The sequence below is a fragment of the Cnephaeus nilssonii genome (assembly GCF_951640355.1).
Source record: "Cnephaeus nilssonii genome assembly, chromosome: 9".
In the NCBI taxonomy this organism is placed as follows: Eukaryota; Metazoa; Chordata; class Mammalia; order Chiroptera; family Vespertilionidae; genus Cnephaeus; species Cnephaeus nilssonii.
The window spans coordinates 76662422-76715584 of record NC_137080.1 but is presented as its reverse complement, the minus strand read 5'-3'; the positions used below and the strand labels follow the sequence as shown (position 1 = coordinate 76715584).

The following is a 53163-nucleotide window of genomic DNA, read 5'->3' as shown; positions in this document are numbered from 1 at the left end:
GTGTGGTGGGGTTGAAGGCGTGAGAGAGATTGCAAGAACGTCCCAGCAGCTGCCAAGAATTCTTATTAATCTTGGGGGCTCTTCTTGCTCTCCCTCTCAGGGTTCAGCCTCCAGAAACAGCTAGTGAGATTTCTGTCTGTCTGTCTGAAAATATAATTGTGGCTGTCTATCTTTTAGGGATTTGGTTTGCTCTTTCCTTATTTGTTGTGAGAATAAACAAATCATCTTCTCTGTCAAAGAATAGTTTAGACAGCCTCCATTTTGGACTGTGACTTGGCAGCCGCCATGTTGGCCGCATGGTTTGCTTCTTCCCTTGAAAGAGCAAGGGCCAACCCCTCCCTTTGAATTAGCCAATCGGGAAAGACCGTGTGCCTGAGCTCCAATCAAGAGCAAGGACAGGTCACGTGCGTTGTTAAGGCACTCTGCTTCAGAAAGAAACTTGCAAAAATTCTCAGAGCTAAGTTCAAACAGGAAACTTTAGGAGGGTAGCATGTGTCCAGTCAGGGACACTGGCAAGCCAAGAGTCATGATTCCCTGTGGGGGCGTCTGCCAGTGATACTCTGGGTATTTGCGTTTCACATATTGGGAGTTTATGTATTATTTTCAATGCTCAATACACTGCTTGCAATAAGCCATGTGCCTCATTTTAAACTCTTACATATTATTCTTTATATGTTGAAATTATAATTGAATCTAAAGGTATACAAATTTTATATTATTCTCTATGTCATTTTACAGGGATTATTACTTACCAAGAAGTTGTTGTCTTGGAATGTTATATTTTATAGAAAAGCAAAGTTTTTATCAAATCTATAACCATGCCACTTTTAAATTTTTGTCATTTGTGGACAGCTTTATTCTGATGCATTTGTAGGTATATATGTCTAGAAAAATCCATGAAAAGGACTCAGATTTACTCTAACTTGCAGGCTTCTAAGCAGGTCATATTTTGAACTGGATGAAGATTTATAGAACTTCAAGGAATAAATAAACAAAAACAACTATGGGACTAAATGAATTGAAGATAATTATTCTTATGATTCTATTTAAAATATTGTTGACTCTTAAATCTCTTGTTTCCTGAATATAGGGAAAAGTAAAGAGCAGACATTCTGCATTATAGGAACTAACAAATTGGTAACAGATTCATTTCACAGTGCGCTCCCGGGAGACGAAGCGTTCAAAGATCATGGCTTACAACCAGGAGATTTGCTGTCTTGGAAAAGACACCAAATAAAAAAACTCTCCAACCTCATTGGAGGGGACCTTACCAGGTATTACTAACTAACCCATGTGCAGCTAAGCTTAAAGGAGTTAGCTCATGGATTCACATTTCTCATTTAAAAAAAGGCATCTGACTGTGAATGGACATCTACTCCCATCTCTGACACCATCTCCGTCTGCAGCAGAGATCACAGACTTTTCAAGGACGAGAAGTCGCTGACCACGGAGGCAGACAGCTATCCCAAGATGACGTCAACAAGGCCTGTATACTCACAAACTGATAGCTTGTTTTTATATCATCTGATTGATACTGATTGAATGTACATAAAATGATTTTCATATTATTATTATCCTTATGGTTCCCTAGTGGAAACAATGTCTACCCCCCAGACCTCTTTCTTTATTAGATATGAAAAATTTAACTTAGATACCTGCTAACCTTTCCTACCTACTACACAATGATGTTCTGGTTATCAGGTATGATAGTGAAATTAATGCCTTGTTAGCCACACATTGGTCTTCTCCTATCAATATAAGCTTTGGTTGTTGTTGTTGTTGTTGTTTTCTGGCTCTATCTATTATAAAGGACCCACCTTAGGCAAATACCTCCAAGAATATTTCCCTGATAATTCCACTGGTAGAATTGTATATGGATGTAATCTGGATGAATATTGTATGGCTATAGAGATGGGTGATGAATAGCTAAGAAAAACACCTGGATATGATGGCCAAAGGCTTGCAGCAGCCTGTCCTATCTGTCATAGCATACCATGTCCTCGAACTCACCAGCCATGCTCTTGTGGCTGGATGTCTGTAAAACAAGAAAGAAATCAATGGATCCCATTTCAGAAATTATTGACATCATTTGGTGGGTAGAGATGTTTATAATTACCCCTCCATCCTTGCATCCTGGATGCTTGTGGGAAGCCCTATGGAATACTCAAACTCTAGCTCATTTGGGGGTCACCTTCCCCATTTAACTATGGCATGGGAAACTCAACATTTTGGGCTCCACTCAGTATACCCTAACTGCTCCCAAGCCATAGCTACCCAATGGCAACAACATTCCTGGTGGATCCAACAACATTGGTCCCCCTAAAAGAAGCAAAAGGGAAATACTTGGAGCAGTAGGGGCTGGCCTTGGTATCCGGGACAAGCTGAAGTTGTATGTAGCTAATGAAGAATGTCATTCATTAGAAAAAGATTTTTATCTCAAATAGGTCACATAGAAGGAATGCTGTTTCTGGAAGAAGGAAAAACAGTGGGAAGCAGCATGGAAAGATAATAAAGCCTTAGTTTAATGGATAGAACAGGCTCGACAGACTAAAAACTCATGCCCAAACCCAACAATGGGAACATGCTTGTGCCCTAATTCAACTGGGCCTGTTGTCTATGCTAATGCAAGGAATCTGAAGTGGCTATGAAACAATGGCCAACTATAATGGCTGCAGAAGCCCAGGCCAGACACTTATGGGACTCATATGGTTCCCCAGGCATTTGGAAAATTTTAAATGGGAAATATGATCTACAATATTGTGTTTTTAAAAGCCCAGGTGCGAGTTAAATCCTAGGCTTAAATTCCCAGTAGTTCAACTGGCCGGCATAGGGACCATCCTCAATAATACTAGAATACTTCCAATGGGAAGTAGATGGGCCATATTTAAAAATAATAAACAATGTGAACCCATCTCACTGTCTAAAAATTGGAAAAGTGAATGGTTATGCCCTCAATCCATATGGAATACTGAATTCACCCAGTCCTGGCTTATTGTATCTACCCCAACAAATAATATAGTATATAGGAAAGGGGCGTTTTTGCTGGGAAGGGTTAAAAGCAATCTTTACTGTAATATCACCAAGTTTACATTAAATAATACTAGAATATGGTGTAATACTGAAATTATAGTCAGAATGACTTTGCCTGGTGTTCATAAAATCTGTGATAATATTGATACTAAAAAACCAATGTATTGGGAAATTGAACTCCTCCCCATGAAGCCATTTTTATGGGAACTAATTGGCCAGAAGAAAATTAGAGCTCCTAGATAATGAAATAGTAGAGTCTTAATTCATTTGGCCAAACATATCATAAGATACAAATGACAGTGGATAAAGGAAGAAAGCATAATTAGCTTAATAAAAGATTATGATAATACATGTAAAAGGTTTTTTGGTTAGCTGTGATGCTTGTTCCCCTTAGAATTTTCCTTGTCTAGTATTAGACATTTTCTGTTCCTAATCAGTGTTATTGGTTTACTATTGTTACTTTTGTTCTTGATATGTAAATGTTATATTAGATGCAGAAAAGCAAAACGTAAGACAAACAGCAAAAAGACTCGGATCATGGTGGCTCAAAATTAGAAATGATCCAGAATACTTTTTAACAAGGACATATAGGATTTGACTGCCTCCCATTTACCTGCCTTTTTAAAATATATAATTCGACCTTAAATGCCATCTAAGGTTATGGTCTTGCCCCATCCCCAGTGGTCCACCTGTTCAGCAAGACATGCTGACACTGAGACATCCTAGGAATGAGCCTTCCTAGCACCGTGGGACTCCATTATCCAACCAAAAGGTTGGTCATCAATGCATCCTTTGGATTGATTTATGACCAAAAGGGGAATGTGTGGACGAAAGGAGCCACATGCTAACCTGACAAGCTCAGGGAAGGCCTGCGTGGCAGTCTTGCAAACTCAGAGACCTGGAATAACCACAAAGGATGGTTTGAAAATTAAATATTTAACTACAAACAGGTTATAGTGGGCAGTCATTCCTAAGCTGATACCTTCCCTGACAAAGATCAACTTAGATCTTCTTTCCTGAGCCCATTTGCCTTTTCGCCTCTAAGATAACATATCTGTGAGATGTCTGGGTAACTTGTAACTTCCTTCTTTTGCTGGAGCCCCTGGGGCACAACCAAATGTGGTAGGCGCCAGGACAGATGCCTCAAATTCCTTCATTATCCTGTTAATTGTTCCTGTACCCACCTAAGTATGTGTCCATCATTTTACTTTTTGTCCAATCCCAGGGGTTTCCCACCGTTTGACTTTATCCAATGAATTTCATGTAGCCCACCTATGTCCCTCCTTTGATGGCAATGCATAAATACAGATGTAACCCACCATTCTTCGGAGCATAATCTCAATTCGTTGAGGTTCTGCTTCCCGGCATATGTCGACAGTTTGGCTCAAATAAACTCACTAAAATTCTTTACAGGTTTCAATGGTTTTTTCGTTAACAGGACTAACTCTGAAGCCCTTTGAAAAAAGAAATTACTTCAAGGTCCTCCATTTAAATTTACATAATCGCCCCAAGCCAATGGTTCTCAAACTTTAGTTGGAGGCATCAGACTCACCTGGAGGGTTTGTTAAAACCAGTTTGCTGGGCCCTATGCCCGGAATTCTGGTGCTGGTCAAGGGAACCACATTGCCCCAAGCAACACTACTGTAATTCATAAAGCACAGGATCTGAGTTTAAATCCCCCAGCTCATCACTATAACAGTTTTCTCTCACTATTTTATTTTTGAATTCGAAGAACTGAAGACAGATTGTTTGTTTTTTTTTTCCTAAAGAAGCTGTACAGAAGGACTGACTCTCTCTCTCCTCTTGCTCCTGTTGGAGAAACCCTACAAGACAGTCAAGCTTTCTTAGACTTCCTGTCCTAGTGGGAAAGGGTCATCAGGCTATCTGGCAAATGTATGACATTTATCTACCTTTGCGTTTACCTAGGCAACACACAAACCACATGGCAAATGAAAACGGAAAATCATTATCAATGACATGACAAGGAAATAAGAGGGAGCCTAGCAAATTTTATGCTACTCTCATGAAAAAAATGATTTTTAAAGTATCTAAAATGATCAATTTTAGTCAAATTCAGTTGTCCAAGAAAGTCTACCTAGCAAATAGAGGGATTATCTTGGTTTACCTTAACAAGGGTCCACTGGGCTAGTAAATGGCTTAGTCCGGGAAAATTACAACCCTGTAGATATAATATGAGGCAGGACAGTAAGAAGCTAGAAAAAATTCCTGGGCAAATGGAATGGGGAAACTGAGACAAGAACAAGGCCAAACAATTTGAACAAATTACAGCTAGTGAATTACAAGACTTTATCTTAAAAATGCACCTGGAAAGCGGATGCATATTCTACTGAAACCCTCCCCTAAGTTTCTCAACCGCAGAATAAAGGTAAAAACCCTCAAGACAAAGACCCAATGCAGGATCGCTCTAGAGCACGGTATGAACTTTTTACTTTCTTTCTCCTAAACTCTAAGGGTCTCCATGAGACTTATAACCAGAGAGCAGTGGGCAGTGGCAGCTTGTCCAGGCTCACCCCCAGAACCTGCCTCCAAGGCCGCCTTTTTCTCTGACTTCCCAGTGAGCTAAAAGCAGCCCGCCTTGGCTCATTTCTTTCCTATGACGTTTCTAAGGGAGTGGAAGCAGCCCCACTTAGGCTCGCTCCTGTTGCTTCCTTTACCCTCAGTCCTTCCTTTGGTTTACTGTCCCCAGCTTTAATAAATGTTCTCTCAAAATCACTGGACTTGCATTGTGAAATCTTTCCTGTACAAAGTCGAGAATCCACACACTACAGATTGGACTGAAGTAGATCTACTCTGCCCAGTCTGGTGACAATAGAACCCTGTAAAGAGGTCTAATGGATACTGATCTACTATAGAAAGTTAGTAGCCATGAAACCTAAAAGCATTTTAATAAAACATGTGCTCAATTTATCATTACAAATACTAATTATTGCTTTATTAATCTTCATTGTTTATTTGCTAGAAAAATAGAAATCATCTGTGCTAATTGACCAAGATATCTCAAATTAGCATTCAACAGTTTAATGAAATAGAGTTCTGAAAATATTTCTATACCTTATTCTTCATTTACAAAACTGATCTTTTGTATTCATGAGTCACATATAATTTTATTCTATTATTAATTCTTACATCTAATCTTTCCCCCATATTTAAATTTCAAAATCCTTTTAAAGAGATCATTGGGAGGAAAATCATCCTTATTAATCCTCACCCAAGGATATTTTCCCATTGATATTTTGAGAGAAGGGAAGGGAGGGGGAGAGACACAGAGAGAAAAAAACATCTGTGAGAGAGACACATCAATTGTCCTGGACCCGAATCGGACCTGTGACCCTTCAGTCCGCAGGCTGTTGCTCTATCCACTGAGCCAAACCAGCTAGGGCAGGAAAATCATCCTTAAAAGACCTAAGCCTAGAGTCTCTTTTAAAAACTAAAACCATTAAACTTTAGTTCTCCATGAAACATGAAGGCACTTTTTATTGGTAGCTGATTTAGGGTGCAACTAAAAACACCCCTCCGAAGGGAGGTTCCCATATTAAGAGAGCAGTTGGGCTTCCCTATTGTAGCTCACCATTCTCTCCTCCTCCTCCCCCCTTTTTTTGCCTCTATGTTTCTGCCCCAGATTCTAAGATCTCCAGAATAAGATAATGGATAAGAGATTTAAACTCTGTGAACTTGTTGAAAGTAGGGTCTTAGTACCTGTTACCGAAGAGAAGCTAGAAACTTCTTAAATTTTTGCTGAGTGAAGAAGGTAAGAGGCTCTACGACTGTAGGTTTTCATTGAGCATGCAAAATTCCGTATTTAAAACAATGTCCAGTGTGTGAAAATAATATATCGCCTGATAAGCAAGAGTGCCTGTGGGAGTGAAATGGAGTGTTCGGCCTTTAAGAGGTGGGGCGAAGTATCCTGTGCAAGTTCCAGAGCTCAGCGCGGAACTGCGACTACAAATCCCAGAGAGTCTCCGGGCGCCGACTGGGCAGGACTTGGGTTTCAAGGCCTTGGAGCGTGCTAGTCCTTCCCCCGTTGCATGATGGGATCTGTAGTGAGACCTTCCTTGGTTGTGGCTGAGTGTACACCCTCCTGCCGCTCTCCTAAACGCATCTTTTCCTCAACCTCCAGACCCGGGCTTTTGAAAAGTTAGGTCGTTACATTAGCCTGTGATGTTAGCGGGGTTTCACGGTTTCCCTGCATTCCTGGAGTGACACTCCAGCCAGAGTCGCCGCGGGACAGCCCCGAGCGCTAGTTAGATGCTCATTAAGGCTACTTGCCATAGGGTCTCAACCCTTAACGAGTTACATTTTATTTTTAAGATTTAAATTCTTATTGTTTAAAGTATTACATATATTCCCTCCCCCCCCCCCCCCATTGACCCCTTCTAGCCCGCCCCCCTCACCCCCCGCCCCAGGCCCTCACCACCCTATTGTCAGTATCCATGGGTTATATGCATACAAGTTCTTCGGTTGATCTCTACCCACCCACCCACCGACCCCTTGAGTTACATTGTTGAGATATTGGTTTTACAAGTTTGCATAAATGTTCCCTGAGCCGAATAAGTGGGTTGAGTTGGGGGGGGTCCGCAAATGGGTGCCCTCTCGCCTAGTTTTGGCCTCGTGCACACAGTAGGCCCACGCCCCCTGGTCCTCCGCTAGGCGGCACGCGCCGGCGGTCCGCCCGAGCCTCCCACGCAGGCGGCGGCGGGGCACTGCGCATGCTCGGCGCGGCGGCGCAGCTCTCTGCAGCGGAGGGGTTGGCTCTGCGGCGGCGTGTGGGGTCTTCAGGAGGGCGGACGCTCTGGTTCCCGCACCGGCTCCGGCCTCCGCTAGCGACGGGCATCTCTCCGCTCCTCGCGTCCCCGGCCGCCGCTCCAGCGCGCCCCGATCTGGCCCCCGACCCCGCGAAGATGGCTGCCGTACGCCGGGCCCGCAGTTACCGCCGCTGCCTGGTGCGCTACTCCGACCGAGAACTCTGCTAAGCCCCCTGCAGTAGACAGGCAGGAGTAGACACCCGGACACCCAGCACACCTCCTCGGGGGACGGTGCAGAGGGGGCGCGGAGAGCCCCTCGACCGCGGCCGGCCGGCCCGCCAGCATGGTAACCTGAGGAGGGGGTCGGGGGGTCCTGCGAGGCGGGGGTGCGGTGTGGCCGAGGGGGTGCGGTGTGCCGAGGGGCCAGGCCTGCGGGGAGGAGCCCTGAGGGAGCAGGCAGGGGCTGGGAGGAGTGGGAGCTGCACGGCCGCTACCCTTTATCGGACCTCTGGCCTGGGGAGTGGAGGGGTGCCAGCCCCGAGCACGCCCCGGGGCTTTCTTCCCGCTGCACCCTCAGCCGGGGTCGAGGTGAGGAGAGTGGGTTTGCAGGACGGCCGAGAAAAATGCCTCTTCTCGGCTCGCTGAGGACCCTGAACCAATCTCGCTCCTCTCGAGGGATTTTTATCAAAAGCATTGAGCCTAGATTGAGGTGAGCCGGCGCCGCATCTGGGATCCGGAGGGAGCCCTGGCAAACGGAGGCACTTGTTGATAGCTGCCCCTCTGCAAAGCCGTGCCCACGGGGAGGCCTGGGTTTCGGGCGCCTCTGCCCCGTGACGCGGCAGTGCCCTGGGTAGGATGCTGGCAGGCGGGCCAGGCGGCGTGGGGTTGGGAGGATTTTTTTTGTCTCACCTCTCAGCAGCGAGGGCCTGAGAAGCGGCAGTGCGGTGCAAGTGGAGAGACTGAGCTAAGCTCCAGAAATTGACAACGCAAATTCCGTAGGACTATTTCAGGCGGGACTAGGTCGTCTCTGCCCTGCGTTGCCTTGCTTTGGCTTGAAATCATGGTCCGTCCGAGCAACTGATCTCTAGGGTTGCATGACTCAAGAGTGAAATGATACCAAACTAATTAGCTTACAGTAGACACTCAAATATTTATTGAACACATGAGTGGCTGAATTATTTGATTTTATTAATCTGGATAGGAAAAGCAGTAATTGACCATGCTCCTAAACTTTCAGAATTGGTTCTCTGGCCAGGATTAAGCATTTAACTTTTTTTATTTCATTAATTCCACGTGTGAAACAGGAGTTAAATGATGAAGACACGGGCTACCCAAGTGAAAGGTGAGGTTTAGGTCACACTCAATTAGGAAAAACTAAGTGAAAATCTCGGATGACAGGTGAGGACCTGCTTATTTCAAGTGGTATTTGAATTGAAAAATGTAGTAAAACCCAAATTGATAGTTTCTCGTTTTTGCCATACTGTCGCAATCAAAGTAATGATGGATTAAAACTCTGTGATAGCACAGGAGCTCAGGGAAGAAGAAAGATGCCATCTGTATTATAGGTTTCCTGTTTCCTCATTCTTGAGAAATGCATTATATAGCCACATGGCATTTTATTTGTTAATTCAACCGATTTTTTTTGAGCACCTGTTATCAGCCTGGCATAGTGCTAGACCCAGGTACAATACCAGAGCTTCAATATAACCAAAACTGTAAGGTGATTTGCGGTAAACTTTTAATCATAGAATGTCAAAACAAGGGACAAACAAATCGTAAGTGTCATGATACAAGCAGAAGTGTAATGAAAAGAGGCAATTAAAAGGATCAGCAAATGCCCTCGACTGGGATGATTCCTGAGCTGAATCTTGAAGGATGAGTAGCCAAGAGAGGAAGGAGCAGCAGTCATTCCAGCCGACATTCAAGCAGCCTACGCAGGAGCAGGGATCTGGAGAGAGCAGGGGGGAAGTGTTGAAGTCAGTTTAGTATGACCACGAGGCCCTAGGTAGAGAAAGCTGTTCCCTGGGTACCCTAAGGGACCCGGATTCCCTTGTAATTAGCTGTACTTAGAGTTTACAATAATAAAGCAGGCTCTTACTTGAGAAGAAATACCTTTCTCAATGGGATCTATAAATTCACAGTTCTTTCTTGTGTATTTTCCTATTAGTGATGTTCTTAGTACGGAAAGCTCCCAGCTTAGGACTCAGAAGAAGAAATGTATTGTGTAAATTTTCCAGTTTCTGGAAATGTGTCCGAGTTTTGGCCTCTTTTATTTATTTCTTTGCTGATTTAGCTTTTACAGTGTGCCAAGCACTTTATCATATACGAACTGGTTCAAGTCTTAAAGGCACCCCTGCTTGAAGTCTGGTTCGCAGAGATAAGATAGGAAGCTAGGCTTATTTATGTTGCACTACAGAGTAGTTCTAGTACATAACTAGTTACAGTACTCCAAGATATGTGCTAATACAAACATTTTTCCCCCCTGGAAACAAATTACAACTAAAATGGGCAATTGTGAAACTTAACATCTTTGGAATGAGTAAAATTAAATAGGTTTTATTATTTTTTTCTAACCTTCAAGGTCATTTCCCTGATTGCCACATTTCTCTGTAGGACTGTCCACAATAAGTATTAAGCAAGTCCCATTTGCTAATAAGTCTATTACTTAACAGACTGAACCTAGGCAACATTTCATCTTCACTGGAAGGTAGGGTTCATTTTAATTTAGCAAACATTTATTGAGAAAAGAAGAATAAAATGAAATTGATCTGAGACTTCTGTTAAGCTCCAAACCATGCACAGTCAGCCAGTCCTGCTTTATTCCATTTTAAATTAATCCAATATATAAAAATCTGGATTTATAAACTAGAAGAGGCTTCTTAAAAAGAACATTTCACTGTTACATGTCCTTGATTTATGAGCTTTCCTAGTGCATTTAAAACATTAAGAAGAAAAAGTCATACTCACACATTAATAAGATGCCAGTATGTGTAAAAGAAGGAACATCTATATATGGATTAAGTACATCATCTTTTAAGTGATCTGTGAAACAAAAACTATTTGCTGAACTCTATACCACAACTGAATGTTATTTTCCAAAGCATAGTTATTCTTTTTAACCACCTACCAAGACATTTAAAACTAGAGCCTGTGAGGAAAGTATCTAGAGACTAGCAACTTTATATTTCATTGGGCGAGTAGCTAAATAAATAGGTATAGATTTCAAAGAGAAACTGATGTTGATTATTTGTTTCCCTCCTTCCCCCCTTCAGGCAGAAGCTGAGGAAGATTGTCATTCTGATCTGATCAGACAAGATGATGATGAAAACGAAAGCCCTGCGGAAACAGATCTGCAGGCATGTTTCTTCATTATATATTTAATTCTTATTCCATTGCTTTCCAAACATAAACGGCAGTTGGTCATAATTGTGAATATCTATAGGTTTCATTGCATTGGATTTAACTGTATTTTTATACTGGCTTATAGAATACTTAAATTATAACTATGTTATAGATTTCTTTTTTTCTGTAAAAAGATGTATCAGTAATTGCTGCGGTGTAGTTCAGTATATGGGTTTAAAGTATACAAACCTAGGCTTAAGTCATGACTTAAAACCCATCACCTCAAAGAAAAACATTGACAGATTTGACCACCTAACATTTTTAAACCTATATATATAGCAAAAGACATCGTAAATCTGTCCAAAGAGAAATAATCAACTGTAAAAACTACCACATATGGGCAGAGGTTTGATAGCCTCAGTATATAGGATATCTTATAAATCAGCAAGAGGAACACAAGGTAGAAATATATGAATGGACAACTAATGGAAAAAATAATATAAATGGCTATTAAAACTTTGAAAAGATAACTAGCCTCATTAATAATTTAAAAAATACAAATTAAATTTACACTTAATTTTTTTTAAATGATCAGATTGGTGGTGAATAATGCCCATTGCCATCCAGGCTATGAGAACACTGATGCAGTATACATGAAAGTGTAATTGCTACAACTTTTTTGAAAGGCAGAGTAACAATATGGGTCAAAATGAGAAACATACATTCCCTTTGAACTAGTAATTCTGCTTCCAGGAAATTAATCCTAAAGAATCATGGAGAAAGTGAGTAAATATACATGTACAGAAATGTTTATATGGAAAAATGGAATACAACCTAAGTATCTATCACTTGTGTTAAGTAACGATGCATCCATACAGTGAAATACACAGCAGCCATTTAAAAGAATGGGGTAAATCTTTGTGCATTGAAATAGAAAAATATTCATTGTAATTTGTTAAGTGCATCTTATTGAATTCTTAAGCTTTATAATATTCATTTGGAATGCATCATCTAGTAAATATTAAGAGTTCTGCTAAAGATTCTTGAGGTTGGAGGTATACATGTTAAATGTAGGAAGGTGGGATCCCAAACAAAAGCAGTGTACAGAATAGAGAGAAAAAATATTTTAGAAACATTATTTATATATATAACTAGAGGTCCAGTGCACGATTGAAATAGTGCGAGGAGGCACCCCGTGGGGGGCCGGGACCCGCGCCTGACTTGCAGCCTCCCCCGGCCCCCTGCCTGTGTCCACTCTGGGGCCACCCGAGCCACCGCACCAGCTCGGGCAAACCCCCTGTCTCTGGCCCCGTCTTCGCTCTGGGCCTCACCTGCGCGCACAACCTCCTCCAGTCTGGTTGTGACCTGTTACAGAGTCCTGGCCTAATTTGCATATCACCTCTTTATAATATAGAATTTTTAAAAGCCAGGACTAATACACAATCCTATTGGCAATGGCCTTCATCTTGGTTGGGTTCCCTAGAAAGCAAACTTGGAGATGGAGAGTACCATGTAGGAGGTATTTAAAGCAGTACTCTTGGAATCAACACTGTTTTGTCACCTCAAAGGGAGGGAGGGAAGCCAGAGTTGGGGGGAGTTGAGCTGCTGTGCAGTCTTTTTTTTTTTTTTTTAAATATATTTTATTGATTTTTCACAGAGAGGAAGGGAGAGGGATAGAGAACTAGAAACATCGATGAGAGAGAGACATCGACCAGCTGCCTCCTGCACACCCCCCACCGGGGGATGTGCCCGCAACCAATGTACATGCCCTTGACCGGAATCGAACCTGGGACCCTCCAGTCCGCAGACCAACGCTCTATCCACTGAGCCAAACCGGTTTCGGCTGCTGTGCAGTCTTAATGGACCACCTTCATTATTCCTGTGGAAGTTCTGAGGATGGAAGAACCTTTGAGAGTTTAGCTTTTTCAGTCACTGATTACTTTCATCGATGTATCATTGGGTAGGAATCACCTGGGAAGGGAGTATGACCTTGCTGAAGCAATACCCCAAAAAGGGCTAACAGCTGAGGGAATCCCAGCATTTGGGGGATGTGGCAGCACAGCACAGTCCACCACACAGGGGACTTCACTTATCCTGTATTTTAAAAAGATATGTATTTGAAAATATCTTTTAATGATATGTATTTGAAAATATATTTTCTTATTAAAAAAGAGAAGGGTTGTTCCGGGTGAGGCTGGATCCCGGGTTCGGGTGAGGCCGTGCGCCCCTGGATCCGGGTGAGGCCACGCGACCCTGGGTCCGGGAGAAGCTAGATCCCGGGTCCGGGTGAGGCCATGCGCCCCTGGGTCCGGGTGAAGCTGAATCCTGGGTCTGGGCGAGGCCGTGTGCCCCTGGATCCGGGTGAGGCTGGGTCCCGGGTCCGGGTGAGGCCGTGGGCCCCTGGATCCGGGTGAGGCCACGTGCCCCTGGGTCCGGGGGAAGCTAGATCCCGGGTCTGGGTGAGGCCGTGTGCCCCTGGATCCGGGTGAGGCTGGGTCCCGGGCCCGGGTGAGGCCACGTGCCCCTGGGTCCGGGTGAGGCCACGTGCCCCTGGGTCCGGGTGAGGCTGGGTCCCGGGTCCGGGTGAGGCCGTGGGCCCCTGGATCCGGGTGAGGCTGGGTCCCGGGTCCGGGTGAGGCCGTGCGCCCCTGGATCCGGGTGAGGCCACGTGCCCCTGGGTCCGGGGGAAGCTAGATCCCGGGTCCGGGCGAGGCCGTGTGCCCCTGGATCCGGGTGAGGCTGGGTCCCGGGCCCGGGAGAGGCCACGCGCCCCTGGGTCCGGGTGAAGCTGAATCCTGGGTCTGGGCGAGGCCGTGTGCCCCTGGATCCGGGTGAGGCTGGGTCCCAGGTCCGGGTGAGGCCGTGGGCCCCTGGATCCGGGTGAGGCCACGCGCCCCTGGGTCCGGGAGAAGCTGGATCCTGGGTCCGGGTGAGGCCGTGTGCCCCTTGATCCAGGTGAGGCTGGGTCCCGGGCCCGGGTGAGGCCACGCGCCCCTGGGTCCGGGTGAAGCTGGATCCCGGGTCCGGGTGAGGCCGTATGCCCCTGGATCCGGGTGAGGCTGGGTCCCAGGTCCGGGTGAGGCCGCACACACCTAGGTCCGGGTGAGGCCACGCGCCCCTGGGTCTGGGTGAGGCCATGTGCCCCTGGATCCGGGTGAGACCACGCGCCCCTGGGTCTGGGAGAGGCCACATGCCCCTGGGTCCGGGAGAGGCCACACGCCCCTGGGTCCGGGTGAGGCCATGTGCCCCTGGGTCCGGAAGAAGCCGTGCCCCTGGGTCCAGCCGAGACCCAACCAGAGGGAATCGAACCTGCATTACCACCATTTGTCCACCATCCAGAGCTGAGGGGTCAGTGCCGACATGTACACATAAGGAACTGGTGGACATTGATATTGGGTCTCAAAAGAACTGTTGGTCCAGAAAGAAACTCACTACAGACTGATTCATTTGCCTGTCAGCATAACTATTATTGCTCATCTCACATTCAGTTCATATAAGTATATCTCTAGTGACACATGATCTCGCTCATCTAGGGGAAATGATGAACAACATAGACTGATGAACAAGAACAGAACCAGAAACAAGGAGGCATCGATCGGACTATCGGGCCTCAGAGGGAGGATAGGGGAGGGAGGGGGGAGAGATCAACCAAAGGACTTGTGTGCATGCTTATGAGCCTAACCAATGGTTAAGTTCAACAGGGGGTTGGGGCATCCAAGGGGAGGGGTGTGGGATGGGAATGGGGGGATGAGGACAAATATGTGACACCTTAATCAATAAAGAAATTTAAAAAAAAAAAAGAGAGAAGGGTTGTTAACAGATAACGTTTGCATACAGAAATTTTAGCAGCACTCAACATCTGCTAGATGGTGTATTCCAAGGAAACAAATGTTTGAAAGAATCTAAGTTGAGTGCCTAAGTGATGGTGTATATTTAACTTGTTTTTCCCATACCATTAGATTTTTTTCTGTGTAAACAATCTTATTTTAGGCAAATTTTCATTATTTCTTTCAAGTCTTAAGCAGAAAATTATTTTAGAATAGGCATTTATTAACTTAGTAATTTAAAAGAGTGTTTTCTGGTTTTGGGGGGGAAAATACACACACACACACACACACACACACACACACACACATTAGGGGGCCAGTGCACAAATTTGTGCACCTTGAAAGGAACTGTGAGCCTCGAGGCTGCAGTGGGCACAGAGGCAGGTCTCAGCCCATCCTCTGCACCCCCACCTGGCCCCTCCTATGTGGCCCCCACTCCCGCTGCTGCTGCTCCCACGCACTGAAGGTGCCAGCCCCGCTTGCACCCCCTGACAGCACGGAGCAATTGGGGCTGGCACTGTCAGTGGGTGCGAGCGGCAGCTGCTGCCCTGATTGCCCCTCAGGAGCAGGGGGAGGTGGAGAAGCCCTCAAGGAGATTGGGGCTGGCAGCTGCCACTCGCACCCACTGACAGCTTTGAGCACTAGCAGCGGGTGCGAGCGGCGGCTCCAGCACTGGCTGCAGGTGCGAGCGGGGCTGGAGCCGTCAGTGGGTGCGAGCAGTGGCTCTGGCGCCAGCTGCAGATGCGAGCACCAGGCAGGACCATGGTGCGCAGGAGCAGAGAATTTTCAGTAACCACCAGAGGCTCGCCCTGATGACAGCGACCGGCACCCCACTTTGGTCTGGAGCCCCTGCTCACCTGCTGCTGCAGCTGATGCCTGCCATGTTCCGTGCATGCTCCCTGGTGGTCAGTGCATGTCATAGCAACCCTTCAGTCTATTTGCATATTGGTTTTTTATATAGAGAGGTATGTAAGACCTATTGACAAATTGTTCCCAAGTTGAGCTACTCTTTCTAGAGGAGTCCTAAAATATTTTTCTCCTCTAGGCACAACTCCAGATGTTCAGAGCTCAGTGGATGTTTGAACTTGCCCCAGGCGTAGGCTCTGGCAATTTAGAAACTCGATCTGGCAGAGCAGCAAGAAGCTCTTTTCTGAAAGCAGCAGACACCAAAGGAAAGCAAGAACTGGCAAAAGAAGAAAAGTTAAGTATTATGGACATCATACTTGGAAAAAACTTTGACAAGTATACCAGTTTATCCATCCCTCACTTCTAGGTTCTTTGGGTCATATCACCACTCCTTATGGGCTTCTTTCCTGCAGGTACACTATATTCATGGACCTGTCTTTGATAATTTATAGATCCCTGAGATTCACTTGGTCTCTTAGAGGTTGATGCCTCTGAATTTATTACAGAAGGGCAAAAAATTATTCACATGTTAACATCTTTTCAAAGGTCTTAATGCAGTATTTTGTTATATTTTGAATTGAACAAATTTATAATGATGCATTAATCACATCCTTATTTTGGAAAATTTTCAAAGTGCTCCCACTGGAAAAATTTTTAATGCTGATTGTTTACTTCTTTTCTATTACGTATTCACATGAAGTGGGCACAGCACCCCATCTTACTTTTCTTTTCTTTTTTTTTATTAAATTATTTCCTCTAATTAATCCACTTTTATTTTTTTAATATATTTTATTGATTTTTTACAGAGAGGAAGAGAGAGGGATAGAGAGTCAGAAACATCGATGAGAGAGAAACATCGATCAGCTGCCTCTTGCACACCCCCTTCTGGGGATGTGCCCGCAACCAAGGTACATGCCCTTGACCGGAATCGAACCTGGGACCCTTGAGTCCGCAGGCCGACGCTCTATCCACTGAGCCAAACCGGTTTCGGCCCATCTTACTTTTCATTATTCTCCTATACCACAGAAGCTGTCATCTTTATACCATCAGATCCAAGTTTTTATTTACAAGTAATTTGCTATTAAATAATTGACATTACCATGATAACTAAAAACTTCCATGTTCATTTTGTTTTAATTTTTATGTTTTTATTAAATTGACTGGGGTGATATTACTCAACATGATCATATAGGTTTCAGGAGTGGGTTTCTATGTTCCAAGATCTGTGTATTGCACCATGTGCCCACCACCCAAAGTCAAATATTTTCCTGTCACCATATAATAGGACCCTTGTTTTAATTTTAAAATAATTACAGATTCACAGGTACAGGGAAGTCTTCTGGACTCTTTTCCCATTCTTCCTCAATGGTGACATCTTACATAGTTATAATACTAGGAAATATACATTGGTACAATGCATAGGGCTTATTCAGATTTCCTAGATTTAGAAGCACTTTTGTGTGTGTATGCAAATAAATAGTTCTGTGGAATTTTATTAATGTGAAGCTTTATGTAACCACTACCACAATCAAGATACAGAATCATCTTGTCACCACAAGGCAACCTCTTGCTATACTTTTACAGTTACACTCTCTCATCTCTCCCTTTTCCTCAGCCATTCCTAACTACTGACAACAACTGATCTATTCTCCATTTCTATAACTTTAATATTTTTTTAAATCTTATTGTTGAGAGTATTACAGATGTCCCCCATTTTCCCCCTTTGCCCCCCTCCATCCATCTCCCACCCCATCCTGGGCCTTCACCTGTCTATTGTCTGTGTCCATGGACTATGACTAATTTGTACTTGTAAATCCCTTATCCTTTTTCATCCATCCCTCTTACTTTCCTCCCATCTGGTAACTGTCACAATGTTGTCTGTATCTATGAGTCTGTTTCTGTTCTGCTTGTTCATTTATTTTGATTTTTCAGATTCAATTGTTGATAGATATGTATTTATCGCCATTTCATTGTTCATATTTTTTATCTTGTTTTTCTTCTTAAAAAAGACCCTTTAACATTTCATGTAATACTGGTTTGGTGGTGATGTAATACTGGTTTCCTATATCTTTTTATTGTCTGTGAAGCTCTTTATCTGACCTTCAATTCTAAATGATAGCTTTGCTGGGTAGCGTAATCTTGGTTATAGGTCCTTGCTTTCATCACTTAGAATATTTCTTGCTACTCCCTTCTAGCCTGCAAAGTTTCTGTTGAGAAATCAGCTGACAGTCATATGGGTGCTTCCTTATAGGTAACTAACTGCTTTTCTCTTGCTGCTTTTAAGATTCTCTCTTTGTCTTTAATCTTTGGCATTTTAATTATGATATGCCTTGGTGTGGGCCTCTTTGGGTTCATCTTGTTTGGGTCTCTCTGTGCTTCCTGGATTGTATGTCTATTTCTTTCACTAGGTAAGGGAAGTTTTTTGTCATCATTTTTTCAAGTAGGTTTTCAATTTCTTGCTCCCTTTCTTATCCTTCCAGCACCTCCATGATACAAATGTTGGTACACTTGAAGTTGTCCAAGGGGCTCCTTACACTATCTTCATATTTTGGATTCTTTTTTCTTTCTGGTCTTCTGGGTGTTTTTTGCTTTCTTATATTCCAGATTCTTGATTTGATTCTCAGCATCCTCTACTCTACTATTGAATCCCTGTAAATTATTCTTTATTTCAGTAGTGTATCCTTCATTTCTGACTGGTCATTTTTTTATGTTGTTGATGTTCTCACTAAGGTCCTTGAAGTTCTCACTAAAGTTTCTTGAGCATCTCTATAACCATTGTTTTGAACTCTGTATCTGGTAGTTTCCTTGTTTCTATTTTATTCAGTTATTTTTCTGGAGATTTCCTCTGTTCTTTCATTTGTGGCATGTTTCTTTGTCTCCACATTTTGGCTGCTTTCCTGTGTCTATTTTTATATATATTAGGTAGATTTACTATGTAGCCAGGACTTGGTAGAGTGACCTTGTGTATGTAGTAGATGTCCTGTAGGGCCCAGTGGCTCAGCCTCCCCAGTCACCTGAGCTGGGTGCTCCAGGTATGCCTTTGTGTGAGGTGTGCACTGTCATATTGTAGTTGAACATTGATTGATGTAGGTGTCACTGGGAGGGATTGATCCCCAAGCCAGACAGTTGTGAGGATTGGCTGAAACTACAGCAGAAGAGTTGCTATGCAGGAGCCAACCTATGGAGCTCTGGACTTGCTTCAGTGGGGCTTTGGTGCTCACCGAGTCTGCCCCTTGAGTGTGTCACTTGTGGAGGTAGTAGAGTTGTAATCCAGAGTGGTCAAAACTGACCACCAGGTGCACTGGTTCTGGAGCCTCCTGGGAGGTGCAAAGTCAGTCATTCCCTGTGCCCTGCCTGGGGCTACCCAGCATGAACTACAAAGCAATCTACAGATGGTTTCTACTTGTATTGGGCTTGGAGGTGTCCCATAGAGGCTGAGCTGTGAATCAAGGTGGACTGCCATTAGTGCCACGCCTGGGGCCACTTACTGAGAGGTACGAGGCATGCTGAGGCCTGCTGCTGCTTGTTTGAGAGATTTTAGGAAAGTCTGAAGCATGAAGCCAGTTATATGGAAAAGGCACTGCAAATGGCTTGGTTGAGCCTGCAAGTAGGGAGGGGTGGGGTTTCAAGGAATCACCAGAGCAGGGCAAAAAGTGTGAGCCAGGTTGATGGAGATTCAGATATGGCACTGGCCTGTCGCTCTGTGGTGGAGAGATCTCAGCAAAGAAGCGATGGCCTCTGCCAGCACTTCTGTCTGGGAGAAAGTTGCCTCTTCAGCTCTTGCCCTGATTCCACACAAGTTAGTTCCTTCCTGAATGTCCCAGGTTCCTTTCAAGCTGCTGCTCTAGTGCTGGAGCTCAGAGGGAGTGAGTCCATGCGTGGGTTCTTTAAGAGGAGCTGCCTGAGGCCAGCAGCCTCCATGTCACTCAGCCACAATCCCTTCTGGTTTTTACAGTCCAGAATTACAGGGGCTTCTTTTCCTAGCACTGGAACCCTGGGCTGGGGGGCCTGGTGTGGGACCGGGACCCCTCGCTCCTCAGGGAAATCTCCACAGCCAAGATATCCCTCCGGATTTTAAACCACCATATGTGGCATATGTGGGAGTGGGACCAACCGGTTCACAATTCACCCCACATCTCCACCCCTCCTACCAGTCTTGATATACTGCTTCTTCAATTCCCTAGTTGTAGGACTTCCTTTCAGCTAGATTTCAGGTGGTTCTGAATGATGATTGTTTTAGTTGTAATTTTGATGTGGTTGTGGAAGATGGCAAATACCATGTTTACCTACACCATCATCTTGACTTGCAGCATATAATTTTAATATTTAAAAATACTATATAAATGGAACCATACACTTCTGAGCTTGGCATCATTCCTTTAAGATCCATTAAAGTTGTGTGTATAAAAAGTTTGTTCCTTTTTATTGCTCAGTAGTATTACATGTTATGGATACCCAATTTCTTTAACTATCCACCAGTTGAAGGACATTTGGGTTGTTTCCAGTGTTTGGCTGTTATGTATAGAGCTGCTGTGACTATTCATGTGCAGGTTTTGTATGAATATAAGTTTTCATTTATTTGGCCTAAGAGTATAATTTCTAGATAAGTGCATATTTGATTAAAAGAACCTGCCATAGTCCCACAGGTGTGGCTTTGGCTGAGCATCATCCTGTGAACCTAGAGGTCACTGGTTCGATTCCCAGTCAGGACTTGATCCCCAGTAGGGGGCATGCAGAAGGCAGCTGATTGATGTTTCTCTCCCATGGATGTTTCTCTCTCTCTCCCTCTCTCTCTCTCTCTCTCTCTCTCTCTCTCTCTCTCTCTCTCTCCCTTTCCCTTCCTCTCTCTCTAAAATCAATTATATATATAGTGCACCTTTAAAACTGAATGTTTTAACTTATATATATGTATGTATGAAACTGCCCAACTGTTTTACAGAGTGTTTGTACCATTTTATGTTCCCTAAGCCATGTACGAGTGATCCAGTGTCTCTGCATCCTTGTCAGCGTTTGGTGTGTCGTTACTTTTTAATTTTAGCCATTCTGATAGGTGTATAGTAATACTTCATTGTACTTTTTTAAAATACATTTTTATTTCAGAGAGGAAGGGAGAGGGAGAGACAGAAACATTAATGATGAAAGAGAATCATTGATTGGCTGCCTCTTGCACGCCCTCTACAGGGGATCGAGCCCACAACCCAGACATCTGCCCAGACCAGAATCAAACTATGACCTCCTAGTTCATGAGTCCATGCTCAACCACTGAGCTACACTGGCTGGGTCACATCATTTTAATTTTAATTTGTATTTTCCTAATGTCTAATGGTGCTGTTTTCATGTGCTATTTCCAGCTTTTATATCCTCTCTGTGAAATGTTGGTTTATCTTTTCTAATTAGATTGCTTATGTTTTCAGTGTTGAGTTTTGAGAGTTCATTTTGTTTTCTGAATGCTTTCTCTCAGGTTATAGTTTGTCTTTCCATCTTCTTTAACAGAATATTTTGCATAACATGTTTTTAACTTTGATGAGGTCCAATTTATCAACTTTTATGGCTTGTGTTTTTGGTGTGAAGTATAAGAATTTTGCTTACTGCTAGGTCTCCAAGATTTTCTTTATCATTTTTTTTTCTGAAAGTTTAAAAAATTTGAATGTAAGTCCATGATCATGTTCAAGTTAATTTTTATGTAAGATGTGAGGTTTAGGTCGAGGTTTGTTATTTTGCCTATGGATGTCCAGTTGTTCTAGCACCATTTGTTGAGAGGACTATTCTCTGCTATTCATACTCATTTTTAATACTGATTTTCAAAATATTTTTCCACCGTTTATTTTTATAGGCTCGAGAACTCTTCCTAAAAGCAGTAGAAGAAGAACAAAATGGAGCTCTCTATGAAGGTAAAAATTCAGGGTCATACTATCATGACATTTCTGAATAATGACTCTGTTACTGAGAAATTTTTTTACTAGAATATATTTGGTATAGAACATCAGTCTCCCTGTATTTGAAATTGGTTCTTAAACTATCAAAAATAAAAATTTTACTTCTATATAACCTTACTCTTTTCAAAAAAAATATTGCTGGGAGATATAATATTGATAGGATGAGTAAAATGACTTTTTTTAATATTTAGGTTTTAATATTCTTCATTATTTAAAAAAAATATATTCTTCATTATTAAAGTCTTTAAAATATTACTAGTTATTTAAAAATAGATTATGCTTCTTCTATAAGTGAAATTACTTCAGTGGGGAAATATTAAGGATCCATTGAGGAACATATTTTCTAAGTTCTAATTTATGTTATCTGTCAAGTAATAACCTTTAACTTTGTTTCTATTAGTAGGCTAATAGAAATACATAAGTAAACACAGTGATGAGGCTACTTACCATATTATGTTTGTATTTGGGCTTTTATTTTGTCATAGTAAAGCTAATAATTGGGGCATAGGAAATATTCTTTTGCTCGGAGCCCTTGAATATGCCCCTAAAATGACATTTTCAGAATTATTGCATTATTGGCAAATTTCTTCTAGTGATATTTGTCACCTTGAGATATTAAAAGGGTCCAATTAATATCTCTCTATAGTCTTAATTAGTTTGAAAAATTCCCACCTCCACTTAGTGTATAGTGATTCACACAGAGTAAAAAAAACATGGCAGAGTGTACTGAATTAAATAGACTTCATCTAGTTGGCCTCTATAGCCCCACGTTCTATTGGTATATCACTGTGTAAGATATTATCAAATATTATAACTAAACCCCAGGCCAGGAGATTTATTTAAAACGAAACAAAAAGAGGTTTTAAAGGTTATTTAGCTAAATAAGAGGCAGCTGGACTAAAGTTGGATTTGAAGAATAAATTTGAAAAAACTCTTCTCTTTATTCCACCCACTAGGGAGCATTTGATTTTCCTTAATTCTTTGTTTTAGAAAGAAAAATTTACTTAAAAGTTTTTTTGTTGGGGCTATAGCAATTGCATTTTCAAAGTTTGAAGAAAGACATCTACATAAGATCACTTCTGACAGTACATAAGAGGCTGAGGAAAATGATGGGAAGGGCTAAAAGACCAGTAAAATGCAACACCTTAAGTTTCTGTAACATGTTAGCTTTAGGGAAAAGAAAGATTATTTCTGAGTAGTAAGGTTTAGAAATAAGTTTGTTCACTGAACTACTGCGGCATGTAGATAAAGGGAATTTGGCTGTTTGTAAAGAAAGTTACCAAACTAAACCACAGTTAAGGGTAATCAAAGGAAATGACAAAAATGTGTGGTCATAGCTAATTTAGCTTTATTTCTTCTTTTAGCCATCAAGTTTTATCGTAGGGCTATGCAACTTGTACCTGATATAGAGTTCAAGATTACTTATACCCGGTCTCCAGATGGTGATGGCGTTGGAAACAGCTAGTGCGTATATAATTTGATAGACAGTAATACATAGAGTTTGTTAAAGTTAAGCATCTTTGGCCTGTTGACTCTTAACATGATAAGAAGATGGTACTTTTCTCTTAAGTCATATAGTGTTTAGTATAAAGACTTGTTGATAAAGTTATAGAAATTTTTAATTAGGGAAATTTAATATTAAAATATAGAAATGCACATTTTAAATAGACACAACAGAAATAAGGTGATGAAAGAATTGTTTTATAAAAGCAGTGATTATTGAAAGGAGTAAATTACAGGGCATATTTCAACTTTTTGAAACCTATTTAAAGTCAAGACTATTAAAATGTAATTAAGCCAGAATTGCAAAGTGTTAATAACTGCTGAAATAGGGTTTCATTACACTAGTCTTTCTCCTTTTGTATATGTTTGAAACTATAAATTTTTACTTACAAGGGGGCTTTTCATTTTATTAGGAAAATGCTGAATTATAACAAGACTTAGTTTATTATTCCTTAAGGTATGTAGGTGGAATATTATTAATTGTAACGTTGGTTTAAAAGCACAGGTGCAGGATATAAGCAATCACCAAATAAACCATATTTCATTGGATAGACCTAGCTCTTGAGTCAGCCGTGATGGTTTTATATGATAAAGATCAAGAGAATATATTTTGAAGTCAGTACTTTTGAAGCTATCTGCAAAACAATTATAAAATTATTTTGGCTCAACCCCTTTATCCCCAGAAGCCCAATTTGCTGATAATAGAAGGGAAGGGAGTCTGAACCCATGAGACAATGTCAGGTTTAAAATGAACAACGCCATCTGGCTGATGTGAATCAGCGGTTGAGCATCGACCTTTGAACCAGGAGGTTGCGGCTCGTGCCCAAGTTGTGGGCTCGATCGCCAGTAGGGGGCGTGCAGGAGGCAGCCAATCAATGATTCATCATTGATGTTTCTATCCCTCCCTTCCTGTCTGAAATCAATAAAAATATATATTTTTTAAAAAGATGAACATCTAGAAAAATAGAGTTTGGGTAATAAGACATTATATTATCTATTATATTACTTCTTCCATGAAATAATTAAGAAATTTCCTTTATCAATAACTTATATTTATTACCAATGCTTGTTAACTGCTTACAGTATTAGCACTTAAGCTTTGGATAAGCCACATTAAAAACATCCCAATGAAGTCATTATTAATTGCCTATTTGAACTTTTCGGCCAATAATATTGTTCAGCAGATTAGACTTAATAGTGTAAGGTAGTTCATACTTAAAAGGTATCATTTGGGCTTTTGCTAAGCCTCTTTAAAATTTGGGTAGAATCATTTGGACCCAGTTCTTAGAAATAGACTCCAAGTGTTGTTAAAGAAGTTTGTATTAAAACATTAAAGAAGCATTTTTTTCTGTGAAATTCTTTTATACAAACTTAAATGCTATGAAAGTTCTTTAAAGATACATTTGTGTGTTTTTTATCATCATATATAAGCCCTAAAAGTCTCTGCTTTTTTTTTTCTTTGCCTTTTGCAAAACGTTGATAAAGTAGCTCTTGAATTCATTTATACTCAACCATACTCGCCCTTTGTTGTATTATAGTAAGCTTTTCCTGATTTCCTAACTTCATCCTCATCTAAGCCATTTGGTACATCTGATCATTTTTAAGGTTACTCTCAACAAAAATGGAACTTTACACGTTTGTTTATATTGGTAGATGATTTGTGGACCCTATTAAAATTGTTTAAGTTACACATTTTCCTCTAAATGTAGGGTGATAAGTCACATCTGTTAGAAAACTCTTGGTAAGTACCTCAAATGACATCTGTACAATATATTTATCCAATTAGATGGATTACAGTCACTTTTAAAAGAATATGTTTACATAAGATTTTAAAAATCATGTGAAATTATCTTTTTCATTAACACATGAAATCTCTACAATGAAACTAATAAATCTCAACATTTGTATTCCAAAATTCTAATTCTAATTCTAATTCTAATTCTGGGTGGGAATTAAATTTGCTGAAGCTTTGTTATGGTACTCTTCTGCAAGGCAGGGCATACTTTTATCACATCAAAGAAAAAAGCAGTAGTTTGCTTTTAGATGACTTTATAAAGAAGATTTGAAAACACTATGAAAAATCAGTTACTAAGCTTTGTGTTTGTAGACTGAGGCCCTTAGTGTATTCACCTCCCTCCTTTTGCAGCATTGAAGATAACGATGATGATAGCAAGATGGCAGATCTGTTGTCCTACTTCCAGCAGCAGCTCACGTTTCAGGAGTCTGTGCTCAAACTGTGTCAGCCCGAACTTGAGAGCAGTCAGACTCACATATCAGGTGAGAATTTACGCTTGTTATCAGTCCATGAGAAATACTTTAACCTTAGATTTTAGACTTCCAAACTTCTGAGGTCAGATAAGATTGGAGATCTAGTTATAATTATGGTTTGTGTATACTAATAAGCATTTCAAAGTCCAAAGTGGATCAGAGTTTGTAGTGCCGTTGTTCAAGGATGCCATACTTTCTTCACTGAAGAGCTAAGAGCGTGAGTGTCTTGAGTTGTTGGGGGCTGTCCTAAGAAGATTGAAGGAGTATCATCAGATGTTTCAGCCAAGTTGGACAGTAGTCCTGAGATAAGCTGAATGTTTAAAAATGAATGCTTTTCTTTTCTTTTCATATGTTAAATGTTTCATTTGTTATGGGGGACAATTAGAAATTTTCAAGAAGATGAAAACAACTTTTACTGTTAAATGCAATCACACACACACACATATATAGTAGATTATTTTTCTAGCACACTTATTTTATTTATTTATTAAATATATTTCTTTATTGATTTCAGGGAGGAAGAGAGAAGGAGAGAGAGAGAGAAACATCAATGATGAGAATCATTGATTGGCTGCCTCCTGCACACCCCCTACTGGGGATCGAGCCCTCAACCCAGGCATGTGCCCTGGGCTGGAATCGAACCTGGGACCCTTCAGTCCACAGGCTGACACTGTATCCACTGAGCTAAGCTGGTGAGGGCTAGCACACTTATTGTAATATATCTTGGTGACAAAAGATCTTCCAAGGGATAGGGGTGCTTTATAAAAGTAGCTTCAGATCTATTCTATACTGGGAAAAAAAAACTAAACACAAAGATATTTGTGTCTTCATGTTAGTAACTATTATTACTTTGGGGTAGTTAAATACACTCATGCTTTATGTCTGAGCAATACTGAAGGTGTGATTCATAAATTTGTAGGAATACATAAAGGTACCTGCCCTGAGAACGTGACAGCAGGCTGTCAGGAGAGGCACTGAAAGGGTGATTTTCTTTTGCAGTGCTGCCAATGGAGGTCCTGATGTACATCTTCCGATGGGTGGTGTCTAGTGATTTGGATCTCAGATCCTTAGAGCAGTTGTCACAGGTGTGCAGAGGATTCTATATCTGTGCCAGGTACTTACTTTTTTTAAACAGCTCAGGCAGTGATAAAAGAAGGGATTATGGTCGTTTGCCAGTTTTAATAAAAGAACTTGATTGATGTTCTGTATAAAAGCTATTTTAGAACATTTTGCTGAGCTGTACATATGTGATTTTCTCAAACTACTTAGCATTTAAAGGCTGGAATGCACTGGGTTTCCATGGTATAGAATAATATGTGGAGCAGATACCGTCACACACTTCCATAGAGTAGTTTGCATGCTAGCTTACCTGATTTAGCAAAGAAATCATGCCAAAAAAATAAAAATAAAAAATACTCAAGCCATTTTCACAGTAACTCTAAACCCATTAAGTGATAATGATTTAAATTTTGATTGCACTAGAATTTTCTTTTAGCCCATTAAAAATTACCCTATACTTTTGAAATCATGCTGTGTGAAGAATAATCATAGTATAACATCATTTGGGACTGGTAGTCTTTCATGGGCATCTTATGTAAAAACTAGAGGCCCGATGCATAAAGATTCGTGCAAGCACAGGCCTTCCTTCCCCTGGCTGCCTGCACAGCCTTCGCTCTGGCTGGAGTCGCCTTTCCACCTTCCCATGCTGCCCAGAGGCCCGGAGCGACTGGGGCGGTGTGGAACGCCTGTGTTGTACCATGGCAACGACGCATGCATCCCGCCCCGCCCCCGGCCACTTGGCGCCTGTGTATGCAAATTAACCTGTCTTCTTTGTTGGGTTAATTTGCATACTCCTGATTGGCTTGTGGGTGTCACAAATGTATGGTCAATTTGCATCTTACTCTTTTATTAGTGTAGATATATACTTAGTCCTTAGCATTTAGAACTTTTTTTGTAATTTTAATTCTTAAATTTTAGATGCACTATTTTTAAATAACCAAATTTCATTTGGAGTCTTGTATTTTGGGTAAAATATTTGAATTGCTTGAAGTCTTTGGTTTTTGGTGATTTTTTTGGTACTATTTAAAAAGAACCTATTTAATATCTAGTGGATTACCACCAACCTTTTGAAATTTGGGTCTCTAGCACTGTTCCCCCATTAACTTTTCTTTTGATTATACTTGAGAAAACATAAAGAGGAAGTTTATTAAGAAAACAAATTTTCAGGGATTAAACCTCATATGTTATAAAAGAAAAGTAATTTTTTAAAAATATGCATTGCAACATAAATTTGGAGGGGGTCTCTTTTTTTAGTCTGGTTCCAATATAAGTAGTTTTACACCTTTAAAACTGAATATTTTAAGTTATAAACGAAATTAAATACTTTTTGAGTTGTGTAAGAATCATATGACTATTCAATACATCTTTTAACATCACTTTTTGTACTAATCCCATAACAAAAACTCATTGGCACTACTTGTAAAATATATCTCCAGTCTGACCATTTTACGATTTCTCCAAAGTACATTCTAGTTCAGCCACCATTACTTTTTTCTTTTGACTTTCATAGTAGCTTTTTAAATGTTAGATTGGCTATATTTATTAAATATTTGGCTTTACCTGGTAGATTCTTTTTCTCATACTCTTTTATTTCTGTTTATGGCCTTTTCTGCTTAAAGAAGACCCTTCAATATTTATTGTAAAACTGGTTTAATGATGATGAACTCCTTTAGTTTTTGCTTGTCTGGGAAACTCTCTACCTCTCCTTTAAATCTGAATGATAGCTTTGCTGGGTAACTTGATCTAGACTATCAGTTCCTTTCTTGCAGCATTTTAAAGATGACCTTCCATTCCCTTCCAACCTGTAAAGTTGCTGCTGAGAAATCAGCTGATAGCCATATGGGGTTTCCTTTGTTTGTAACTCATTTTTCTCCTGCTTCCTTTAAGATTGTCTCATTGTCTTTAACTTTTACCATTTAATAACAATATGACTTGATGTGGGTCTATTTGGGTCATCTTGCTTGGAACCCTATGTGCTTCCTTGACCTGGAGGTCTGTTTTTTTTCCCAGGTTAGGAGAATTTTCAGCCATTTCTGTAAATAAGGTTTCTGTTCCTTCCCTCTTTTTCTCCTTCTAGGATCCTTATAATGGGAGTGTTTGAGCACTGGAAATTATCCCAGAGGTCCCTTACACTATCCTTGTGTTTTATAATTTTTTATTTTTGCTGTTCTGATTTATAGATTTCCACTATTCTGTCTTCCAGGTCATTGATCTTTTCTTCTGTATCATGTAATCTGCTGTTGGTTCCTTCATGGTTTTTTTATGCCAGTTGTATTCTTCAGGTCTGCCTGTTTATTATACCTTCTCTTTGTAAAAGTTCCCCTGAGTTCCTTTATTCCACACTCAAGTTTGGTGAGCATCCTTATGACCATTTTTAAAAAATTCTTTATAAGGCAAATTACTTGTCTTCATTTCCTTAGAGCTTTTTTTCCTGGGGAATTTTCTTTTTCCTTTATTTGAGAGAGATTCTGTTTGTCATTTTTGACTTTCCATGTTTGTTTATATGAATTAGACACAATAGCTATTTCTTCCAGTCTTGAAAAAGTGGCTTTATGTAGAAATGGCCTCTGTATAGGATCTGTGTGTGTCCTGGGTGGTTTTGGCAGGCGAGTAGGGTGCTGAGTAGGTGCTAAGGTTTCCAGGGCACTGGTCTACCAAGTTGGAGATGCTCTGGGTGGGGAGGTCAAAGGCAGGTAGTAATGCCCTGTTGATCCTGCTTGTTCCCTCATTCAGGGGCAAAATGGGCTTGGGTGATGTGTCTGGGAATGTGCTGCAGTGACCTTGCAGATATGCCAAAGCGCCTGGATAGAGCCCCCGCCCACCCTATGGAAGGGGGACATAAACAATGTCGCTTACTGGCACCTCCGACCCAGAGGGTTCCTGTGGCTCCCCAGCCTTCTTCGTACAGTCTCTCATGTAGTTTGGTGTAGAATGATACCGGTGTAGGCTTTATTGCCAGGTAGTTTTAAGAAGCTGGTTGGAGTGGGTCAGGTGCATGCAGCACTGGGAGTATTGGCTTGAGAGGTTGGAGGGCTCCCTGCAAAGAAGCCAGAAGGTGCATGTGATGCTGATATCCCTGTTAGCTTCCTTTATTTGGAGGCAGACGGCCCTGGGTAATGTAGCTGGGAACTCACTGTGGTGATCTTGCAGGTAAGCCCACGCACCCAAGTAAAGCCCCTGCTCAACCTGTTGAAGTGGCGGGGGACGTAAACAATGGCGCTCACCAGCTCCTCCAGCTCAGACAGTTCCCTCAGCTCCCAGAGGGCTCCTGTGGTTTCCCCGTCTTCTCTATTCATCTTTCTTTGCTCATTGTTCAGAAGCTGTTCATTCAGTCCTCAGTTGTCATGCAGGAGTAATTATGTGTTTATTTGAGTTTGCTCATGGGAAGGGGTGGGTTCAGCATCCTCTAATGCCACCACCATTTTGGACCTCTCCCAGACTCATCTTTTAAAAGCATAAGTCATGTTCAAAACCCTGCAATGACCTCTATCTTTTTTTTTTCTTTACTGATTAATTGATTACATATGTGTCCTTATCCTCCCATTGGCTCCCCCCCCCCCACTCTTGCCCTCACCCCACTGGTGTCTGTGTACATTGGTTAGGCTTATATGCATGCATACATGTCCTTTGGTTGATTTCTTCCCCTTACCCCCACCCTCCCCTACCTTCCCTCTGAGGTTTGACGGTCTGATTGATGCTTCTCTGTCTCTGGATCTGTTTTTGTTCATCAGTTTATGTTGTTCATTATATTCCACAAATGAGTGAGATCATGTGATATTTATCTTTCTCTGACTGGCTTATTTCACTTAGCATAATGCTCTCCAGTTCCATCCATGCTATTGCAAATGGTAAGAATTCTTTTTTTACTGCAGCGTAGTATTCCATTGTGTAGATGTACCACAGTTTTTTAATCTACTCATCTGCTAATGGGCACTTAGGCTGTTTCCAAATCTTAGCTATTGTAAATTGTGCTGCTATGAACATAGGGGTGCATATATCCTTTCTGATTGGTGTTTATGGTTTCTTGGGATATATTCCTAGAAGTGGGATCACTGGGTCAAATAAGAGTTCCATTTTTAGTTTTTTGAGGAAACTCCATACTGTTCTCCACAGTGGCTGCACCAGTCTGCATTCCCACCAGCAGTGCACAAGGATTCCTTTTTCTTCGCATCCTCGCCAGCACTTGTCATTTGTTAATTTGTTGATAATAGCCATTCTGGCAGGTGTGAGATGATACTGCATTGTCGTTTTGATTTGCATCTCTCGGATAATTAGTGACTTCGAGCATGTTTTCATGTGTCTCTTGGCCTTCCTTGTGTCCTCTTTTTGAAAAGTATCTATTTAGATTCATTGCCCATTTTTTGATTGGGTTGTTTATCTTCCTTTTGTTAAGTTGTGGCATTCCCTGTAAATGTTGGAGATTAAACCCTTATCGGTGATAACATTGGCAAATATGTTCTCCCATGCAGTGGGCTTTCTTGTTGTTTTGTTGATGGTTTCTTTTGCTGACAGAAGGTTTTTATTTTGATATAGTCCCATTTGTTTATTTTCTCTTTGGTTTCCATTGCCCTAGGAGCTGTATCAGTGAAGATATGCTTCGGTATATGTCTGAGATTTTGCTGCTTGTGGATTCCTCTAAGATTTTTATGGTTTCCCATCTTATGTTTAAGTCCTTTATCCATTTTGAGTTTATTTTTGTGTATGGTGTAAATTGGTGGTCTAGTTTAATTTTTTTTGCATGTATCTGTCCAATTTTCCCAACACCATTTATTGAAGAGACTGTCTTGACTCCATTGTATGTTCTTGCCTCCTTTGTCAAATATTAATTGAGCATAGTGGTTTGGGTCGATTTCTGGGTTCTCTATTCTATTCCATTGGTCTATATGTCTGTTCTTGTGCCAGTACCAGGCAGTTTTGAAAAAAGTGGCTTTGTAATACAGCTTGATATCTGGTATTGAGATCCCTCCTACTTTGTTCTTCTTTCTCAGGATTGCTGTGGCTATTCGGGGTCTTTTTTATTCCAGATGAATTTTTGGAGAGTTCGTTCTAGGTCTGTGAAATATGCCATTGGTATTTTAATGGGGAGTGCATTGAATCTATAGATTGCTTTGGGTAGTATGGAAATTTTAACGATGTATATTCCACCAATCCATGAACATGGTATGTTCTTCCATCTGTTTATGTCTTCCTCTATCTCTTTTTTCAGTGTCCTGTAGTTTTCTGAGTACAGGTCTTTTACCTCCTTAGTTAAGTTTATTCCTAGGTATCTTAATTTTTTTGGTGCGATGGTAAATGGGATTGTTTTTTTTAATCTCTCTTTCTGTAAGTTCACTATTGGTGTATAAAAATGCCATATATTTCTTGGCATTAATTTTGTATCCTGCTACATTGCCAAATTCATTTATTTTTATTTATTTATTTATTTATTTATTTTTGCCAAATTCATTTATTAAGTCTAATAATTTTTTGATGGAGTCTTGAGGGTTTTCTATGTACAGTATCATGTCATCTGCGAATAATGACAGTTTTACGTTTTCTTTTCCAATTTGGATACCTTTTATTTCTTCTTCTTGTCTAATTGCTATGGCTAGCACTTTTAGAACTATGTCGAACAGGAGTAGTGAAAGTGGGCAGATGACCTCTATCTTACTTAATAGCCACTCCTACCTGTAACTAGGATCTCACCTGCCCCTGACTACCCCTGAAATTATGTAGTCTATACTTCACCTTGCTCACTTTGCTGCAACCATGTAGCCTTTTTTTGCTCCTTGTTAGAGCATACCAGCCACACACTCACCTGAGGGTCTTACACTTGCTACAGTTTCTGCCCAGGGTATTCTTCTTCATCACCTCCCAGAGAGGCCTCTCTCGGCCACTGTATCTAAAATAGTCTTTATTTTCCCACCACTACTTCTTTGTCTATTTACCCTGCTTTTGTTTGTTTTTGCACTGAGCACATTACCTGAAACTTTCTCTTTTCTTGCTTTCCCAACAGTAAAAGAGCAGGGCCTTTGTCCACCAATCTATCTCCAGACCCAGGACTATGCCTAGCAGGCACTCAACAAATACTTGCTGAATAGAAGCTGGCTGGTAGCAGGACCGTTTCTGCACATAGGGACTTAGCCTTTTACATATATTGATGTTGTACTTTTATTACTTAGAGACCCTGAAATATGGCGTTTGGCCTGCTTGAAAGTTTGGGGCAGAAGCTGTATTAAACTTGTTCCATACACATCCTGGAGAGAGATGTTTCTAGAAAGGCCCCGTGTTCGGTTTGATGGTAAGTTGAACCCTTTAGAACTCAAGAGAAATAGAGATTTATCATGTTGATTTTGATAAATACCCAGTCTTAGCTTTCTCTAACAGACCTAAGTATTATGAGCATATTTAAAGGAAACTACAATAAAAATGAAGCTAGACATGTTCTATATGATTTTAATTTTAAAATGTTTAAATTTATTATGTTCTTATTTCTTTAAAAAAATGTTTCTTTTTTATAGGAGTGTATATCAGTAAAACCACATATATTCGTCAAGGGGAACAGTCTCTTGATGGTTTCTATAGAGCCTGGCACCAAGTGGAATATTACAGGTACAACTGTAGTAAACTGAGTGAGTGAAAAATTCTCTCTCTCCCAAGTATTCATTAATTAGTTATTGGACATCTCTTCTCTGTAGCTTTTGCATTTATCCACAAATGGCCCTCAGTATTTTTATCCACCATTATAATAAGAATTGTACTCAACAGAACCAATGGGTTACTACAAATTTAACTCCTCCTAGCCTCTAACTCTAAGAATATTTTGCATTTTAGAGTTCTTCCTTGTCTTTTGCCCTTGGTGTACTCATTTGCCTTTTCCAATAGCTTGTGCTCTTATTCAGCCTTTTTCTTCATCAGCTAATACTGTCAGTGAGAAATAACTAGATATGTGAACTACTGTGTATTGTGAGATTCCATTTTTGTTTGACATTAGTGTTTTAGGAAAAAACATACAGAACTTTAATAGAGTATTATTTAATCTAACTTGTTTATTCAGTGAGTGAAACTAAAAGTTCAACAGTTCCCTATAAGGCAGATAATAAAATGCCTTTCGTTCTTTGTTGCTGGCCTCACAGGTTGTCAGTCATGTTTTAATGATGTTTGCCAGTCCTTTGGCCCATGGTATTTCCGTCTCGGTTTCACAGCTGTGGCTAGGTTGAGGTACAGTAGAGAAGGACGAGTTTTATACTTTGTGTGGTGTTTTTTGGTGTTCTGTTTCTGCTTACACAGGTACATAAGATTCTTTCCTGATGGCCACGTGATGATGTTGACAACCCCCGAGGAGCCTCAGTCCATCGTTCCTCGTCTAAGAACTCGCAATACCAGGTAGTGTTTTCCTATCGTTTTCTATCCAAGTCACATTTTATATGAATGTGTAGGTTAATGTAATCCTGTGTTTCCTTAACTTACTACTGGATGATTTAACAAACAGTCACTGGGTGGGCATTTGTGAAAAAGATCAATTCTGCACCTTTCCCCTGGAGAGTGTACTTCAGTGGGTCTCTGGGGCCTTGGAAACTAGGTTCACTCACATCCTAGCTGATTTCTTCTTGAGCAAGTTGCTTAAACACTATTAATAATCCATTACTTCCTACTTAAATACATGTAATAACTGATTAATAGACTTAGATTTAAAGTATATTTTTTATTTTTAGAACTGATGCAGTTCTACTGGGCCATTATCGCTTGTCACAAGATACAGACAATCAGACCAAAGTATTTGCTGTGATAACTAAGAAAAAAGAAGAAGTGAGTATACAAGGTTGAAATAGCAGTTTACTTTTTTTTTTTTTAATCCTCACCTGAGGATATTTTTCCATTGATTTTTAGAGAGAGTGGAAGAGAGAGGGAAAGACAGAGAGAAATATCGATATGAGAGAAACACATCGATTGGTTGCCTCCTGCACGCGCCCCGACCAGCGCCTGGGCTAGGAAGGGGCCCGGGGCCAGGGAGGAGCCTGCAACCGAGATACGTGCCCTTGACTGGAATCAAACCTGGGACCTCTCGGTCCGCAGGTCAGTGCTCTGTCCACTGAGCCAAACCAGCTAGGGCTACTTTTGAGTACCCTTTCATTCAAAGATTCTTGATTAGAAAGGGTCAAATAAAACTATTATACAAAATATATGTTGACTTATAGCATCTCTCTAAAGAGAACTGGAGGGTTTTCTAAAATGTGGTTATTTTTAATTGGATCAGCTTGTTTTTCTCCAAATGGTTTTTTTCTGGTCTAGGTTTTTCACATGTGAAAATGGAAAGCCAAAATATCCTGTAAAGTAACTAGTAAAATGATACCCGAATATGATTTTTTTGGCTTTTCTCATTTTGAATCATAGGGGGTTTTCTTCCTAAATTAGCTCAAATGAGTAATTCTTTCATAAGGATATTCATATAGAGAATTTCAATTTCTAATGGAAATAAGCTAATGTAAGATAATTCCTTCTTCCCATTTTTGCAAAAGAATGAAAATGCCAAGCAGATATGAAAATGCCAAGCAGATATGATCGCTGGATTATTACACTCTTGAGGGCTTTAAACTCTTAACAGATCAAGGACCTAATGTTCATTTTTACAACCTTTCTTCATGTGCAGTTTTTTAGTCCTGGTTAAAAACCATAATGAAGTCAGTTGTGAGGAAGTTACGATAATTACTAGCCTATTGCTTTTCTAAGTTGGTGTAGGATTTGAAAGAAGTTTCCCTTGTTCTGAATCTCCCTTCTCCAGCATTATGTGTCGAGATAGTCAGGGTAGGGTTCTCTGTGAGTTCTAGTCCTATCACCCTGTGGCCAACTGTCCTGGCTCCTCCTCCTGGCTCTGGTAGGCTTCTGAAATCTGGGGCAGCTTCTGCGGAGCAGAGATAGTTGCTGTAACAGTGACCTTGGCCATGAGTTTCCTGGGGTCAGAAATGGGGAATTGGTGAGCCCCTAGTTGTTTAGGTTTTATCTAATAAGACTTTAGGAACTCCCACGTAGAATGCCCATTTTCTCTTCATAATATGATAACAATGAAACCATATGTAGTGTTGATACTTTTGTGTTTTTAGCAGCAGTATTTGCAGAAGTGTGATTCTAATGAAGCTTGACACATTTATTTATCCATTGACGATTTTACTGTTATTGCAAAAAAAATAAGTTATACTCATGCTTTTTCTGCAGGCTTCACCAACTTATCATTTTCTCTCTTTAAAAATTCCCAAGTGTTTTTAAGTAGAAGGAAATACTAGTCTTTGAGATAGGAGGTAGAAGTCTTAATTCCGTTCTGAAACTGCTGTGTTAACTCAGCTGCCTGGGTCTTCATTCCTTTAGCTATTAAATAGCAATAATGCAATCATATTTAGTACATGAGGTTACTATGATGATTAGGGGAAAAAACCTTATGCTTTTCAAGACACTCATACACATTTGTATGTGATATCCAAAACAACTTTACTATGTACAGATGTTATGTTATTCTTGCATAATACAGGGGTGGGCAAAAATAAGTTTACAGTTCATATGGAGAAATATATAATACAAGAATAACAATAATGCAAGAATAAACTCTGTGTTTCACATACAACTGTAAGCCTCCTTTTGCCCTACCCAGTATATTCCAATAAATATTCTTCTAATAATGAAATCTCAGTGAAGTGAGGTTTCATTACAGTTCATGCACCTTTTCTTTTACAGAAACCACTTGACTATAAATACAGATATTTTCGCCGTGTCCCTGTCCAAGAAGCAGATCAGAGTTTTCATGTAGGACTACAGCTGTGTTCCAGTGGCCACCAGAGGTTCAACAAACTCATCTGGATACATCATTCTTGTCACGTTACGTACAAGTAGGTGAATGTAATAAAAATACCAAGGTTACAGAATAAATGTGTACTTCATGTCAGGCTTAGGAAATTCTCACATGATGTTAACCTGAGTTAACATTACAGAAGCAGAGTATAATATTACTTTGCAAACCCAGAAAGTGACCAAAAAGAAAAAAACTGAAAGTGGGCCAGGCATCCGTAGCTCACAGTGTCAGTGGGAACGTGGCTGGGCACCACTGCTTTGGAAATGAAAGTGGCATTCCATGAGTAGAATGATAGTCATTCTAAGCTGTTCATGTGTCGACTTATTCAGGGCAATTTTAAAACATCAGATTTTTTTCTTCTCCCATGTTTGTCTTACCATTTTTTACTTTTTTTCCATTTGGTTTATTCTCAGGGATTATACGCTGATTTAAATAAGTCTGCTAAAAAGATCTCTTGTATTCCAAAGCCAAATCTATTAGATAGTTCCTATATAGTTCTTTGTTCTATGAGTTAGGATTTTTTTTTTACATTTTATTTTATACTAGAGGCCCGGTGCACAAATTTGTGCGTGGGTGGGGTCCCGTGGCCTGGCAGGCAATCGGTGCCCATTGGGCTGTCTTGCCCAGTCCTGATCCGGGCTGGCCAGCTGAGGGGAGGGACCACGGGAGGTTGACCAGCTGTGGGAGGTTGGCTGTGGGAGTGCACTGACCACCTGGAGGCAGCTCCTGCGTTGAGTGTCTGCCCCCTAGTGGCCAGTGCGCATCATAGGGACCTGCTGACCAGTTGTTAGGTCCTTCCCATCGCTTAGGCTTTTATGTATAGATAACCATGCGTAATATCTTTAAATGTTCTTCAAAAACATTATTTTCAATTATTACCGGTATATTCCACCATTGTTTTATTCCTTATGTTCAAACATTTTATGAAAAATTTTAAACATATAGAAAAGTTGAAAGAATTTTACAGTGAAGTCTGCTATACCTGTTTTGTACACAGTATTATATTAGTTTCAGATGTACAATATAATTTGACATTTATATACCTTACAATGTGATCACTACACTAATTCTAGTAACCATCTGTCACCATGTAAACTTATCACAATATTACTGACTATATTCCCTTCATGTGTTCACCCATCCCCCCAACACCCTCCTTCCCCCTGGCAACTATCAGTCTGTTCTCTGTATCTATGAGTCTGTTACTATTTTATTTGTTTATATTATTTATATTCTACATATAAGTTAAACCATGTGGTATTGGTCTTTCTCTGTCTGACTTATTTTACTTAACATAATACCCTCCACATTGTTGCAAATTACAAGATTAAAAAAATTTTTTTAAATAATTTTTTTAACTACAGTTGACATTTTATTTCAGGTGTATAACAGTGATTATAGATTTATATAACTTATAAAGTGATCACCCTGATAAGTCTACACCATACATAGTTATTACAATATTATTGACTATACTTTCTTTGAGTACCTTATACCCCCATGACTGTTTTTAGAACTGGCAATTTATACATCTTACTCCCTTCCCCTTTTTTAACCCATCCTCCCAACCCCTTCCTATCTGGCAGCCATCCAAAAGTTCTCTGTATCTATGAGTTTGTCTCTGTTTTGTTCATTAGTTTATTTTGTTCTTTAGATTCCACATATAAGTGAAATCATATGGTATTTATCTTTCTCTGTCTGACTTCACTTAGCATAATACCCTAGATCCATCCATGTTGTCACAAATGGTAAGATATCTTTTTGTATGGCTGAGTAATATTCCATTATATATATGTATCATATCTTTATACATTTGTCTATGGACATTTAGGTTGCTTCCATATCTTGGCAGTTGTAAATAATGCTGTAGTGAGCATAGGGGTAGATATTTCTCTTTGAATTAGTGTTTCTCTTCAGATAAACACTTAGAAGTAGAATTGCTGAATCTTTGTCTCTTGTTACAGCCTTTGTTTTAAAGTCTGTTTTGTCTGATATAAGTATTGCTACCCCAGCTTTTTGTTATTGTTTCCATTTGCATGAAATATTTTTCCATCCCTTTACTTTCAGTCTTATAGACAGTATTGTTTTCTTATCCATTCAGTCACCCTATGTCTTTTGAGTGGAGTGTTTAATCCATTTACATTTAAAGTAATTATTGATAGTTATAGTTATGTGGTTATTGCCATTTTATTATTCATATTTGTTTCTTCTTAAAGAAGTCCCTTCAACATTTCTTGTTATGCTGGTTTGGTGGTGATGAACTCCTTTAGCTTTTTCTTATCTAGGAAGCTATTTATCTCTCCTTTGATTCTAAATGACAGCCTTAGTGGGTAGAGTAATCTTGGTTGTAGGTCCTTGCTTTTGATACTTTGAATATGTCATACCACTCCCTTCTGGCCTGCAAAGGGGCCCCCTGTACCCACACTATGGCTCTCACCCCTTGGTCCAGGCCTGATGGTTTCCTCAGCTCCCGTAGTGCTCTCACGGTTCCCCAACCTTCTTTCTGCGGTCTCTCTCTGTTTGTTGTGCAGAAGCTGCTCAGTTGACCCTCAGTTGTCTCTCAGGAGAATTGCTCCAATTATAAGTATTCAGTTGATATGTTCTTGGGAGTAGGTCTCAGCATCCTCCTATGCTGCCATCTTGGATCCTTGAGTTAGGATTTACCTGTAAGAAATCATTAATGAGCAGAGAGTATATGTGAAAAAGGAGCAGTACAGAAATAAGTAAAATTTTTAAAAGGAATTAATAAAATATCAGTTCATGTGGCTATTGAAGTTAAATGCTGTTGGAATCGAAAGAATATTTGTGTGTGACTGAAGCCTTTCCGTTCTAGTTGAATCCAAAATTCTGAGACAACACATTTTGAGATCACCTTCAATTAACCTATTTCACAACCTTGACCACCTTATTGAAAACTTTTTGGCCACATTTATATCTTACAAATAATTTTTTGTACTCATTTTTGGAAGGTCCTAGAAGTTTTCTTTTTTCTCACTTATCTCCTGTTTGTTTCTCTCAGTAACCTGTGGAATTTCTTTTTCTTTTCAAAGAAAGAAACCAAACCCAGAAGTAGAATCAAAGAAATGAAAAGCATCATGTTTTAGGAAGGAGAAAGAAAGATATTATAAGAGGCATTGTTTGTAGCTGCTAAGGTTCACGTTGATTTCCTTATCTATAATAATAAAAGAGTAATATGCTAATTAGACAGGATGTCCTTCCGGACGAAGCCTGGGCTTCGAGGGAAGCCCAAGTCCTGGGTGCCTGCCAGCGGCTGGAGGGAAGCTGGTGCCAGCAGCTGGGGGAAGGAAGGCCTACTCTTGCACGAATTTCATGCATCAGGCCTCTAGTAATATTTATAAAGGCACTTGAACTTTCTGCTTTTGTTTATTTCTCCTTTTGGGGAGAAAAATATAAAAGACTGTAGTAGTAGTATAACTTGTCATTTGCTTTCCTTCCCTCCCATCTGTAATTATGTTGTTGCTCATACAAATATTAAATTCTATTCTAGGATTATAATTCTTTCTAAATTACATTTTAACAATAGCCTTAAAATGTCTATTGCTTTTGACTTAGAAATTCTACTCTTTGGAATATGTCTAAAGGACATAATAAAAAATAACACATTTTTAATTGCCTAGTACTGAAAACAACCTATATCTCCAACAAAAGGGGAATTAAGTAAATTGTGGTATAAGCAGACAGAGAAATATTATGCAGCCACTAAAAATGTCTTCTGAAGAGTATTTAATGATGTTAGGAAATGCATATGTCATGATGTTAAATGAAAATAGCAGGATAACTAATAGAGTGTGATCTCAATAGGAAAACTTGATAGGTTGATGTGTTTAGAAAAAACACTGGATAAAGGTGTTTTGTATTGCTGTATCTGAGTGATAGAATTATGAGTGACTTCTTTTTGGTACTTTGCTAAATTTTTAAAATTTTCAACGAGCCTTTATTTAAAATTTACTGAGATATATTTAAAAATTTTTTAAGGCTAAAATATAAAATAACCCTCCTCTAGAAATATGCAAGGATTTTAAATGAGTTGAAATTTCCTGGTAACTTGTAATTTTGTGCATTATTTCCAGGTCAACTGGTGAGACTGCAGTCACTGCTTTTGAGATCGACAAGATGTACACTCCCTTGTTCTTTGGCCGAGTGAGGAGCTACACTGCTTTCTCAGAGAGGCCTCTGTAGAGCCTCGTGCCCAGTCCTCTGTCAGTGTTGCATGAATGAAAGCATATAGTGCAAAAGAGCACCTAAGTTATAAATGTACATATAGATATATATATCTGGAATTGGAACTTATTTTACATTGTTGGAGTTCTTTTAAGAGAGTATAAATTGATTATTATTATTTTTTAATTTAAAGGGATAGTTGATTCTAGGGTGTTTTGTTTTAAAATTAAAAAGTTGATATTAGACGTTGTTTAAACACATTTTTGTTGTGAAAAACCTTAATATGAGCTTTACATCATGCCCTTTTTCAAGCAGATTTCTGTCACATCAGTCTGTTGCCTGAGCATTCCAGTATTCAAGTGGTCAGGGGAGAGCTTTACTGGATAAGCATTTCTTTCACGCATGGCATACTGTTTTTACACTAAAGGCTCAACATGTGAAAATGTGTTCTGGATTTGTTTGAAACAGTTTGACTAATAGAGATTATAAATAAATGTTTCTTTCAAGAAAATTGATTTGGATGGCCTCTTTTAAACATCAGAATAATAAACAGTCCCAGGGTAGGGAGCAAAGGCTTAAGAATCACTGCCTCATTTCATCATTGGTTTTTATATGCAGGCTAGAGCTCTCTGCACTCTGACCTCATCCATTAACTGAGAAAGAATGAATCTCTCAGCACTGGAAGACTTCAACAAGATCAAACAGTCATCTTCATTCTTAAAAGAACAGTAGAGGATCATATAAACGCAGGCTAACTCTTTTTCCAGAACTAAGGTTGGGAAAGAGCTAGCCATTAAGTAAACTACGTTACCCCCCTAGTAACAACACTAGTAGAATTTCAGAGTTTGTGTCTGGCAGTCCTACCAGATTCAGATTTCTTTTTGTGATTCAAATACAGCTAGAGTCAGTAATCATGTATTTTCAGAAATCATTATCTGCCGCCACAATTGCTTTCATATCGATGTTAAAAGGCACTTCATACATCCTTACAATGCAGTATGGGATAGGCCTTTTTAAAAGCCAATACATGCCCAGCCAGTGTTGCTCAGTAGTTGCGGTCACAGTTCTATTCCTGGTCAGGGCACGTGCCTAGGTTTTGGGCTCAATCCCCAGTAGGGGGCGTGCAGGAGGCAGCCGGTCAGTGATTCTCATCATTGATGTTTCTATTCCTCCTTCACTCTCCTTTTCTCACAAATCAACAAGAACATTTTAAATAAATACATAGCCAATACATGTTATGTTAAAGATGAAAGTTAAGCATGTTTAGTTTGGGTGTGTACAGAAAGAAGAGTTCCACTGAGGTTGGCTCTCTGCAGCAATCCGATGTGACATGTTCCTTGAATTAGAAAAGGGGAAGATGAGACATGTCTAAGATAAGGCAGCTCTTCATGACATAACTATTAGTTTTGATACACACATTAATAAAACATCTGATTAGGACATAGTCAAGTATAGCTAGAAAAATATTCCTAAGGAGAGTGGAATTTGAAGATTCTGTTGATTTGCCACCTGTCCTAGATTAATGACCTGTGGCTGACAGCCAGTGGATACCAAGTTCAAAGGTTCCTTCATGTCCACTAAAGCAACTTTCACTTATTTCACTTAGAAAGCTGAAAAAATTTTTTTCATATTTTTTGGTATATTTAAATTAATACAAAAGCAATATGTATTTCTTGTGAGATTAGAATATGCAATGATTAAAAAAATGAAATAGTCGTAACACCCAAAAGAGCAAATCAACTCAACTGATCCCCAACTGGCAGTAAAGCAGCACACTGGCATGGTAAGGCGCAGCAGGAAGGATGCCTCATCAGCCCTGGGACTCAGGAATGCCAGACATCTACCCAGGAGGTAGGAGAGTGGAGGGAAAACAGCCTCTCTGCTCAAAGACCTACAGATACTGACACAAGCGCCTCCACAGGACAGGTTCCATCCTTCTCTGTCAATAAGCCACTCCCACCCCCACACACCTGCTCCAGTCAGCATTTAGGGCCTCATCCTCTCTAATAAAATGGTAATATGCAAATTAACCATCACTCCGTTACATAAGCCACACCCACCAGCCAATCAGGGCGAGTATGCAAATTAACCCCCATCCAAGATGGCTACAGCCACAGAGAGCAAGGTTTCCCAGGCAACAGAGCAAGCCAAGCTTTCCCATAGCTGTTGCAGGCCTAAGCCTCCACTCAAGCTACAAAGTTTCAATTATAGAAGGTAAACAAATTAAAACAAATGGCGGCAGAATGGAGCTTGAGAGAGCAGGCCAGGGTTGCTGGCGGCAACAGGGGAAGCAAAGCTTTCCGCACACCCTGGCCAGGCTCACCCGCTTAAGGCAACAAAGTTTCAATTATAACTCCAACACAAATGGCTGCCGTCTCCGAGGGAGCCCCAGGCTTGGATCCGCTCCAGGCTACAAAGTTTCAATTGTAGAAGGAAAATAAATTCCAGATACCAGGCCTCCGCTTGGGTTGCCAGGGGGCGTGGCCGGCCTGCAAACCACCACAGACCCCTCGCTCAGGCCGCCCCACGCCCCAAGGGAACCCCACCCTGATCCGGACACCCTTCAGGGCAAACCAGCTGGCCCTCACCCGTGCACCAGGCCTCTATCCTATCTAATAAAAGAGTAATATACAGATTGATCATCACTGCAACACACAATATAGCTGCCCCCATGTGGTCAAAGATCCTTCCCCCATGTGGACACAAGATGGCCACTACAAGATGGCCAGCAGGGGAGGGCAGTTGGGAGGCACCTGGCCTGCAAGGGAGGGCAGTTGGAGGTGATCAACCCTGCAGGAGAGGGCAGTTAGGGGTGACCAGGCTGGCAGAGGAGGGAAGTTGGGGGCAAACAGGCTGGCAGGGGAGCAGTTAAGCATCAACCAGGCTGGCAGCGGAGTGGTTAGGGGGTGATCAGGCTGGCAGGCAGAAGCGGTTAGGGGCAATCAGGAAGGCAGGCAGGCAAGCAGTTGGGAGCCAGCAGTCCTGGATTGTGAGAGGGATGTCCGACTGCCCATTTAGGCCCGATCCCACCAGGATCGGGCCTAAACGGGCAGTTGGACATCCCTCCAGGAGTCCCAGATTGGAGAGGGTACAGGCTGGGCTGAGGGACAACCCCCCGCTGTGCACGAATTTCATGCACCGGGCTTCTAGTCCTATATAATAAAGAGGTAATATGCTAATTGACCATCACTCTGTCACAAGGATAGCTGCACCCACAGCTGAAGCCAAGTTCCCATCAGGAGCCTTAACGAGCAATCAGCAGGGACCTGAGGCTACGCCCTCCCCTGCCCCCGTGGGGCTTGACAGGGGACCTCAGGCTGCACCCCCTGCCCTGGCGTCAGGCTGGGGGACCTCAGGCCGTGCCCCCTGCCCCGGCACCAGGCCAGGGGACCTGGGGCCATGCCCCCCCGCCCAGCAGGACTTGACGGGGGACCTCAAGGTGTGCTTCCCATCCTGGTGCTGGGCTAGGGGACCTAAGGCTGCTCCCCCTGCCCCAGCGCCAGGCCGGGGGACTTCAGGCCGCACCCCCCGCCCCGGCACCGGGCCAGGGGACCTGAGGCTGCACCCCCCTGCCTGGGTGGGCTTGACAGGGGACCTCAGACCGTGCTCCCCACCCAGTGGGGCTTGACAGGGGACCTCAAGGTGCACCCCCAGTGCTGGGTCGGGGGAACTCAGGCCACACCCCCCGCCCAGCAGGGCTTGACGGGGGACCTGAGGCTGCACCCCCCTGCCAGTGGGGCTTGACGGGGGAACTGAGGCTGCGCCCCCCCCTCCTGGCGGGGCTTGACAGGGAACTTCAGGCCATGCCCCCCACCTGGCGGGGCTTGATGGGGGACCTCAAGGCATGTCCCCCACCCTGGTCTGGGCTGGGGGACCTCAGGCCACGCCCCCCGTCCTAGCGCTGGGCCAGGGGACCTGAGGTTACGCCCCCTGCCAAGCGGAGCTTGACAAGGGTGGGACTGGCCGGGTCTGGATCTAGCCCAATTGGGGGGGGGGAGGGGGCTGGCCGGGTCTGGGTCTCACGTGATTTTGAGGTGCATGTGGGTGGGTGGGGACTTTACTCTGGGTCCCATGGTGTGCCCCAGACTCTGACAGGAGGAAGGTTTTCATATACATTTTACTAATTTTCTTTCATCTCTGACACTTCTATTATAGAGAAAGGGCGAATAGCAATATTAAATTATTTCCTCTAATTAATCCCCTTTTAATGTGCACGAATTTCATGCACCGGGCCACTAGTCTACATATATAAAAAGCCAGCGACCGGAATGCCAGAACGACCAATTGCTACAATGCCCACTGTGGCCAGCAAACCAGCCTGATGCGGGGGGGTTGGGGGGGGGCTGGTTGGCCAACCTCCCGCGGCCCCTCCCCCTGGCCAGCCCCGCCCCCGATCAGTCCCCACCACCCTGATCAGGGGTGGGGCTGGCTGGCCCACCACCCACAGCCCCTCCCTACAGCCTGCTCCACCCCCAATTGGGGGCGGGGCCCACCAGCCAATTGCCTGTGGCCCCTCCCCCAGTCAGCCCGGCCCTGATCTGCCCCGATTGGGGTTGGGCCAGCAGGATCCCACCAATGCACGAATTCATGCACTGGGCCTCTAGTTTGTAAATAACACTTGAATAAAGCTGTTGGAAATTTTTAAGAGTTTATATGTGTTAAGTCTAGAGCAAAAGGTTTTAAGTTTATAGTTGTTACGCATTTTATTCACAACACATAGGTATTACTGTCCCATTTTATAAATAAGAAAATTGACATTAAGAGTTTAAATAAACTTGCTCAAGCTCACCTGTTACTGAGTGGTAGAGCAAGGCTGACTCTAGAACCCTTGCTCGTAGCCAGAGCCAGGAGTCCAGTTCTAAAGGAATCTCATAAAAACTCAACCATGAGCCCTACCTGGCTTGGCTCAGTGGATAGAGCGTCGGCCTGCCGACTGAAGGGTCCCAGGTTTGATTTTGGTCAAGGGCATGTACCTTGGTTGCGGGCACATCCCCAGTAGGGGGTGTGCAGAAGGCAGCTGATCGATGTTTCTCTCTGATGGATGTTTCTAACTCTCTATCCCTCTCCCTTCCACTCTGTAAAAAAATCAATAAAAATAAAAATAAACTCAACCGTGATTCCCACTGGAGCTGAACCAATGGCTTAGACCAGCACTGCCCAGTTCAAACATAATTTTGAGATTTCTAGAGCCACCTTACCAAAAAATAAAGTGAAACAGGTGAAATTAATTTTAGTAATATACTTTGATCCAAGTGTATCCAAAATAATACCATTTCAACATGTAATCAATATAAAAATTGCTAATAAATTTTTAAAACTCCTTAGATTCTATATCTTTGGAATCTGGAGTGTAACTTACAATTGCAGCACATCTCAATTTGGGTTGGCTATATTTTAAGTACCTGATATATGTGGCCAGTGGCCGCCATAAGGGACAGGCACATCATGCACAAGAAAGTGTGAGCAAGATGATTTGTGCCAAACTCAGCCCTTGCAGTTTCTCGACTTGTGCAGTTGGCCACAGGGTAAACCAAGCATCGAATCAGTTAATTCCCACGTAATCTAAGTCTCAGCACCTCTTAACCCATTCCCTGACTCCACCAGAAAGTGTCCTTTGTTTCCAAAATACCCACCTTACCTCTATCCCAGCAGTTACTCCATTCCACTCGCAATCTTTTACATGTCAGTGTCCCTCCACCAAACTCTGGGTTCTTTGAGGACAGAGAGCATTCTTTTTAAATTCCTGATTTCAAAGCACCTGTGTGTTGGGAACATTAAGTCAAAAAATCCCTCAGGAGCACTGGACCCATTCCAGGAGTCTGCCCCATGCTAGCTTTATTGAAATAAATGAGTGAAAGCATGCTTTTGCCACTAGGTGGCACTCTTGTCTCACACCTTTGTTTTTGCTTCTATTCTTCCTTGTCAGGGCTGGGGGAAGCTGGTTTTCACATTCACAAGAAAACAGGAGCACCCAAATCCTTATGAGTGGCCTTCAACGATAAAAATGATGGGATCTAAGAATTAAGGAGTATATCCAAAATGAAATGCCATGTTGGTGACAGAGCGCTGACCCCTGCCATGCTGAGCTCAATAACTAACCAAGGAACCCAGTTTTCTTGGCCAGATTTTCTTCTCTAGTTAACCTTGGCTGAGGGAGGAAATTGAATACAGTATCTTATTTTCGATGAATAGGAAAGGGATCTCAGGATAAATCTTCTAGAGGTTTGCAGGGGGCTAGGGAAGATGGGAAGGGGCAGAAGAGAGGCCAACTGTTCCCATTTGACAAGCAAATGGTCTGATTTGTGACTTTTTTAATACTTGAAAGGTCCCCAGGCCCTGCTTCCCATAGTCTTCTGCCCAGGGCAGAGATTGTGTACATCATTATTAAATCCACCTAAAGCTTGCATATCTGCACTTTCTTCTTGTGACTCTGATGGACATTTTGCCATGGAAAACAAATTCCCCAAAGCGTGCAAAATTGTTCTAAGAATATCGTGTGTGTGTGTGTGTGTGTGTGTGTGTGCGCGCGCGCGCGGGGTTGGGGGTGGGGGGATAGTGTGAAAATGTCATCAGCAGCATAGGCTTCTTTCTGACAAAATGGATTTCTGTGCAGACTAACTTTTCCTAAAACACTGGAATATTTATTGTGTGCAGTAAGTTGAAACCAGGTTATAAGCAAGGTGACCATGTAGTCAACTTACTATCAAAATCAGGACACTCTCTAGGAGGAGGAGGAGTGTGTTTTGTAATTACACTGACAATGAGCAGAACCCTGGCTGTCCTGGGCAAACTGGGATGCACGGTCACTCTAAGTACAAGGCATTTCCAGGGCCCTACACCAGCCATTCATCAGCTTTAAGTTGGGATGAGCATTGTTTGTTCTGCTCTGGCTATTTTTCTGCCTCCTGCCAGAAAAGAAGAAAATGCCCTTGGTGTTCCCCAGGGCATGAAGACAACTGCCCTTGGACATGGCTGATTTCCCTCAGAATACTCAACCTCTGCGTCGGCTAACAGAGACTTTGGTGCCAGGAATCTACAGCATGAAAAAGCACTGCATCCGTGTTTTCTACTTTCCTCATATCTGTTCTTCAGTCTGATTTCTCTCCTGCCTGGCCGATTATTCCCAGGCCTGGACCTATAAAACCAGGTTAGTGTGGACAGTGGCTAAGAGGTATCTTCCCCTTGCATTATAACTCCCATTTCCCTGAGGTAGTTGGCTAGAAGCAAAGTTTCCCCTCCTCCCTCATCCCTTCTCCATTCCCATCTGCGAGGCACTCCCCTATGTGATCACCTAGTAGAGTGGGTTTACTGGGAACACTGAGAGGTAAGGAACCAGCTGCGTTGTGTGGTGCAAAAACCACAAATTGGATCGAAGGACCTGACCTCAGAGGGCCTAGCACAGAGCCTGACATGTAGTAGATGCTCGATAAATGCGAGCCAACCTCCGAACAGACCATCAGAACTTGAAGGGAGAAGTGAGGAAGTCGCACAAAACCGTAGAAAGACCCTGGGCTTGGGAGTTGGAGAGCCCTGGGCTTGAGCTTCCACCCTTACCAGCACTCAGTATCTTAGTCGAAGCACTAACACCTGAAGCCTTATTTATAAACTGGGGATAATGATAACTGCCTTGCAGGGTTGCTGTGACAACAAAACAGTGCACATGGTACATAACTGGTCCTCTCTCTCCGGAAACTATTATTAGGTAGGATTATCTAAGAGAACAGTAACGCTCAGGTGAGTGGGGAAGACAGTTCTATGACTGGGAGCCTCCAGAAGGAAGATTCTATAATCGTAAACCTTGAGAAAAAAACAAACAAAACCACTAAGACTATACGTGTGACCTATCTCAACTGGGTAGTTCATTCAAGAAATCCCCTTCCACCAGGGCAAATTGAAGACTGGGCGTGATCGATTGGTGGACCTTGAGAAAGATTCTGCTGTGGAGTCTGAACTCAGGAGGGAAGCGTGCCATGACATTGATTTCTGATGCCTGCTCTGGGCACAGAATTGGGGGCACATAATTACCCTCTCTCTGCTCCTCACTGACCAATGGATACAGACAAGACTCGGGAAGTCTAGAGCAGCATCAGGCTTTGGGTAGCTTCCGGGAAATAAACAGAAGGCCCATACAAAGAGAAAGGTGTGGGGGTTCGTGGGAAATCCTTGATAGCGTGTTAGGAAAATTTCAGGATTTCCTAATTCTATACAGGAATGGCCTGCCTACTTCTTCCCAGAAGGGCCTGAGAAATTACCTGGAAGAGTCCAGAGAAAATTGGGAATATTAAGAAGCCCACAGAGCCAAGTTAAAGAGCAGGAGGAGAGGGACAGCATGAAAGGGTGTGAGGTAAAATGAAAGTAAAGGCCCGACCTTGTCCTTTAAGAAGCACAAATTTATAACCCTGGAGCCAAAACGGCCAAGAGCAAGAAGGCTTTGAATGTCCCTAAATTCTGTGTTCCTCCCATCACCCCAAATGGCCTTTCCCTAATTGCTAAATTAGATGCTTCTCTAATCTTGAGAAGAATTGAGTAAGATAAAGTGCAGGCTGGCTCTTACTTAACGAAAGAGTAAGGCAGATGACCTTTCTAAGGGCCATGGAGACTATAAATAGAACATCCCTGTTCCTAGCCCTCTTCACCCACCTCCTCCAACTCAACAAGAAAGAGAAGTACCTGAAGCAGAAACAATAGTCTCAGAGCAGGCCCGAGTTTGGAAAAATAATTTAAAGAACCTGAAGCGTCAGGGGAAATGTAAAGGTCAACAAATTTTGTCTTAAGTAGAAACAAGTTTTGGAACAGGCTTTTCTTCTTCTCCTACCAAGACCGTCAGGAAGCGGGTTTCTCTGAGTGTGAGGACAGTCCCCCATGGGGCTGCCTTGTTGCTTGTACCCTTCAGGGACAACCATCCTGGAGGGAGTGTGGGACAGCTCTCTCCCTAATCCTTCTGGGACAGGAATGCTCCTTTTCCTTATCGTCCTACATTCCCCATGGACACAGCAGAATGGGAAGCATCTCTGAATTTTCCAAACTTTAAAAAAAAATTACTGAAAAGTAAAGTTTACGGAGCCTGGCTCAATTTGAAAAGATACAGGTTTAAGACTCCATTCTTTCTTGTATTATTCTTTTCAGAAAATATACATTTCAACACTCTCCTCCCCCCCCCCCCCCCCCGATTATAGAATTAATATACCCATTTTGGAAAGTTCAGAGAGGCATTCTAGGTGTTTCCTTGCCGGTTTTTCACCAGGAGCAGTACTGGCAGGGTTTGGGATGGGGAGGTAAGAGTGAGCGGCCACAGGGTGAGAAATGGGGTGATGGAAAGTGGACGTTTGTGAGCAAGGTGTAACTTGAATGCGTTATGATTGTCGATGTGGTAACACTCATTGTTGGACGGGGGAATGATCTGGTGAAGATTAGACTTCTACAATGTGTCCTTGCAGGTAGCTGGGTCTCTCACCAACTACAGCCACTGTTTTTCACGTTTGAGAAACACTGTCTTTCAAAGCCTCGTTTCCTCATCGGTACAGTGGGGAGACTTCCGTTGGCCCCAGATACAGTGTGTAGTTCCCTGCAAAGCAGAGATGAGACGATTCTATTAAGGCCTATGCATTGCAGCACATAAAGACAGTGCCATTAAACCTTACACATGGGAAGATGTGGTCAAGGGGGTGAATTGTCAGGATGTTGTAGGCACCTGGAGAAAACAGTAGACATATACCGACCACCTGATTTAGTGTGATGGGGGAATGCAGAGGGAGAAGTCTGAGGGGGAAATCAGCTAAGATGAGCTGACTCCTGATCACTGAGCGATTCCCTGGGAATCTCTGCGCAGTCAGTCCTGGGAAGATGTGGTCAAGGGGACTCATCGTTAGAGTGTCGCAGGCGCCGTGAGAAGACGGTAGATACACTGACCAGGAGACGAGGCAGTGCTTTCCAGAAAGACTACCCCTTTGCCGTCAGCGACTCCTCGGATTGAAACCACCTCTTTTCAGTGGCCCCAGGTACTGCCTTTCACAAAAGCCTGAGTTGAGGTGGGTCCTATGTGTGAGGAAAGGAACCAACCAGCAGACCTTTAGGACTTAGGGGACTCAGAGGGGCAGGTGCCTTTCAATGAGGAGACAGAGAAGCAGGGCTGTTCCTCACTCGCCAGCCACGTGGATTTGAACCCACGTCTCCCAGTTCCTCTCTCTCTGGGTTTCTCAGCCTCAGTACTGTTGGCACTTGGGGCTGGATGGTTCTTTGTTGGGGTGGGAGGGCGAGCTTTTCTGTCCACTACAGGATGTTTGGCCTTGACCCACTAGATGCCAATAGCAACCTCCCTGCCAGCTGTGACAACCGAAACGTACTTTATGCATTGCTAAATATCACCCTCACCTGTGGCCTGTTGAGAACTCCGGAGTCACCCTGAAGGAAGGAGAACTAACCAGAAGGCTTGAACAAGTTTGCCGGCAGTTGGAGAGATTGTTTCAGGGACAGCCTTCCTTTGGGGGTCAAACTCACTCACCATCAGGCCCAGCTAAAACGTGGCTCATGTTTGCTGAAATGTATTATCTTAGGCTCCGATGACCAGTTCCTTCGCCCTGGATCTGACCCAACACTCTGCAAAGTCTCTGTGTGACGTTTTCCTGTCTTCCCTGGCTCTGGGAGAGCTTTCCGCCCCGTAGTCTGGCGTCTGTAGACCGGGGCCAGCCCGCGTGCACCGGCTCCACCGTGTCACTGAAATGTTACAGACGAGCTCCAGCCCCACCCCGGGCCTCCTCGCTTCAACCTTCTCCACTCAACACCATCCCCACGGATGGCTGTGCTTTGTCTCCCGGTCAATTTCATCCTCAGCTGTTGTGTTAGTTTTCTTTTACTGCTGCAACGAATTACTGAAAACTTCGGGACTTAAAAGAACACCAATGTATTAACTTACAGTTCTGGAGTTCAGCAGTTTGACAGGGGTCTCGCTGGCCTAAAGTGGAGGTGCTGGCAGGGCAGCGTCCTCCGCAGGGTCTAGGCGAGAATCCCTCCCTTGCCTTTTCCAGGCTCTAGTCTAGAGGCTGCCCACACTCCTTTTGTCTGGCGCCCCTCCTTGTTTTTCAAAGCTGACAGCAATGCACCTCGCTGACCACTCTTCTGGTCCCGCCTCCCTCCCCCCTCTGACCATAGGTGGGAAAGGTTTTCTAAGAACCAATGTGATTCGATTGGGCCCACCTGGGTAATCCAGGCAGCCTCCCCATCTTCAAGTCCTTAGCTTCACCACGTCTGCAAAGCCCCTTTTGGCCACAGAAGGCTTTGCCACAGTCCTAGCGGTTAGGACATGGACATCTTTGGGGGTGGAGGTCCAGCATTCTTCCTATCACAGCTGTGGACACTGCCTGGGCTCAACCAGCCTCAGACTCCATGCCTCCACTCCTCCCGCTCTGAGTGCGGGTGGCTAGCTCGCTGTTTTCAGAAGGCGGCGTCATTGGGTGGGTATCAGCCTCAGCACAGCGATTACACCACCCAGCGTCACCCATTTAGTCCATCTTCCCTCCGTCGCCTGAAGATGAGTTGGGCCACATCCACCAGCCCCCAGTCCCTTTCCTCTGGGGCCCAGAAATACGAAACTGCAGGCCTGACTCCCCAGGAGGAGGGTCTAGAGCAGTGGTTCTCAACCTTCCTAATGCCGCGACCCTTTAACACAGTTCCTCATGTTGTGGTGACCCCCAACCATAACATTATTTTCGTTGCTACTTCATAACTGTAATTTTTGCTACTGTTATGAATCGTAATGTAAATATCTGTGTTTTCCGATGGTCTTAGGCGACCCTGCTAGCGGTTCTCAACCTGTGGGTCGCAACCCCACAGGTTGAGAACCGCTGCTGTAGAGCCTAAGACCATCGGAAAACACAGATATTTACATTACGATTCATTAACAGTAGCAAAATTACATTTACCCTTCCTCTCTTCACCACCCAGAACAGCCCAGGTGGCTCTGGACCAGCTGTGTCTCCTATTGGCCAGCACCACGTGGAGAGGGTTGTGCCAGCCCACCTGCCACACATCTGTGTCTCTCCCACACTGCATCCTGTCTCTACTCACTACAAGACACCCAGGGCCATAGACTGGCTTATGGAAACTGGACAATGATGAGCAAACACATCTATTAACTCATTGGGTCCTCACAATGACCTATGGAGTAGGTGCTACCGTCCTTTCTCACAGGTGGGGAAACTGAGGCACAGAGATGTCTAGTAACTTGCCCAGTGAGTGAATGGCAGTGGGATTTCCACGCTGGCTCTCCCACAGGAGAATGAATATCAAGGCTTCTCCAAAGCTTGGATATATGGGACTTAGCTGAGTTGATCCCAGCTAGGCTAAACTCAGTCCCACAGAAGACTCCCACACTAACCTGGAAATCACGTGCTTTCTCCTCCCGAGCTGTGCTTGCCCCTTTCAAGAGCACAGAGAGGAGTGCGCCCCACCAAGGGGGGTGCGTTCAGGTTGGGAGCCCAACGCTGAAGGCTTGTTCCACTTCTGCTCTTGACCGGCCAAATGGCTTTAGG

The 53163-nt window shown here is 42.4% G+C and overlaps 1 protein-coding gene across 1 annotated transcript; it reads left to right on the top strand.

Moving 5' to 3' along the window:
• The first annotated feature begins 7669 nt into the window (after nt 1-7669).
• Nucleotides 7670-41175, top strand: FBXO9 (F-box protein 9). The gene is made up of 13 exons (XM_079780972.1): nt 7670-8139; nt 11066-11149; nt 16008-16163; nt 21702-21759; nt 23169-23268; nt 25454-25584; nt 26575-26689; nt 32796-32914; nt 33135-33225; nt 33904-33999; nt 34329-34422; nt 36340-36491; nt 40546-41175. Exons 1-13 carry the CDS (start codon nt 8137-8139, stop codon nt 40652-40654), a joined length of 1308 nt encoding a protein of 435 aa, XP_079637098.1. The 5' UTR covers nt 7670-8136; the 3' UTR covers nt 40655-41175.
• The last annotated feature ends 11988 nt before the right edge of the window (nt 41176-53163 follow it).

Bases quoted from the DNA above. Each gene is read 5' to 3' on its own strand.
- FBXO9 (XM_079780972.1), top strand. The intron at 11,150-16,007 runs GCATGTTTCTTC...TTTCTCCTCTAG, and splicing joins CTGCGGAAACAGATCTGCAG to GCACAACTCCAGATGTTCAG. The intron at 32,915-33,134 runs GTAAGTTGAACC...TCTTTTTTATAG, and splicing joins GCCCCGTGTTCGGTTTGATG to GAGTGTATATCAGTAAAACC.